Source organism: Glycine soja, chromosome 14 (assembly GCF_004193775.1).
Source record: "Glycine soja cultivar W05 chromosome 14, ASM419377v2, whole genome shotgun sequence".
Taxonomy (NCBI): Eukaryota; Viridiplantae; Streptophyta; class Magnoliopsida; order Fabales; family Fabaceae; genus Glycine; species Glycine soja.
In genome coordinates, this window is record NC_041015.1 from 24405721 (window position 1) to 24477809 (window position 72089).

The 72089-nt window shown below is 38.0% G+C and overlaps 1 long non-coding RNA gene and 1 pseudogene across 1 annotated transcript; both read right to left on the reverse strand.

Annotated features, from left to right (window-relative positions):
* Positions 1-13663: 13663 nt before the first annotated feature.
* On the reverse strand, positions 13664-15922 carry LOC114383110. The gene is made up of 2 exons (XR_003660406.1): positions 14820-15922; positions 13664-13860 (listed from the first exon to the last, which is right to left on the reverse strand). It is a non-coding gene; the product is annotated as an uncharacterized LOC114383110 (long non-coding RNA).
* Positions 15923-22928: 7006 nt separating this feature from the next.
* On the reverse strand, positions 22929-23448 carry LOC114383940 (annotated as a pseudogene).
* Positions 23449-72089: the final 48641 nt, after the last annotated feature.

The following is a 72089-nucleotide window of genomic DNA, read 5'->3' on the forward strand; positions in this document are numbered from 1 at the left end:
CTAGCTCGCCTGAGCGAGCTGGGTGGCAAGCTCCTCCCTCATTTTCTTATAAATAGGGGAAGGAGGGAAGAACAAAAAGGTTTAACCCTCCTGGTATCTGAGAATCACTTAAAATTAGTGAAAAAAATTGTTTCCGTGAAGAAAATCCAAGCCGAGGAGCTTCCGTAACGCTTTCGAGACGTTTCTGTGGGTGATTTCGCGAAGATTTTCCACCGTTCTTCGTCGTTCTTCGTTCGTTCTTCATCGTTCTTCGGTCTTCAACCGGTAAGTTCCCGAAATCGAATTTTTCAATTCATTCTATGTACCCTTAGTGGTCCTCATGTGTTTCGCATGCTTTTATTTTCATTTCATTTACTTTCCATACCCCATTTTGACGTGCTTTAGTCATTTATTTAAGTCATTTTCTCGCCTAATCAAAAAATAAAATAAATTTTCACCGATCATTTGAATCATAACATCTTTTAATTTCTGTTAAAATGAAATCTGACTGTTCGATCATGCCATAACCACGTTTAAAACCAAAAAAGAGGCAAAATAATAATATAATAATAAAAAAATATCTTTAGTAAAAAAAAAAAAATCAATCGGACGTTTTTCTTTGGGGTTTTTCTTTCTTAATCGAATTGACTAATAACCAAAGTGAAACTAAGGCTAAAATCAATTCATAAATCAAACTTTTGTCATCACCTAAAAAAGCCATCTTTAAAGGTCCAACGCCTTAAAACGGTCTTTTCCGCTTTTATTGGTTAAACGTAGATTTCTAAAAGGCTTAAAATCAACATGTAGCTTTATTAAATCTTTCTAAAATAATAAGAGATCATTAATGGTCCAATGCCTTAATGTTTTCTCTCCTTTAAAAAAGAACCGATAGATTGTTTAATGGTTCAGCACCTTAAATGACCTTTCAATCAAAATATATTTTGCAAAAAAGGATAAAAACAAGTTAACCAACGTTTGGTTCTCAAAGAACTACGTAGGTCTGATTTCCTTATCACAATTAAGGAATACGTAGGAGCAAGGGAAACACTCTCGTCGACCACAAAAAGATAAAAAAATATATAAAAGGCATAAAAAGACATAGGAACGTGAAAAAGGGAAGATAACACAAATTGAAGTCATATTTGCACATTTGATTAAAGAATGTCGTCTCTTGCGACAGATGTGTGGGGTGCTAATACCTTCCCCGTGCATAAATACAACTCCCGAACTTTTCACTTAAAAGTTCGTAGACCACGTCTTTTCTGGTTTTTCCGACGTTTTCCTCAAATAAACGTTGGTGGTGACTCCGCGCGTATTCCTTTCTTGGAAGACGCATCCCGTGAGTCTCGGCGTCACCCTCCCGCCGAAGGGTAGGTTGCGACACCCTTTAACAGGAGTCTTGACACATGTAAAGCTGTTTTGTACAAATAAAACACAAGACCATCAACTTTTATCAAAAACAACATTAAGAAAAGAGAAGGACAATCATAAAAAAAAGTGAAAACCCATTGTACTTTATAGATAATTGAACAAATTATCTTAAGCATAATTTCTACAGAGTAAAGAATTTCAGTAAAAAGGAAATAAGCCACAAAATAAGTGTAATTGAAGAGTGATACAGAAACCATACTTGCAAGACAAAGAAAACTTCAAAAGATGCTAGTTGATGGCTTAATGCTAAAAATCAACGTTAAAATTTTAAATTACAAGAATTTTATGAAACGATAGTTAACAACTTATATGTCCAATTAGATTGTCGCTCACAGAAGGCAGATGTGAAAGTACACAAACTAACAATTATCAAGCAACATAGATTCATTACAGGAAGAACCAATAAGATGTAGTATTAAAAAAACACTAAAATTCATCCTAAATATCCAAATTATACCTGAATCAACAGATGTAACAACAGGTTGAAGATAATCTTGAAGAATTGGATCCTCAAGCAAAGGTGTAACACTCATATAGGCAACAAGTACAACATAACAACCTTCACAATGATAATGGTTACAATACAGTAAGAAGCATATATTGATAGCTATAAAGATGATAGGGAAGAATAGTAGTTTTAAATGCTTACCATGGAACAGGGCGTTAAACGGTGAACATCACCATGCACACATTGACTCCCCTGGCGTACCCAATGTTGAGCTCGTTGTAGCACCTGACCAGGTTAGGGCTGGCTTGGCGATGAGGAGGTCTAGCAGTGACAGGTCTAATTATATGACAAATTTTGTATAGTACGAGTTTTACCTACACTAATAGATCATATACATAAGTTTTTTGGAGTTTTACCTGCATAAAGTAACATAAAGTAGTTGTAGGTAGAAGTGAGTTTTAGTTTTAATGAATTTACCTGCACCGAATAATAATGGGTACAAGTTGGTGAGTTTTACCTACATTAATCGTTTGTAGATAAAAGTATTTTTGAGTTTTACCTACACTAATTCATGATTATAGGCAAAAGGAATCCGTAGTCATAGGTCATTTTTTCTTGTAATGTAACTTTCCCCTGGAATTTAAATTCGCATAAAATTCTGCATATAAATTTTCCATGATGTTTTTAATTTATAATTTTCAAAATATTCATATAAATTTAATGTTTATTTACATTATAATTTTTAATATTAATATAATTTTTCTAATAATATTTTTTTATTAATGATCATATATTAAAAAATAATAAATTATATTGTTATAAAATATTAGAGAGACGCCTGTTCCGATGCACGAACTCATATTCCTATTTGAGTATCAATAAATGTCAAATATTACTAATATTTAAGAATATATAAATACGAACAATGGATATAAAAAAGATTAACTTGTATATTTAAGCAAATAGTAAATAATCATATAGTCTACTAACATGATTCATATCACAAAGATGGAACATTGTCTAATAAGACAGGGTAATGGAAAATAGAAAACCATAAATTGTTGAGTTAAAAGTAAAAAGAAATAGAAAAATTGTTTGATACCCAAAGTTATTGAACTTATAAAATTATTAAAAATATGAAACCAACATAAATAATTAATGATCAAACTGAAATAAAAATAAAGGTCGTTGTTTGTGGGCATGTTCTTCAACTGGAAAGGTCCTCATCCCATATAACCTACTTCCTAAAGATGACCTCCCATACATGTTCGTCGAACCTGAAGAAGAACACGACCTCATCTCCGACCATCAAATTATTGTCACTTAGGTATTGGAACCATGGCTCAGCAACAGATGGTACACCATTGAACATGGTGATCTTCCATTGGTTACGTCTGTCATAACCATGCTACATAGTAATATTTTTTTTATCCAAACAAAAAATTTAAAGCCTCCGCTGGAAGAACCTACGTTAAAACCAACACAGTGATTAAAGATATAAATGTTTAAAATAAATAAAATAAATGGTTATTATTATATTAACAAACTCCTACCAAAGGGAAATTGTGTTGCATCATATTTGGGGTGACATCTACTGTAAAAGCATGCCTTCTGGTTGTTACTATTGAAACTGTAAAGAAAAGCCATAAAGAAGAAGAAGAGATAGCTCGTGAAGGAAAATTGAGAGAATGCTTGATTACAGAGAATGATTCTGAATTGTTATTGAAAGAAAAGCAGAATGCAAAAACAGAATACAAAGTATATTTATATACACTCTATAACTAACCACCTCTAACTAACTATAACAGAAATTAGTTACTAACTAACTATATCAGAACTTAGTTAGGATGGTTAATATCCCCCCTCAAGCTGGAGAATGTATGTCTGACATTCCCAGCTTGCACTGAAGAAAATGGAAAGCGCCTGGTGGAAGAGATTTAGTATATATGTCTGCAAGTTGTTGAGCAGAAGCAATGGGCAGCAATTTAATAAGGCCGGAATGCAATTTCTCGCGCACAATGTGACAGTCTATCTCAATATGTTTTGTACATTCATGAAAGACAGGATTCGCAGCAATGTGAAGAGCGAAGCGATTATCACAAAACAAAAGAGCTGGTTGAGTGTAAACAATTCCAAAGTCATTAAGCAAGTGGGTTAACCACTGTAATTCACATGTAGCACTGGCTAGTGCCCGATACTCAGCCTCGGATGAACTTCTAGACACTGTGGCCTGCTTTTTGAATTTCCAAGAAATAAGGGAATTACCAAGATAGACTGAGTAGCCAGTGATAGATCGTCTTGTATCAACGCATCCTGCCCAGTCAGAGTCGCTAAAAGCTTTGAGCTACAATATGCTGGAAGCAGGGAAAAATATACCCGAACCTGGTGCTGCTTTCAAGTATCTGAGAATCCTATAAGCTGCTTGTTGATGAGCTGAAGAAGGATGAGCTACAAATTGACTTAAATGTTGCACCGCATATGTGATATCAGGCCTTGTGTTTATGAGGTAAATGAGGCGACCAATGAGCCTACAGTACGATGAAGTTGTTGTATCATCAAGTGGAGTTCCAGATTGTTGGTGTAGTCTTACAGCATAGTCAATGGGAGTAGAGACAGGTTTGCTTCCTAACATGCCTGCATTACGCAAGATATCAAGAACATATTTTCTTTGAAAAATATTGATCCCTTGTTTACTTCAAGTCCAAGAAAAAAATTTTAAGTCACCAAGATCTTTGATTTTAAAAACTTGATCCAGAAGCTGAGTTATGGACTTAATTTCTAGAAGATCATTGCTCGACAAGACAATATCATCTACATAAACCAGTAAAGCAATAAAAGATTGAAGATGCTACTTAATAAACAAAGAATGATCAGAAGAACATTGTCTATAGCCATGTGAGATGAGGAAAGTAGACAACCGAGCATACCACTGTCTACTAGCTTGTTTAAGGCCATACAAAGATCTCTGCAATCGACAAACTTGATCAGATTTTGTTGAGTGCATACCAGAAGGCAAAGCCATGTAAACTTCTTCATTAAGATCTCCATCCAAAAAAGCATTGTTCACATCTAATTGTTGTAAATGCCAGTTGTTAGCAGCAGCTAAAGCAAGCAATAATCTCACAGTAGTTATCTTGGCCACTGGTGAAAAGGTATAAAGATAGTCCTGACCCTCAATCTGAGTATACCCCTTTGCCACTAACCTAGCTTTATATCTCTCCACTGACCCATCAGCCTTGTGTTTGATTTTATAAACCCATTTACATCCAATAGCAGATTTGTTAGGTGGAAGGTCAGTCAAAATCCAAGTATGATTAGCCTCTAAAGCCTCAATTTCAGCATTTATTGCTTTAATCCATTTGTCTGATTGAGAAGCTTCTTTAAATGACTTAGGTTCTATCTCAGAGGATACAACCATAATAAAACTGTGGTATGTAGGAGACAAATTCTTGTAAGATAAGACAGAAGCTAAAGGATAACGAATACCTGAGGATTGACCAGTAACAGTTGATATAAATGTAGTGTGAAAGTCTTGAAACTTCTTTGGTCTGGTTTTGTCCCTGTTAGATCTTCTAGGAGGAACAATAATTGGGGAATTTAATGGATTAGAAGAAGTGTTTGAGGAGTCCAATTGTGAATGATCAACAGACATGTTAGATTGAGAATCATCAAGGATATTAGAGTGTGAAAAAGGTGAAGAACAAACCAAATCTTTACCATGGTCATAAATGGTAGGATAGGAATGTACAGGGAAACTAGGAAAAGATTGAGAGGCACTAGGAGACGCATAAGGGAAACAATCTTCATAAAAAATCACATGTCTAGATACAATTATGGCTCTAGAGGAAAGATCAAATGTAATATACCCTTTAGTGTGAGGCTTGAAGCCCAAAAAAAATGGAAGCAGAGGCTCTAGGATCAAGTTTTTTTCTGTTATTAGTGAGAGTGCTGATGTAGCATAAGCAACCAAAGACTTTCAAAGAAGAAATGTCATATGCAGTACCATATAATTTTTCAAAAGGAGACTTATTATTAAGAAATGGAGTTGGCAAACAATTGATGAGTAAAACAACATGCTGTAAAGCAAAAGATCAAAAGATTGGTGGTAACTTGGACTGAAAAAGAAGGGCTCGAGTAACATTTAATAAATGTTGATGCTTTCTTTCCATAATTCCATTTTGTTGTGGGGTTTCAACACAAGAAGTCTGGTGTATGATACCAGTATTATGATAAAAATGTTTCATAATAAATTCTGCACCATTGTCTGATCGGATAGCTTTCACTTTTGTATTGAATTGCCTCTCAACATAGGAAACAAAGGCTTGTAAATGAGTTTGAGTCTCAACTTTTGAAGTCATTATAAAAATCCAAACAAATCTAGTATGATCATCCACAATTGTAAGAAAATACTTATGTCCATTCAAAGCAGTTGTGGCACAAGGACCCCAAATGTCTACATGTATCAAAGAGAAAGGACTAGAAGCATAAGAGTCACTATTGGGAAATGGGAGTTTTCTCTGTTTTGCTCTATGGAAAGTATCACAAACAAAGGTTTTATCACAAGTCAACATAGGGTAAGTTTGTTTCAACAATTGCATTCTATCATATGAAGGATGACCCAAATGAAAATGCCAGATATCAATAGCTTCTTTATTACAAGACAAAATAGATTTAATGGAAATGAAATTGTTGTTAGTCTTGGGAACTGAATTGGTAGCAGGTATTCTAAGCTTGTACAAGCCTTCCACTACATCAACTGTACCAATCATCCTCTGATTGCTTATATCCTGAATCAAACACGAATTAGGCATAAAAGTTAACTTGCAATTCAATGCAGAAACCAATTTTGATATAGAGATTAAATTGAAATTAAAAGATGGCAAGTATAGCACATCCTCTAAGTGTAAAAACTCAGTAAATTTGACTGTTCCCGAGTGTGTGGCCATGACTTGTTGACCATTTGGCAGGTGAACCACTATGGGATTTATTTCTCTGTATGTAGAGTAATAGGTCAATGAGGATGCAACATGATAAGTAGCACCAGAGTCCAAAATCCATGTTGCAGCTTCAAACTTGTGCATATTGCAAATAAAGGATAGCGTATTACCTACGGCTGATGTATGAGCAGAATTTGTATCAATCTTGTTAACCTGTGATCCATGAGAGCTATTATTGTTGGCAGCCAGCAAAGACATAAGTGCTTGATACTGTTGCTGAGTTATTTTAATGTCTTGGCCATGATCACTAGTCTCTGATCTTGAAACTTTTTCTTCTTCCTTAACAGTGTTATTAATTGAAGCTCCTTGAGGCTTATAGAACTTGTGACCAGGTGGATAACCATGTTTCTTATAGCACTCATCCACTGTATGGTTAATGATACCACAATGGGTGCAAACTTTACCATTGGTGCTTTTACCTCCTGTCCCCCCTCTACCAAAACCTCTACCTCCACCTCCACCTCCTCTATTAGAGAAGAAGTTAGGTGGAAAACCATTTTTCTTATAACATGTTTCTACTGTATGATTGTCTCTACCACAGTAGCTGCAAGAATTAGATGATCTTGTACTAGCAGCAACATTAACTAAACTCAAATTCCCAAGTGCATCAGAACTTGCAAGCTGTCTTTCTTGTTGTGCCATATAAGAAAAAACTTTGCTAATTGATGGCAAGGGATCCATCATGAGTATATTTGATCTAACATGATTGTATTGATCATTGAGACCACGCATAAACTCCATTATTCTATCTTGATCCTTTCTTTTCTTTGCTTCAATAAGAGCATCACAGCTACATTTAGAGGCACACGTACACACAAGATCGGGTCGATAACTCTCAAGTTCATCCCAAATTGTTCTTAGTTTTGTAAAATAATCAGTTATATTCATGTTCCCCTGTTTAATTGAAGCTAATTTATGCTGTAAATCAGAAATGCAAAGCAAATCACCTTGTGAGTATCGAGCTTTCAAATCTTTCCAGATATCAACTGCGTTGTCCATCCATAAGATGCTTTGACGAATGGAAGTTGCAACTGAGTGAACAAGCCATGAAACCACCATGTTATTTGCTCTTTTCCAAGCTGCATACAGTCTGTGATTCGAGGCTGGTCGAGGAAGGGAACCATCAACAAATTCCACTTTGTTCTTCGCACTCAAGGCCGTGAGAACTGATCTGCTCCAAGAATTGTAGTTTGTTGGATCCAAAAGAGGCGAAACTAATGCGATTGCTGGATTTTCACTAGGGTGCAGGTAATAAGGGCTATGAACACTGAGAGATTCATCTTGTTCTTGATTCATCTTGAGGAACCAAGAAAGTACAAACAAGAATAGAGAGAAAAAAAAGGGGAAAGGATATAGCGCAACAGAACTCTTCAATTGAAGAGCTCTGATACCATATTGAAACTGTAAAGAAAAGCCATGAAGAAGAAGAAGAGATAGCTCGTGAAGGAAAATTGAGAGAATGCTTGATTATAGAGAATGATTCTGAATTGTTATTGAAAGAAAAGCAGAATGCAAAAACAAAATACAAAGTATATTTATATACACTCTATAACTAACCACCTCTAACTAACTATAACAGAAATTAGTTACTAACTAACTATATCAGAACTTAGTTAGGATGGTTAATAGTTACAACTGACCTTCCATGTGTGTGTCTATTGAGAGGTCCCATGACATCCACATGGAAAGTCGTATTTTTGTTGGGGTACAACAAATCGGATAATGACACCTTCATAAATGCTGTGGGCTCTTCTAAATTCCTTGAGTGCATCAGCAAAGAAGTATCGGTTACCATATTTTCTCAGCCTTATAAAATGTTTGTCTCTATTATAGTCAAATAAAACATAAGATGGATAATGTGGCCTCCATTGTCTATGGTGTGACAATGGAACCTCAATAATGTTCTGCAAGTAAACATGTTAACATAAGATATCGGATATTATTTATTTGGAATAAGATAAATGGATAAATGTTTAGGATTGGGAATATTGACCTTGTCAATACGGAATGCAGCCTCAAATTGGTGCACAGTTGTACACCCCAACAAATTTGATGGGCCCTATATGACAATAATTTATGTAATTAGTCATTGAACAAAATAGGGAACCATACATAGAAAATTGTACATAGATATTGCATGTAAAAAAATAGGGAACTCATTAAATGTTGGACGTAGACATTTTTGGGGGGCAAGGAGGAGGCCTGTAAGGTCGACACATTTCGAACACACACACACACACACACACACACACACACACACACACACACACACACACACACACACACACACACACACACACACACACACACACACACACACACACACACACACACATATATATAAGAAACAAAACTCCAATGATAGTAAACTCAAAGATCAATGATAGACGAAAAGAGCAAGCATTGGAAGGATGAATGACGAAGCAAACTGGAACATATACTCATAAGAAGGTTCAGATGAAGCACGGAAAAGTGAAAGAAACTTACAACATTGGACGAGCATGATGATGTGCTCATGGTGTTTTGAGGATGTTTAAGTCCTTACACAAATGATCAACAATTGGTGTAATTATTAGTTCCAATGCATATATTAAATATATAGTAAATATGTGATTGAATGGGGTTTCGATGTAACTGGCATAGCAGTTAATAGCGGAAAACCGCCTCTTAAGTAATGACTCCTCAAAGTCTGTTCAAAAGTATAGTGGTGAACAGTTACAATGAACAGTTAATAAAGTTGCTTATCAATTGCTAGTGTTGTATATTTATTGTGAGACTTTTACACTTCCCGAAATTGTTCATATTTATTCTTTACATTAGTGGACATTAATGTATCATAATCTTTATCTTTTTTAGGGCTTGCTTTATGATTAGATAGGTTATATGTTAGCATTGGGAAATTGCACGTCAGCAAAAAGCTACGATATTAATTAGATGGATTATGATATCTACTCTAATAATTACTATGTACTGTTATATGTAAATTGTACTCAGAAATAAGTGGTGGGTGTTGACCATCAATCAATGTGTAGTTAGAAATAAACAGCGGGATTTAACACCCTATACTGACGAGTGTTGTGTATCAATCAATGGCTATCAATCAATGTCATCATTACATCTACGCTATCACCTAAATGCACTACTTTTGCATTGAGATGCCACATAGACGATTGAAGGTCATTTCTCACAGTCGATTACTTAAATGGATGGTTTAAGGCATACGATCACCTGAATCCGAACAAATTCCAGTGATACCTTTTGAAGGGATTTTGTATATGTGTATTTAACCTGCAAGTAATTAGTAGTAAATGTTATGTTTAAATACTACTTTTGCATTAAAAGAATATAAAGGATAGAAATAGAATAGAAAAAAGTGATAGTGTAATGCACGTCGTGAATAAGTCATGTTCGGCAGGAAAAAATAACTACATAATTGAGTGGCTAACAAACATATATTACCAAAAGAAATTTGTATTAGCATAGGATACAAGTGTTATCTCAAAAAAAGTCCAAAAAAATTGGGTCCATTTTTTTGGAAAAAATACTTCCAACATGAGCCTGGGATGCACATGACTAAAAATAGATAACATGAAAAATGTTAGCATAAACCTTTGGCAAAAGAAATTTGTATTAGCTCGTGCATTCAAATTCCGTCACCTTCGATGTTATTAAACACATTACATTATGCACATACAAATTCAAAACAAAACAGTAAGGATACGAAAACTACTTAGTCTGTGTTGTGAAAAGACACAAAGACAATTTGCATAAAGAAATTTGAAGCAGTCTGAATTACACACCTGTAGTTGACAGATGGGATACTATAACTGGTCTTCTTTGTTGTTCTCGGCCACAAATGGAATGTCATCAGAAAAAGGAAATTAGATAACAGTCACACCATAATATAATGTCAAATACAAAGTTAGAATATCATAAAACTTTGGAAACGCCCAAAATCGAATGATACAAAACAAACAACATGCAAAAGACAATCATACAAAACGAAGAACATGCAAAAGCGAATCATACATTTGTGTAAGGGATTAAAAAAATCGAAAAAAATGTAAGGGAATCATTCTGATATGAGCGGCAAAAACCCCAAGAACCGAAAAGGTTTAGGAAAAGCACAAAAGCGAATCATACATAACGAATAACATGCAGTACACAACGAAGAACCTGAAACAAAAATTATGAAGGCAAACATGCGGATTAGAGCGGCAAAAACCCCAAGAACCGAATAGGTTTAGGAAAAACACAAAAGCGAATCATACATAACGTGCAATGCACAACGAAGAACCCGAAACAAAAATTTTGAAGGCAAACATGCGGATCTGAGCGGCAAAAACCCCAAGAACCAAATAGGTTTAGGAAAAGCACAAAAGTGAATCATACAAAATGAAGAACATGTAACAAAAATTATGAAGGGAAACATGCGGATCTGAGTGGCAAAAACCCCAAGAACCGAAAAAGTTTAGAAAAACCACAAAAGTCAATCATAAAACGAAGACCATGCAATAAAAAACGAAACACAAAAGTCAATCATACGTGTCGCAACATGCCCTTTTGCGGGCGAGCGAGGCAAGACTCACGGGTGCGCTTTCCAAAGGAGGAAAGATGCGCGGAGTCGCCACCAACGTTTATTTGTGGAAAACGTCGGATTAACCGAAGGAAACCGGTCATAAAGAATATTCCAAGTTCGGGAGTTGTATTTACGCTTGAGGAAGGTATTAGCACCTCTCATGTTTGTCTCAAAGGACAACAACCTTATTTCTTAGAATTGTGGAAATTGTGTTACCTTAACTTTTATTTCTTTTTGTTTTTTGAGGTCGACAAAAGCGGGGCTCTTACTCCTACGTACCCTCCATCGAAGAGGAAATCAGACCTACGTAGTTCTTTTTTAAGGGTGAATCAAGCGTTTCTTTTTACTTGGAAGGTGATCATTTTTTAAGGTAATCTATTTACTTGGTAAGAAAAACTGAGATAATAAACTTTCAAATCCCCCTTTTTTAGTGATTTTTTGTGGACGAGCTTGACTTTGTGGATTGATTTTAGCCTTAGTTTCACTTTAGTTATTAATCAATTCAATTAAGAACAAGAAATCCTAAAGAGAAATGTCTGATTGATTTTTCCGCTTTATTTTACTAAAAGGTATTTTTTTATTATTATATTATTATTTTACCTCTTTTTTTTATTTCCAACGTGGTTACGGCACGACCGAATGGTCGGATTTCATTTTAATAGAAATTAACGGATATTACAAATCAAATGATCGGTGGAAATTTATTTTATTTTTTTATTAAGCGAGAAATGACTTAAATAAATGACTGAAGCACGTCAAAAGGGGGTACGGAAAGTAAATGAAAATGAGAATAAAAGTACACGAAACAAATGGGGACCACCACGGGTACATAGAATGAATTGAAAAGCTCGGTTTGGGGTACTTACCGGTTGAAGACCGAAGGAAAACGAAGAACGAACGATGAATGTCAAAGAATGGTTGAAAATCTTCGTGTAATTACCCACGGAAACGTTACGGAAGCGCCTCGGCTTGGATTTTCTTCACGGAAACAATTTTCCTCAGCAATTTCAAGAGAATACGAAGTGCCAAGAAGGCTGAACCCCTTCCTTCTTCATTCCTCCCCCTATTTATAGCAAAATAGGGAAGGAGCTTGTCACCCAGCTCGCCCAGCGAGCCAGGTTGCTTCCTCCAGAAGCAACCGCCTTGTGGAGGAAGAGTCTGGAAGGCCCAAGTGGGCCTGGTTGCTATTTGCACCTCTTTTTTTTTTTTACTAAATACACCCCCTTTACCTTTTTTGGTGATTCTTTTTTCGTAACGTTACGAAACTTTACGAATTTCGTAACGACACTTATTTTCTTTCTGTAAGGTTACAGAACCTTGCGGATCATGCATTTACTCTTTTTTAGCTTTCGAAAAAGTTACAGAAACTCACGGATTGCGTAACAATACTTCCTTTTGGTTTCCGTCACATTACGAAATTTCACGGATGGCGTAACCACACTTCCTTTTGATTTTCGGCGCGTCTCGGGACTTCACATATTGTGCAACAAAGGGTGCCAAGTATTTCGAAGCGGTCAATCAAAGGTTGCATGCCATCAAGCAATAGTCTCCGGACGAAATTAGGGTATGACAATACGAAACGAAGAACTTGAAAACCCCAGAAACCAAAAAGGTTTTGAAAAAGCACAAAGGCATATCATAAAAAGCGCAGGACACGTTAGCAAAAAAAAAAAAAGCAATACAAAACAAAGACGGGGAGGGAAATGAAAATACAATAGAGGTAAAAAAAACATAGAAGACAAGGAGGGAAGCGAAAACTTACAAAGGGTTCTACGAATGCAGCTGCGATGGGAAATGATAATGGAAAATGGAGAGAACAAGAAGAAAAAACGAAAAACGATATCGGAAGCTAGTCAATATTGTTGGAATACCAAATGCCACTCTAACCCCATAACCCTACGATAACCGCATAGCTCATTGGAAATCCAAATATCTCAGGAAACGAACAAAACGCATCGATGTGGGTAGTGACATAAGTAATAATAAGTTAATAAAATATAAAATATAAGTAATTATTATTAATAAGTTAATAATAATAATAATAATAATAATAATAATAATAAGTAAAGGCTGATTTGATGTTTTTGGGCAGAAATTACGTTAGCAAAAATGGTCAGGTCAACAATGTCAGGGCCTTGTTTGTATAATAGTAGTTGATTATGTTATTAATTTATGGATAAAATTTAAGATGAATTAATTGTCAATGTAATTTTTAAAAAAATATGAATCTATACAATAAAACATTTATATTCAACGAATTAATTGTAACAAGGAATTCCAAATCTATACATTTTGATAAATAATCAATAAGATTGAAATGTGCCCTGCGTGTGATCTCATATCTAAACTCCAATTCTTTTATCTCAAGTACACGATGCATGTCCAAATGTCCAACCAACCATCCCTTATAGTACTATTAGTCAACACTGCATGTTCAGAAGACAAATGATCATGTTGATTAGTTCAATATCACTTGTCAATTAACAAATACCAACGTGACCACATCATATTTTTATTTCAAAAAAAAATGTATACCCATTTTCATCAATATATAGAACGTGTAGAAAGAGATTTTCCCAAAAAAAGAGAAAAATTGCATACCAAAGCCGATAATATTCATTAAATGATTTTATGTATATCATATGCTGTTGATATCACCCAAAAAGGCACATAACCACCTAATACTTAAATTATATATTATATATGATAATTTTAATTCACCAAATCTGCTGGATCAAAATACACAACTTGACGCCAGCAACATTATTATATTTAAATTTTAATGAATGGAATTAAATAGTTCCAATTCGTAAATTCAAGGAAACAGGGCATTTTGAGATTACACAGGCGTGCAGAAACAAAATAGTTTGAAGTTAAATACACGAGAAACTTCATAACTTTGAAAAAGAAGAAGCTGCCAATAAGATGGTGTTTGAAAAATCTGTGCAAAACTTTGGCTCAATTGCAGTATAAGAGTGAACTCCTGTTGGACATGACACCTCACACCAGGCACAATTAGGATTAAGGCTCAAGAGTGCAAAGCCAGTAAGGCATTTGATGCATCATAAAATTACTTGGTGATTATCGATTATCAACAATAGCAAACCAGCATCAGGTAAACAAGTGGAGATAATTTTACCAGCAAGTACCGCTACAGCGTCAGTTAAAATAGATTCTACAAATATTGCCAAGTAGGAGGCATGTTATTAATCATCAAAGAGAATGTTATCACTTGAAATGAATGCACTGTAGAAGCTGAAAGTCAAGAAGGAACTATGAATCCATTTATAATTATTAAACAAATCTGTCCTGAAAAAAATAGAGAAATTAAATACTTCAGCTGACACTATATATGACCAACAATGCAATCAATATAATACTATACCCTTATCCATCTGCATGAGGTTTAAGTCCAAGCACAAGATGAGGGTGCTCAAACAATTCCCTTTCAACTTGACGAACCTTATCCGAAAGTGAGCTTGATGTTCCCTAAGAATTGCCACTGCCTTATATGAGGATACACCAGCACGAGAAGGTTATATTATAGTTTAAGTTCCTTTCCAAGCTCATAAAGCTTTGCCACTGCCTTATCTCTTAGAATTTGTTTGAAAGATATAAAATTGCTAGCTATATAGAAAGATCACATGGTTAATCAATTAAGCCGGTGGTTAGACGAGAGGGCTTGCCACACCTCTGTGCATTCATGGCACGGATTAAAAGCATGTGCACAATTAGTTTGGAATGAGTAAGGCATAAAGATTTTCTTAAAAGAGAAAAATCACTTATGTACAGTAATTATATATGAAACGAAATAAATAAATAAATATAATAAAATAACAAAAAATCAACATCAATAGAAGAAGAAAAATAGCACAACTTGGATTCGATGAGAAGCCAAAACTTCAATAGCAGAAAGTTATTCAACTTGAACCACAATAATAGAATCCCATCTCAAAGCCTTAACTAACCCTAAGGCGGAAAAATAATCACAAAGCTGAAAGCAAAACAGTACAATCCATCACAAAAACCAAATTCAACATAGGGACAAACCTACAACATTCAGAATTAAATAAATAAATTCAATTTGTCAAATATAAACAGTTTAAAAACTAAAAAAGTTGTGGAAAATCGAAATCGTAAAGGTAAAGCCAAAACAGTCATGAAACTAAAGCATGAACGATTGCGAATGAAAAAGGAAATCGAGTAAGGTCTGAAACGCAGAGAAAAAAAAAAGCACGCCCGGTGTAGAGAGAGAAAAAGGAGAGAGACCCGAAGAGCGAGAAGCATAACCACTGTCTCTGTTTCTTTGCTTAGTTTAGTGTCCACAAATGCAGAGGGCGAGTGAGTTTTATGACTTCAGATAAAAAAGATAAGAGACGTAAGAAGGAGATGCTGACACTTAATTGAGATTGTGAGTACTATGGAGTAGAAAGCGAAGGAGAGGGAGGTGTCGTGGAGAACAAGCAGAGAGGGCGCAAACATTTCAGAACTCAGGGACCTCGACAAAGAAATAAAAATTACAGAAAAAACAATTCCTGCTAATTTAAATTTGCAAGAAATTTCGCAGTAAACATTTTTTTTGCGATTTTTCTACCAAGTTTATTCCCAAAAAAGTTATTATAGTCAATTATACGGGCAACAAATTCGGCAGAAAATTCCTGAAAAAAAAATTCAGCAGGAAATCCACAGAAAAATTACATATTTGTAGTAGTGAATATTTCACATCCATTTACTTCTAAAATTTTGCAGCATGATTCTTAGATAAACCAATTTCTTCTTCTTTGTATTTTGTAAGCTATCACAATGTTCTATTTTGTTATACGGTCGGTGTCCCAATAAGGTCTACATTAGAAGTATTGTTTTAGAATTAAGTGGTGTTTTATGACGTTAGTACAGGCGACAATAGTCCAACTTTTAAAAGTTAAGTCCACAAATTAAAAATATTTGTTGGTTGGAAATAATTAATTAACAAGAACGAACGAATTAAGCATCGGTCAACAATGATGATTATCACTAGAGGAACATTATGCATCACGAATTAGAGCAAAATTGCTTGTGAGCAAGTTTACCCATGATTATGAAAACAATTATTCCTTGGAGATAAACTACTTAGTATACCATGGGCTCAACAAAGTGCTCTCAAGGAGTGGTAGAACAATAAGTTTCACGTTCTAATACATTAGCTGCATGTCTGGAGTTCGACTAAAAGATATAAGTAAAAGATGACAAATTATTATTTTCATAAAAAATCTTAACTTGGTTCAGGCACATAATATTAGAACAAAAATACATTTGTACAAACAACTTATTTTGTACAGAGCTTCTTCCTATTCCAAGCACGTAAGACAAAATAGGAAGAAGCCTCAGTCGTTGTAGACCATTAAAATCCTATAGCAGAAGTGCTAAACCAACAAAGCCTTAAATTCATTACAAAACATCACAGTTAAGAGCAATTAAAGAGCGAGGAAGATACGAGAGCCAAGGTTGAATTTATCCATATATCATGAGTTAAAATATGTTTAGACACTAACAACTTCCTAAAAACTCTTAAATAAAAATTGATAATACATATGCAGCTTTGAGACTACACTTGATGCATAGCCTCCCCTTGAGGTGGCTCCGGCTGCTCGGGAGCGACCCTTGCCAGGGAGTGATTGTGGTGGATGGCCTTGACCATCATTTTACATGTGGTAGTGATGAAAATGGCGTAGAGAACAAACCCCACTTCAATGACTAGGATGCGGCCGAGCTTGTAATCAATGAAATCATGCTTGTTGTCTCTCCGGCGCCATTCCGGAGAGGCCATGGGGGAGGGAGGAATGAAGATGAAGGGAAATTCTAGATTCCATCATAAGAAAGAATAAATAGGCATTTTAGTCCCTTTCTTTTGATCCCTTTTGCAAATTAGTCTCTATCTTTTTGAAATATTAAAAATAATCCATATCTTTGCATAAGTTTTGCAAAATAGTCCTTGACGTTAAATTTGAAAGTAACGCCGTTAGTGAGATGTATTGTTGGCAATTTTAATGTCACATAAACTATCCAACGTGATAAATTATCCCAGATTGTGACACGTAGACTGGACTTTGATGCAAAATTTAAAAGTTGTCAAATATTTTCTTCTTCACTTACTTCTTCTTCCTCAAATTAGAGTTTCTAAAGCTTCTCTCCTCTCAATTCCAACATGGTGGAGTCTTAAGTGTGTGTTTCTCCCTAGTCTTATTTGTCCCCCTCACTCCATCTTCTTCCTAGTGGGCTTTGATTTCTCCATGTTTGCAAGTGGTAGTTCTATGCATTTTCTGGTATGTAGAACCATTCGCCAATGCCACCATGGAAGACGTGATACTATTTGAACTACAAGAGTAAGGAGGAACCTAGGAAGGTTATTCTATACTTGCCATTGTCCCAAACAGACCCAGATAACTGTCAATTTTTTCAATGGGTAGAAGAAAAAAACCAAGTTTCTAATCCTTCTTCTGTCACAAGAGAATCAATGATAGTGGCTGATTTGAACCTACAAATTGAAGCATTGCAAAAGAAAATGAGAAATTTAACAAACATTGTGTTGTTATGTTTTTCAATTTTAATTATAATGTTAGTTTTAAGGTGAATATATTTTAGGAAAAATTTGTAGTAGCATCTTCTAATATTATAAGTGTTATTTTGCTGAAGAAATATTGTGAAAGAAGTCCCAAAATGCCTAAAGTAGTAGTTAATGCGCCCATTTGTTGGTTTCAACACTAGCAATATCCTCAAACAACAAATTTAGAAACCATCTCCATGTTTCCTTGGTCTCTATTTCTACAACAGCAAAAGCAATAGGCATGTACTGGTCATTAGTATTTCTACCAACAAAAATAAAAAATTATCCTCCAAACTTTTATTTTAGATGACATCCATCTACACCAATTAAGGGTCTGCAAGCCATTTTAAAAGCAATTTTTGGACCTTCTAACCGCATATAGAAACTGCCAAATCTTGGTAGCACTTTAATGGATGGTCTCTCCACTCGAATCAAGCATGAATTGTTTGGGCATCTATCCTTTAGTTTAGTAGCAAATGACCAGAGCTGGGAATATTGTTAGACAAAATCACCATCAATAGATTGTTTTGCTAGTTTTTTGGCCCTCCATGCCCTGAAACATGTAATTCCAGTTGAGTTGTTAGCCCTTATGTCACCAATGATGTCCTTTATAGACATGTCAACATATGTTTCCTTCATCTTTTTGACTAAGACTTTGGCTACCCAGGTAGACTTAACACTTTTATTATTGAAAACCCTACCACAAGTGTGTTTAGGCTGTAAGGTATTAAGCCTATATGTGTCAGTCTAACCTACCTTATAGACATATACCTAATCCTAAGCGCAATGCTTACACCTGATCTTGCTCGTCTCTTATCATTGAAATCAAACTTGACTTCTCTCCCATTTAAAACATTGTATTCCAATATGGATTCTTTGAACTCTTTCAAAGAAGCAAACTTCAATCCCAACCTCTATTTAAATTCCTTATAAAGCAACTCGTTGAATCTTTCATGTTTTTTTCTTGAAAACATCTTCATCTGAATAATCATTTCATAATTGTTCACTAACACACCCATCTTCAATATCATCTTCAGGAAAAGTGGGTGACACCAAAAAATTGTCACTGACATTCAAAAAATCATGTTCATCCTTTTTAACATCTTTGTTCACCTGCTTGAAATGTGCATCACTCTGCACTTCACTTGGTAGGTTTAAGTTTTCATCTAGGTTGAAGTAATCATCAGATACTTCAATTAATTCAACACGTACACGTTGGATGTTAGGTATGTCACCATTTTTGTCAACAAAAACATTGGCACAATGAGTGAATAGGCATTTTGGTCCCTATGGGTTTGCTTACATGGACTAAGACTTGTCACATAGACATATGACTATAGACATATGACTACCAGTGGAAATTGGATTTTAACAGTAGGGACTTATTTGCATAATGGATGCAAAAATATGGACTATTTTTTACATTTCAATAGGATAGAGACTAATTTGCAAAATGACTACAAAGACAAGGACCAAAATGCCTATTCATTCTTGGCATAAGTATCGTCAGTTGCATCACGTTCCTTCCTTAGATTACATACCTTTTTTAAATCCATCCTCCTTATTCATTTATTTTTCATTCTACCAATTTCTGGAACATGTAAATGAAAACCATCATCTAGTCAATTTGCCCTTTCCTCCTCAAACTCGTCCAACTATACATTCTTCAATGATTCATCACTACTGTCTTTAGAAAAATTATCATCCACAATCCCCTCATTTCCACCAACACATTCCACAAACAACTCCACCTCAAAAACTGTTAGCAATCACATAATTAGACAACTCCAATGCACAATTGTCCATGGTCTTCTCCTTATAGTCACCATCGCCACCTTTCCACCATAGCCTCATTGGTTGATCACCATATCCAAAGTCTTCTTTTAAAATCCCAATTGCTTCAAAGAATGACCACATGTCAGGATCTATATCAATGACACTTACAAAATTGCTAGTTCCAACATATTGCATCACAGGGTCTCTTTGAAAGAAACCATCATGATGCAATAACTCATGCTTGCAACACATATAGAAACCTTGTTTTATCTCCAAATAGGTTAAGGGCATAAAAGACTTTTTAACAATGTTTTAAACACACACACACACACACACACACACACACATTTAATGTTAACTCTGCAATTTGTACCTAATTCTACCATTAATCAGACCCATATTGAAAACTAATCAACCTTAATCGAATCCGGTTAAACCATAAACCAACCCTACACAAAACCTGAAATCATTTTAAACTCAAACCTTCAAAAAACCTGAGAAAACCTAAATACAAGTTTAAAAAATTTCGACTTCACACAATAGGGATGACTGCAACCAGGTCATGGGAGACAAGGGAACCACTAACAAAGAAAAAGCAAATAAAAAAAACCATAAAATAACATTACCTCATACTTTGAAGATGACTAATTTCTCATTTTCGAAGATAACAAGGACCACTAAACAATAGGAATGCCACAACACATACATGTGAACAACTATGAAGAGGAAGTCACATTGTGAAGAAATCCACTAACAAAGGGATGACTAAGATGAAGTCACAAAATACATGAAGTCACTACCTCAATAACACTCGAAATCAACCATTGAAGAAACTGAGTACCATTGCTGAGAAGATGAAGTCCCATTTTCGAGGAATGAATGATTTCCAAAATGACAGGAAAACTTAGTTTGATTTAAATTTTACTTTTTAAATATTTAAAAGCAAAAGTTAATGATGTTTAGGCATGTTCTTACGTGGTTAGTGACTAGGTGCAATAATGTGGCACTCCATTTGTCACGTCATCACTTAATGGATACAGCTTGACGATAGGTACTAAAATGAAATGCAAAGATTTTCCAAGTATCTGGGTGAATATTTGTCAGCTCGTTGGCAAATGCACCAAATTTGTCCCAAGTTTTAAAGTACTCGGAAGTCCGAGTGTCGAATTTACGGGAATTTTGTTGGTACTTATATTGATGCAAACCCAATTTATAAATAAGAGATAAGGAATTTAAAATAACAGATAAAGAAAGATAGGAGATAAGATAAATATTTAAAGATAAAAAATAGAAGATAGAAAAGATAAAATATTTAAATTAAAATATGATAAAAATAAAGATAAAAAAGATATGACAAGAAAAGTAAAATATAAGAAAAATAAAAGAGTAAGTTGAAGATAAAGAAAGATAAATTTAAAATGTGATAATGTTTGAACATAGTCTGCCTTATTTGCCTAAGATGTATTATTTTAGATTTTTCTTATCAATTTGGTGAATTTTTTCCTACCCACATATGTTAGAATACTTGCTCCTGATGTTTGTTTCACGATGACAAACCTATTTTACTTATCTATCTTCCAAATGCCTTTGCAAAGACTCAATAGATAAAATGCATGAAGTTGTAATTCTAGATGTTTGCTTTGATGCATAAGCATAATGCAATCAATCAAAACAACACTTTTTTTTCTCTTCTCATTTTATACACTAAAACGAAAGATTTTATCCCGTGCATTAATGGATGGAGGCATAACGGAGTAGTATTAATGAATCATTTAAGAGCCTTATTAATGAGACATTATTTCTTGTGCATTAATGGATCATAGAGATATATCCCAATAATTTTGATACACAAAAATAATTATTGCTTTTAAATATTTAAAAAGTAAAATTTTTCTATTGGGATATATCAAAATTTTTGTGTAACGAAATAATTTTTCTTTATATTCCTTTTAACTCTTCCTCTAATGAAGAGGGTCCTGTGGTGTGTTGTTTTTTTAATCTCTTTAGAAGATAAGGAATCACATAAGTAGAAACAATATTCACTAACTGATTTTCAGGAACTCTCTCTAAGGAATTTCTTGCCAACATAATATGTTGACATAAACTAGTAAAATTGTGAAAGATTGTTCTTGCTATTTGGTGAAGAAGGAATGGCCCAAGTGAGTATATAACCAAGTTGTACCAATAGTGTAAGGAGATGTTCATAACAGTTTCTAGTTGCCTTTTCAAAACATAGATAGCCTTGTTTAGCTTGTAGACCTTATAGGAAGGAGCACCTTGAAATTCTGGTGGCATTTCCATGTAACATTTTGTAACTCCCTATGTATGCAAGAAACATTATTTTCATCGAGTTGATGAATCATCCTTTGATAGAGGCTATCAGGAATGAAAGAAATGGAAGATAGATGAAAAACAATTTTAGTATTCATTCATCAAAGTATTACAAAGTTGGTTTATTTATAGTAACTTACTCAAATAACTTCTAGTAACTAACTAACTACCATAACCAAGTAACTACTAGTAACTAACTAAATTAATTTTATCTCTAGTACCCCCGCAAGCTGGAATGTGTTAAAAAACACTTCTAGCTTGGAGAATACAATACATCAACATTAAAGGAGAAAAAAAAATCTGAAAACTTGGAATATAGCTAAACATGCTGGAAATACATCGGTCAAATAAGAAACTTCTAGAAATCTTCGACCAACTTCAACTTCTTCCAAAAGTCCAAAGCAAGCATCAAAACTTCCATCAAGCAAAATCAATAAGGCCATTTGGCAAAAGCTCAAAACATTAATCCAGGAAACTATCAAGGCTTAACCACCAAGTAGAAATTATACCTCAAAGTTTAACCACTTGGCAGAAGCAAGAGGGCTTAACCATCAAGAGCAGAAGCCAAACAACAATCCAATGCTTAACCATTCATGGCGAAAGCTTAAACAATGCTTAATCACCATAGACAGAAGCTTACATCGACAAAATAGAAGAAACACAAAATCTGTCTTCTATGAGAACTTTTCACAAACACTTTGTGAACCAACAATAACCAAGGCTTAGTCACTCATGACAGAAGCAAAAATCATCAAAGACCTTGTTGGAAAAAATTGGATAGTGCTAGACATGGAGAAACGAACTCTAGCCATGAAAATTGAAATTATTCTGGTACTTGTCATACAACACAGGGAGAGACAAGCGAAGAAGAACACCAATATATATCAAAGTCAAAAAGTTGAACAAACTACAGATGTAAGATATTACCCACAATACACCAACAACCTGGAGGAAAAGTAGAAAATTGTTCTCAATTGCTATGTCATGTGCAATGGACAAGGCTAGATGCAACCAAATTTGCAGTGCATCAACAACCCTGACAATAGTTTCCTTCGAGATCTCTAGATCGGGGAGAGGAGGAAGAGGTCTATTGAGAAGGTTAGCAGCTTTGGCCCAGAAAAAAAATAACGATGAGAAGCAACACGACATTGGCGATGAAGAACAAGAAATTGTAAGCAGCACGCTCGAAGAGGTACCACAATGCGGTGGCAGAAATAAGCACCGCAATTGCTCCACGCCAATTCATCCACAACACCACATCAGAAACTAAGCCTTCACTGAGAACACGGTGAAAGGATGAGAAACTAAGGCAATGCCAGGATTTTCGAAAGAATGAAGAATGAAGGGGTTAGAATCATCAATGGCAGCCATGGCCGTGAAAGAAAAAAAAGAAAGAAAAGAACCAACCAGACATCTGAAAGGTCCTCTTAAAAAACGATTCATAAGGGGTGGCCTACCCAACTATATAAGAACTTACCATGCTCGTTAACCAGCCGATGTGGGACTCGCAACACGCCCCCTCGAGCCAAGGCTTGGTGCCAAAAAGCAAGGGCTAGCGGCACTATCCACACCACCGGGCAGAACCAAAAATAGCTTCAATAGGAAGCAAGAGGCACGGGAGCAAAACCTTCTAACACCATAATTGGAATGAAAGAAATGGAAGATAGATGAAAAGTAGTTTTAGGATTCATTCATCAAAGTATTATAAAGTTGGTTTATTTATACAAAGATAGAAAATAACTAACTTGAGTAACCAACACTAACTTACTCAAATAACTTCTAACTAACTACCATAACCAGGTAACTACTCAAATAACTTATAGTAATAAACTAAATTAATTTTATCTCTAATAGAGGCTACAAAACTAAGACCATTTGTACAAAATAGTCAACTATTTCATAAGAGAAAGTATATATGAAAGTAATTGAGGCTCTTAACCCGTGTAACCTTTGCAACCTTGTGACATTTGTATCTCTCAGTATATATTCCCATTATATTTCCTCATAATTTTTTACACCCATTTGTTGTGAGCTGTGTGGATCAACATTATTGTCCAAGCATTGTCATGATTTTCTTGAAGAATTAGCTTGATAGGGGAAAAAAGGTCAATTAATGAAATTATATATATCTTGACAATACAAACTCCTTGGTTTGTAAATCATAGGTTACATAACCTTTAACACTTGGTTATTTATACCTAGTTCACACACTTTTTATTTTTTAACCTTTGGATCAAAATTCGATTTTCCAAATAGTAGCTCATAAGGAATTTTATCTCCAATAGAACGTGAAGAAGAGTTTTTGTTAATGAGAAATTAAACAAGGCATGTAAACTATGGCAAATTGACCCCAGGGGGTTAGTTTTACAAACTAATTCCCCATGTGGGTCTGTTTCCAAACAAATGACGAAGGGGGTCTGTTCCTACGACGTCCCAACCATGCATGCATGCATGTGAATCACCATGCATGCTGGAGAAACAAGCCTGGGACTGGACACGTGGTTGTTTCACCACTGCCCCTGGCAAAATAGATGGCATAGTGGTTTTTGCCACTTTGATTGGTGATACAGGTGCACTGGGCCTTTAGAGCAGGAGGTCTGCACGATCAGTTTTCACAACCAGGGATGGCGAAACAGGGGGCCATGCTGGTTTCGCCATTACCACTGGCGAAACAAGCAGGTTTCCCTCCCCTATAAATATCAGAATTCGTTGGGGTGCGTCTGTGCTTCATTTGTGGCATAAAAAATTTTCTGGCTTGCTGTTTCGCTAAAGGTGGGATCGAAATCTTCATTTAAATATTAAGCTCGTAGTGTTGGCGAGACACTTCTAGTACAGGTATTTTTTTTGCTGTTGTTATTTAATTTTTTTTATTATAGAGATGTATGTATCATATATTTATTTTACATTATTATTATTATGTATGATAGCTGGGAATACTGTTGATATTAGCAATGGCCAAATAACTAACGAGAAGTGCAATGTAAATATTGAAAGTGGTAGTGATGAAATGATGAAAAGGCTTTCATGCAATTGTTTGTTATATATATATATATATATATATATATATATATATATATATATATATATATATATATATATATATATATATAAAGAGAGAGAGAGAGAGAGAGAGAGAGAGTTAGATATTGAGGAAAGATTTGTGCATAATTGTTGTGTGACAAAATTTATTTATTCTGTTGTATCAATTTTTTATACATATTATTTTGATGTATTTTTTGATACACCTATGTTGTGTTTTTATTTTTGTTACATAATTGTTCCATGAGTAAATTGTGTTATTATTTGTTTAGTTTATTTGCATGTATTTTAATTTATTTTGTAGAATATATTTATGGTGTCATTAATAATTTTTAGATATATTTAATTAAATTTTGATAAATGTACTTAATTTTTTTTATATGATGTACAAATAATTTATAATTTTTTGTCAACTTATTGTATTATATTTTATTTTGCACTATTAATGACATCTTCTTCATCATGTTCATCAAATATAAAAATTAAATTTGGTCCAATTGATGGTGACATTTTATGGATGCAAGATAAGCTTGTTTCAAAACATATTTGGAATGGAGAAGAAGATAGAAAATTACACATTAGAGAAGTTGTCCCCACTTATCAAGGTCAAGAAGAAATATCAGATGAAATTATTCCTCTACTTCAGCAATCTGATTTTTACTGGATTGTGAAGATGAGATATTTAAAAAAAAAACAGCATTAATTAGTGCCCTCATAGAAAGATGGAAGCCGGAAACACATACTTTTCACATGAGATGCGGAGAGTGCACCATTACTCTTCAAGATGTCTCTATTTTATTAGGTCTCCGTGTGTATGGGTCACCATTAATTGGGTCACCTGCAATTTTTATGGGACTTTAGAGAGTGCAACACGTATGCATGGGGACTTGCCGTACTTGCTTATTTATATAGAGATGTGCAGCGCCACCGATTATAAAATTAAATCAATTGGAGGTATGTGCATCTTAATACAAATGTGAGCATGAGAACGATGTATAACTTTGGCTCCAAAGAGGACTCCTCCCTTAATAGAAAATAAACCACTTGGGCACAGGTTAGTCATTTAAAAAATTAGATTTCATTTGAAAATAATTAATAATATAACATATATTAATTTATAATTTTTTTAGGTGGCTGCGACGTGGAAATCAACATATCGGCAATGATGATTTGATAGTTTTTCATCGTAAATTAGATATTATGAAATAACATAAGGTAAGAACATGTTAATGTATTAGTTAAATGATAAATAATATGTCATATTTTACTGAAAATAAACAATTGTGTTGTTATATGTAGTTTGTGTGGGAGCCTTACACAACAAATGTTATGTCAGTGTTGCCTCTAGTTTGTTTAGTTGGAAGTGTAGCAGCATGGTGCGCAATGGTGTCACTAATTTGTTTCCAAGTTATTGAGTGACACCAACCTGATAGAGTCTTGAGACAATTTGGAATGCAACAACCAATTCCAGGGTGTCCTTCACAACCCTTGAACTGGGGGCAATTGTTAGGCTCAATGATCAATCAATGGAACAATCGATATGATTTTAGGGTCGACGGTTATCCTCGACAAGAAGGCCTACTGAGCTTTAACTCCGACTATATGGTCTGGTATATGTTTTGATGATGCCAAAGGATCACATGTTTCTCAAAGCTTTATTCAAGACAAAGAAATTAAAGATATTCAAGATGGATGATCAAGACAGTCTCTAGAGTCTTAAGAAGGGTATATAAAATAGGAAGGGAATTCCTAATTGAAGTAGCAAAAGGTTTGGCCAAGAAATTTAAGTTAAAAAGTCTTTTTCAAGAGATTTACTCTCTGGTAATCGATTACCAGAGGATGTAATCGATTACCAGTGGCCAAAAATGATTTACAACAGCTATTAAAATTTGAATTCAAAATTTGCAATGTGTAATCGATTACACATATATGGTAATCGATTACCAGCAGTTATTGAACGTTTTAATTCAAATTTTAAAGCTTGTAATCGATTACACACATACTGTAATCAATTACCAAAGGAGATTTTCAGAAAATATTCTCAACAGTCACATCTTTTCATTTGGTTCTTGAATGGCCATCAAAGACCTATATATATGTGACTTGAGACACGAATTTGCTAAGAGTTTTTCAGAACAACAAGTGTTTATTCTCTCAAAATGCAAAATCGTTTTATCCTCTTAAGAATTCCTTGGCCAATTCAATTGCAATTCATTAAGAAATCATTTGAGTGCTCAGATTGTAAAATCTATCTCTTTCAAGAGAGATTCATTCTTCTTCTCTTTCTAATTCACTAAGGGATTAAGAGACCGAGGGTCTCTTGTTGTAAAAGAATTCTAAACACAAAGGAAGGATTGTCCTTGTGTGTTTAGAACTTGTAAAAGGAATTTACAAGATAGTGGAACTCTCAAGTGGGTTGCTTGGGGACTGGACGTAGGCACAAGGGTGTGGCAGAACCAGTATAAATCTGAGTTTGCACTTTCTCTTCCCTTAAACTCCTTTATTTATTATTGTTTTATATTCATATTCAAATTTTTCTATTTGAATCAATATTTAAGAAGTTCATTATTAAGGGAATTTATAACTTGATAGAATTTTAATTGGGGAAATAGTTTGTAATATCTTAATTCAACCCCCCCTTCTTAAGATATCTGAGGCCACTTGTCTAACAAATTCATGCTAGATGTAAGTTATAGAAAATTTCCCATCTATTTATAAGATTCCAGAGCTAAATCAACATAGCTAAAAGCTTGAACCACAACAAATGAATCACTTTCTAAGGGATCATGTTTAGAAGGACACAATGAAACTATAATTTGTACCCACTCATAGTCAACCTGTTGACATTTTTACAAAACTCCCTACCAAAGAAAGGTTGATTTTGTTAAGAGATCAACATGGAATGGCCTCAGTAAATGAATGATTAATGTCTAAATTCCTCACAGGTCATATTTTGCATCCAAAGGTCATATTGTCCAAACACGATAACAAAAATGACAATGTAAACGACTGCAAATGAAAATGATAACGTACATTATGCGAACCTGGAGCAACAATGAAAACTAACACACAAAAATTTCAAATGATAATGTACATGACGTGAACCTGAGTGAAGACTGAAGCACGAAGAGTGGCAATGACCAACGAATGTCAAGAAACATTCACTACTAGCGGAGGGAAGGGTTGATGATGAGAATGAGGGAGACCTCGACTGGAAAATGGAAGGAATACAAAGAGACGTTCTTGGACCACTGTGAAAAAACCCAATGCAATTGTAGTCTAAGGTAGTGAAACAGTTTTGGGGAAAATGAGTTTACTTAATTTTTGAATGGTTTTTATCCTAACTGTCATACCCTAATTTCGTCCGGGGATTATTATTTGATGATATACAACCTTTGATTGGCCGCTTCGAGATACTTGGCACCCTTTGTTGCACAATATGTGAAGTCCCGAGACGTGCCGAAAATCAAAAGGAAGCAGGCTTACGCGATCCGTGAAAATTCCGTAATGTGACGGAAATCGAAAGGAGGTATTTTTCGCAATCCGTGAGTTTTCGTAACTTCTTCGAAAGCTAAAAAAGAGTAAATACATAATCCGTAAGGATTCGTAACCTTGCAAAAGGAAAATAAGTATCGTTACGAAATTCGTAAAGTTTCGTAACGTTACGGAAAAAGAATTACCAAAAAAGGTAAAGGGGGGTGCATTTAGTAAAAAGGGGGGTACAAATAGCAATCAGGCCCACTTGGGCCTTCCAGATTCTTCCTGCAGAAGGCTGTTGCTTCTGGAGGAAGCAACCTTGCTCTTCTGGGCGAGCTGGGTGGCAAGCTCCTCCCCTATTTTGCTATAAATAGGGGGAGGAGTGAAGGGAGAAGAGGTTCAGCCTTCTTGGCACTTCTTATTCTCTCAAAATTGCTGAGGAAAATTGTTTCCATGAAGAAAATCCAAGCCGAGGCGCTTCCGTAACGTTTCCGTAACATTTCCGTGAGTAATTACGCGAAGATTTTCAACTGTTCTTCAACATTCACCGTTCGTTCTTCGTTTTCTTCAGTCTTCAACGGGTAAGTACCTCAAACCGAGCTTTTCAATTCATTCTATGTACCCGTGGTGGTCCATATTTTGTTTCATGTATTTTTATTCTCGTTTTCATTTACTTTCCGTACCCCCTTTTGACATGCTTCAGCCATTTATTTAAGTCGTTTCTCGCCTAATCTAAAAATAAAATAAATTTCCACCGATCATTTGAATTGTATCATCCGTCAATTTCTGTTAAAAGGAATTCCGACCGTTCGCTCATGCCGTAATCACGTTGGAAATAAAAAAAAGAGGTAAAATAATAATATAATAATAAAATATCTTTTAGTAAAAAGAAGCGAAAAAAAAATCAATCGGACGTTTTCTCTTTGGGATTTCTCATTCTTAATTGAATTGACTAATAACTAAAGTGAAACTAAGGCTAAAATCAACTCGCCTAGTCAAGCTCGTCCACAAAAAATAGGGTTTTAAATGTTTATCATCTCACTTTTTCTTATCAAGTAAATGGATCATTTTTAAGGTCCAACGCCTTAAAATGATCACCTTTCAAGTAAAAAGAATCGCTTGATTGACGCTTAAGAAAGAACTACGTAGGTCTGATTTCCTCTTCGATGGAGGGTACGTAGGAGCAAAAGCCCCGCTTTTGTCGACCTCAAAAAATAAAAAGAAATAAAAGTTAAGGTAACACAATTTCCACAATTCTAAAAAATAGGTTGTTGTCCTTTGAGACAAACGTGAGAGGTGCTAATACCTTCCTCAAACGTAAATACAACTCCCGAACTTAGAATTTTCATTTTGACCGGTTTCCTTCGGTTTTTCTGACGTTTTCCACAAATAAACGTTGGTGGCGACTCCGCGCATCTTTCCTCCTTTGGAAAGCGCACCCGTGAGCCTCGCCTCGCTCGCCCGCAAAAGGGCATGTTGCGACAGTTGGTGACTCCACTGGGGAACCATGGAGCAAAGCATGCTAGCTATCATAGGGCAATACAAGGAAGAGTTGAACCAGTCTGTGACCCATGAACAAAAGTTAGCGGAGGATTTTGCATAAGTGTACGTCGAAAAAGAAGCAAGAGGGAGGGTGATTGATGCATTGCATCAAGAAGCGACTATGTGGATGGATAGGTTCGCCTTGACCTTGAATGGAAGTTAAGACCTCCCGCGTCTATTAGCCAAAGCAAAAGCCATGGCCGAAGTGTGTACGGTCCCCGAGGAGATTCATGGGCTAATCAATTACTGTCAACACATGATAGATTTGATGGCCCATATAATTAGAAACCGTTAGGTTCTCTTGTAACACCTTTTGTATAATCTTGGCTAGATAAAAGCTTTGTTCTTTTTATAAAATGAGAAGTTCTGAACTTATCACGTTATCTAAAAAAAACCTTGGGGTGGATCCAAGCGCTTCGATCATTCATTTGCATATTCATGTTTTGGTGGCATACTCACCGTTGTTTATTTCTTTAGGAATTTCATCATAACTAAGAAAGCACAAAGGCACCCCTATAACACTCGATCCAGAAAAATGGATAATGAAGAGGGCATGCAGGAACAGATGAAGGCCGATCTATCGGCCTTAAAAGATCAAATGGCTTCCATCTCGGAGGTCATGTTAAAACTCCAGAAAACTATAGAGGATAAAGCCACGACAACCGTCTCCAGTAAAGTTAGGGAAGCGAAGCCGGTGCTGCAGCCCGCCTTAAATCCGGGCCGAGACAGAAACACGGCAGTGTTTGGTCGAAGGTATAGTCCGCAAGCTTACCCCTATGGCTTGCCTCCGGACTTCACTCCCCGTGTCACCCCGGAAGATATAAGCCAAGCCCCTACTTTCGAGGGGCAACTCCCACCTTATGACGACTATCCCGGGCAAGACGATGAGGAAGGAGATACCCATCTCGGCCCCCTGCTCCACCTCAAAGATCCGTCCCCCCATGAACTACCCCAGCTGAACATAGTCCACCATATCCCGGCTTCACCCACACCCGTAAAAGAATCTGTTCCCTTCGCGGAAGATAAGGGAAAGATTGAGGCGCTTGAAGAAAGGTTAAGAGCAGTCGAGGGCCTCGACAATTACCCATTCTCGGATTTAGCGGATTTATGTCTCGTGCCCAACATCGTCATCCCTCCCAAGTTCAAAGTACCAGACTTTGATAAGTACAAAGGGACGACATGTCCAAAAGGGCATCTCCGGATGTATTGTCGAAAGATGGGGGCGTATTCTGCGGACGAAAAGTTGTTGGTCCATTTCTTTCAAGACAGCTTGGCCGGAGCAGCTGTAGCATGGTATACCAATTTGGAAGTTTCCCAGATCCGATCATGGAAGGACTTGGCAACTGCCTTCATTAGGCAGTACCAGTACAATACAGATATGGCTCCCGATCGGAACCAGCTTCAGAGTATGACTAAGCGAGAGCATGAGTCCATTAAGGAATATGCCCAAAGATGGAGAGATCTCGCAGCCCAAGTCGTACCGCCCATGACGGAGAGGGAGATGATCACAATTATGGTAGATACGTTACCCACGTTCTACTATGAAAAGATGATAGGCTACATGACAACTAATTTTGTGGATCTCGTCTTCGCCGGAGAAAGGATTGAATCCGGACTACGAAAAGGCAAGTTCGAATATGCTTCCAATATGGCCCCCAACAACAACAGAAGAGCCCTAGTAGTGGGCGCGAGGAAAAAGGAAGGAGACGCCCACGCGGTCACCACCGCCCCGACGTGGATGAAAGCACCCCAAAATATCCAAAGCTCATACCAGGCCAATCCCCCAAATTTTTCAATCCGAGTCGGGAGTTCCCTCCCGAATCAAGTAAAAGGACCGCCCGCAGCAGAGAGGACGCCGGCCCAACGCACAGCTCCAGCCACGCCCCGGCCAGTCAACAATACAGCCCCCGGCCCGAGCTATAATAATGCACAGCGCCCACTCCCGGAAGATAACTTCTCTCCTATTCCTATGGCATACTCCGAATTATGGCCTTCATTATTGGAGAATAATTTGGTGGTAGCCATACCCGGGAGGGTCTTCTAGCCACCCTACCCCAAGTGGTATGACCCGGGTGCCAAATGTGAGTACCATAGTGGGGCTCCCGGACACAACATTGACTCCTGCCGCCCGTTCAAGTATAAAGTGCAGCACCTAATTAGTGCCGGCTGGCTATCGTTTCAAGAGGAAGGCCCAAATGTTAAAACGAAACCGCTAGCTAGTCATGGAAGGGCTAGCGTAAACGCCATCCAAGAGGATGGGCCATCGTGGGCAAGGAGATTAGGAGAGGTGGCTACTTCCAGACGTTTTATCTACCAATCGCTGCAAGCGGCATGTATGGTCTCCCGTGGCGGAGGCGAAAGGGACGAATGTTTGTTTCACCTCGGGGAGTCGCACGACATGGAAACCTGTCCCGCGGTAGAAGAATTGCTTCAGCGGCTCATGGATTGTGGGCAGCTTGAAGTGTCCAAAGGAGGGAGAGAAGAACCACAAATTTGCACGTAGTCGGAAGAAAAGAAGGTTCCTCTAACCCCCAAGGCCCTAGTAATATGTTTTACTAGGAAGGGGACCGGCTCCACACCCATATACCCCCGGACAGCGCCCAAGCCGACACCATTTTCATATCAAAGTAATAAAGCCGTTCCGTGGAAGTATACCCCTCCCGCGTCCAGCGAAAGAGTTGAAACCGAAGTTGACTCCCTGTCAGCTAAGGTAACCAACATCACCGTCATCAGTGGCGTAACCCGCAGTGGTCGGATGTTCGCTTCCCCTCACCCGGCAGAGTTGCCCTCCAAGGGGAAAGCGCCCATGGTCCAAGAGCCCACAGACGTAGCCACCCCCTCGAAAGAAGTAGATCCTCCAGTGGTAAGAGCGGCTGAAAAGAAAGAGGGTCTTCAAGGAAAAATAGTGACTTTGGAAGAGGCCCATGAGTTCCTCCGCCTCATCCAACATAGCGAGTTTAAGGTAGTCGAGCAACTGAATAAAACTCCAGCAAGGATCTCTTTGCTTGAACTACTCATAAACTCCGAGCCTCATCGTGCGCTGTTGATAAAGGTCCTTAACGATGCCCATGTAGCACATGTATCTCAGTGGAGGGTTTCGAAGGCATCGTTAATCATATAACCACCAACAATTATATCGCGTTTGCAGAAGAAGAGATTCCCGTTGAGGGGAGAGGACACAACAAGGCTCTACATGTGTCGGTGAGATGTATGGACCATATTGTCGCAAAGGTACTTATCGACAATGGATCGAGTTTGAATGTAATGCCGAAGACCACTTTGGAAAAGCTTCCTTTTAGTGCGTCACATTTAAAACCGAGCTCGATGGTGGTGCGAGCCTTTGATGGTACTCGGCGGGAAGTGATGGGGGAAATCGACATTCCCATTCAAATAGGCCCCCACACTTGCAATGTGGTGTTTCAAGTAATGGATATAAATCCCGCCTATAGCTGCCTCTTGGGAAGACCTTGGATTCATGCACTGGGAGTGGTCCCTTCAACGCTTCACCAGAAATTGAAGTTCGCAGTGGGTGGACTTTTAGTGATAGTGTCGGGTGAAGAGGATATGTTAGTGAGCTGCCCCTCCTCTGCACCATACGTAGAAGCGGCGGAAGAATCATTGGAAACGGCTTTCCAATCCTTCGAGGTGGTGAGCTGCGCCTCTGTGGAACCAAGTCCGTTGCTACCTTCTCTCTCCAACGCAGCCATAATGGTGGCACGGGTGATGCTCAAGCACGGTTATGAGCCCGGAATGGGTCTAGGCAAGGACGGCCTCGGGAATGTCGACGTGGTCGATATTAGGGGAAACCCATACAAATATGGATTAGGGTATGAACCCGGGATGCCGGGAAGGAGGAATGTGCCGTCAAGATTTCGGGCGGATAGGGTATGGCCCGGCCGTATTAGCCAGTGTTTCACCAGTGCTGGAATGGTGTCCGAGGAGGAAGTGGCCGCAATAGAAGAGGAGTTCCCTCAAGACCCACCAAATTTCGTGCAACCATGCCACCCCGATTCCCAAGTGGGGAACTGGCGCGTGATAAGCCAGTCAGAAGTCTATACCACTGATTCAATGTAATTAGAGCCTATAGATTTCCTTTCTCTTTTGTTTTGTGAAACCTACCTTATTAAATAAACAAAGAGATATTGTTTCATATGTTCTTGCAGTTCCACCTTTTCTCATATCATTTTGCATGTTTTTGTTTATTTTGTCTTGTTTGGTATAGATATGAGGGTTGATTCTTTGAGGATCCTAACGATGAGGGTTTGACGATCGATTTCGACCGAGATGTGAGCCAAATGATGAACGAAGAAGAGGAAGAGGACTTCCTTTCACCAGAGTTGGAGAGGTTGATCGCTCAGGAAGAACGTGAAATGAAGCCTCACCAAGAAAAAACCGAATTGGTAAACTTGGGGACCACGGAGAAAAAGAAAGAAGTAAAGGTAGGAACCGGTATGACCGTGCCTATCCGCCAAGGCTTGATAACCCTTCTTGAAGAGTATCAAGATGTCTTTGCATGGTCATATCAAGACATGCCCGGTTTGGATTCCGACATTGTGTAGCATAAGTTGCCTTTGAATCCTGGGTCTTCCCCGGTTAAGCAAAAGTTACGAAGAATGAGACCCAAGATGTCTTTAAAAATTAAAGAAGAAGTAAGAAAGCAATTTGATGTAGGGTTCTTAGTTGTAGCTCGGTACCCAGAGTGGGTGGCCAACATTGTCCCAGTCCCGTTAAAGGACGGCAAGGTTCGAATGTGTGTAGACTACCGAGACTTGAACCGAGCCAGTCCTAAAGACAATTTTCTCCTGCCACGCATTGATATATTGGTAGATAATACAGCCAAGTTCGCCCTTTTCTCATTTATGGATGGTTTCTCGAGGTATAATCAAATAAAGATGGCACCCGAAGATGTAGAGAAGACCACTTTCGTCACCCTATGGGGAACGTTCTGCTATAAAGTGATGGCCTTCGGGCTGAAAAAATGCTGGGGCAACCTATCAGCGTGCCATGGTGGCGTTGTTCCATGACATGATGCATAAGGAAATAGAGGTCTACGTAGATGACATGATTGCCAAGTCTTGGACTGAGGACGAACACCTTGTCAATCTGCGTAAGCTATTTGGAAGGCTGCGGAAATACCAACTAAAACTAAACCCAACCAAATGCACCTTCGGGGTAAAGTCGGGGAAGTTGCTAGGATTTATCGTAAGTCAGAAAGGGATAGAGATAGATCCTGAGAAAGTGAAGGCCATCCTTGAAATGTCAGAACCACGCACGGAGAAGCAGGTTCGGGGGTTCTTGGGCAGGTTGAATTATATCGCGAGGTTTATCTCGCAACTCACCCCTACCTATGAGCCCATTTTCAAGCTATTACGTAAGAACCAAGCGGTCCTGTGGAACAGTGACTGCTAAGAGGCCTTCGAGAAGATCAAACAGAGTCTTGCAAACCCCTCGGTGCTCATGCCACCTGTAACTGGAAGACCTTTTTTCCTGTACATGACCGTGTTGGATGAGTCTATGGGGTGCGTGTTGGGTCAGCACGATGATTCTAGGAAAAAGGAGCAAGCCATCTACTAGCTAAGCAAGAAGTTTACCGCATGTGAGATGAATTACTCAATGCTGGAAAGGACGTGTTGTGCTCTGGTATGGGCATCACATCGGCTTAGGCAGTACATGCTCAGCCATACCATGTGGCTTATTTCCAAAATGGATCCTGTGAAATACATCTTTGAGAAACCGGCCCTCACGGGACGAATCGCTAGGTGGCAGGTACTATTATCTGAATTCGATATCATTTACGTCACCCAAAAGGCGGTAAAGTGAAGTGCCTTAGCGGATTATTTGGCCCAGGAACCCCTCCAGGATTATCGGCCGATGCACCCCGAGTTCCCAGATGAAGATATCATGGCCCTGTTCGAAGAGAAGCGAATGCACGAGGACATAGACAAATGGATTGTTTGCTTCGATGGGGCATCTAACGCTTTGGGCCACGGAGTAGGGGCAGTCCTTGTATCCCCAGACGATCAGTGTATTCCTTTCACGGCTAGGCTAGGTTTTGATTGTACCAACAATATGGCCGAGTACGAAGCATGCGCCCTTGGGGTTCAGGCGGCCATTGATTTTGATGTAAAACTACTCAAGGTGTATGGAGACTCAGCTTTGGTGATACGCCAGTTGAAAGAAGAATGGGAAACTAGGGATCCGAAGTTGATACCCTATCAAACTCACATCTTGAGGTTAGCCAAGTACTTTGACGACATTTCTTTCCACCACATACCTCGGGAAGAGAATCAAATGGCTGATGCATTAGCCACCCTGGCGTCCATGTTTCAACTTGCCCTACACGGGGATCTGCCGTACATCGAATTCAAATCTCAGGGCAGGCCGGCATATTGTTATGCAATAGAGGAAGAGCGGGATGGGAAACCGTGGTATTTCGACATCAAACAATATGTCGAGAACAAAGAATACCCACCAGGGATTTCTGACAATGACAAAAGGACGTTGAGGAGATTGGCTACTGGTTTCTTTGTAAGTGGTACCATCTTGTACAAACGAAACCACGACATGACCCTCCTACGATGCGTAGATGCCAAAGAGGCGAACTTCATGATTGAGGAAATCCATGAGGGTTCATTTGGAACACACGCCAATGGGCATGCTATGGCCAGAAAAATCCTTAGGGCCGGTTATTACTGGCTCACTATGGAAAGCGATTGTTGCGCTCATGTAAGGAAATGTCATAAATGTCAGGCATACGCGGACAATGTCAATGTTCTGCCACATCCTCTGAATGTTATGTCCGCTCCTTGGCCTTTTTCCATGTGGGGAATAGATGTCATTGGGGCCATTGAACCTAAAGCGTTGAATGGTCACCGCTTCATTCTTGTGGCAATAGATTACTTCACCAAATGGGTCGAAGCGGCTTCTTATACTAATGTCACGAGAAGTGTGGTAGTCAGATTCGTAAAGAAGGAGCTGATTTGTCGATACGGACTCCCTAGGAAGATCATTACTGACAATGGCACCAATCTGAACAACAAGATGATGCAGGAAATGTGCGAGGATTTCAAGATCCAGCATCATAACTCCACCCCTTATCGGCCAAAGATGAATGGGGCTGTAGAGGCTGCGAATAAAAATATTAAGAAGATTGTTCAGAAGATGACAGTGTCATACAAAGATTGGCATGAGATGTTGCCTTTCGCCCTGCACGGATATAGAACCTCGGTACGAACTTCTACTGGGGCAACGCCGTATTCCTTGGTTTATGGGATGGAAGCAGTGCTCCCATTTGAGGTAGAGGTTCCTTCTCAGAGGATAATAGTGGAGTCAGGCCTAGAAGAGTGAGAGTGGGCTCAAGCACGCTACGACCAACTTAACCTTATTGAAGGTAAGCGTTTGGCAGCCATGAGCCATGGGCGTCTGTATCAGCGAAGGATAAAGAACGCATTCGACAAGAAGGTACGCCCGCGCAAGTTCAACGAGGGGGACCTCGTGCTGAAGAAGATGTCCCACGCTGTTAAGGATAATCGAGGCAAGTGGGCCCCGAATTATGAAGGACCTTTCATGGTGAAAAGAGCTTTTTCTGGGGGTGCTCTGATACTCACCCACATGGATGGCGAGGAGCTGCCCTTGCCCGTGAACTCCGATGTAGTTAAACGATATTACGCTTGAAGTTTGGGGCAATCGAGAGGACCGTTGCATGTTTTTATTTCTGAGTTTTTCTCGTTCTTCTTGGTTCCTCTAGGGATTCCCATTCACTGTATTTGTCTCGTTTCTTTGAAAAGAAAAGATGGGCGAGGTTTCAGTCCTCCCTTTGGTTTCAAACCTTGTGTTTTAATTTGTTATAACCTGAGCCCTCTTCGCTCGGTTTATGGGGTGCCCCAAATGCTTATTTGAAATTGGATCTAACCAGCCTTCACTAAAAAATCATCACATTAGAAACATTCATACATGCACATGCACATGCATATCTTGTGATAGCAAGGAGCAGAATCGTCTCAGGCCACGGTCAGAAGTCAAGACAAGTCAATGGCAGAAATCAACCAAGGTAAGAGATGGCCGGTCACGATTGGCCACATATTGTTTGTCTCCTACTTCCAGGTACTTAGGGATGGAGGCAAATGGGGGATAGGGTCACGACCGACCGTCGTCTCTTCCCGGCACTAGCCAAGTGGAGGATGTCGCTGCAAGGCAGCCCAATATCCTTTGAATTCACAGTTTTCTTTTTTCTATTTGTTTGTTTTAAATAAAGTAATCGACGCCTGATTCTAACTTAAGTAGGTTCGAGTAGGCAAACGCTAGCCCGTAAGGGGGGAACGCATGGTTAATGTTTTCCCAAAAAAAAAAAAAAGTACAGGTTAGCTCACCTGGGCGAGCAACCCCTGTACGAAAATATAAAGGGGTGGAGGGGGAACGTTTTCTTCACCCAAAACTTTTCCCCCTCACTTCAAAAACCCCCAAGCTCACGGGAACTATGAGAACAGCAGCCCCCAAGCCTCCATTGTTGAGTTTTTGCTTCCCTTTTCATGCTTTAATTCACTCCCCACAAGGAAGTGCAATTTCCCTTGGTTATTTGGCTCTCCATTGATGTGTTTTGGTGCTTTAGTTGCTTATTTTTTGCGAAATTCGTGAAGCAATTTGCATCTGAATCCATGCTTGTTTTGTTGATTTGAGGGTTTGTGTGAGAAGGCATTAGGCCTATGTTGTATTCTGAAGCAATGGGGCATGCCACATTGTCCCCATTCTCTTGCAATTTGTGTCCAAACGTGCGCCCCCCAAGTGCTCGGTGAAATGCCCCAATGATATATGGATATGATTTTGCAAAATTGAGATCGTGGGACTGTTTTATGTATGTAGAGACAGCATAGGAGAGTCAAAATAGGTGCCCAAATGCAATTTCAAGCTTAGGAACCCCAAACTTTTTAGCTTCAATACAAGAAGACATACTCATGGCTAGGAATCCAAAATTTGGTTTTAGAATTAGAAAAGCATGAAAATTAGGACTTGCTTGTGAGAGTTTTTATTTGAATTTGGGAAATGTGAGTATATGTGAAAATATAAGGGGCATGGGATTCCTTGCCAAGTGTGAATGATTATCTTCCTAAATGAATGTATGATAGCATGGAATTCCCTTTTGAATGCAAGTGTGTGCAGGATGTAATTAGCTTTCCAATATGCATATAAATAAATGTGAGTGAAACAATAAAAATTTGTATGATATATATTTCAAATATATGTAGGTAGTTTGTAATAGCAAAATGTTTAGGATATAAATTAGGTGTGAATTTTGACGCAATGCCTTGAGTGTGAGAATGTATGTTCTTTTCAAAAGCATATATGTGTGTGACAATTAGAATGTGTTGGATGGCCTCTATGTTGATATAAATGGTAGGATATTCCACACGTACGCGTGTGCATAAATAGATTACATGAGTTCGTTCTAAAATTAGAGGGATTAGCATGACATTTTTGCGTTAAGATAAACTTTATCTTGTAAAAATGACTTCTAAATGTTTGTTCTCGCAGGAAATGGCCTCGAGGAAGCTTGCCTCAAAGAGATCCAGGAAGGACAAAGCGGCTGAAGGAACCAGTTCCGCTCCCGAATATGACAGCCACCGTTTTAGAAGCGCTGAGCACCAGCAGCGCTTCGAGGCCATCAAGGGATGGTCATTTCTCCGGGAACGACATGTCCAGCTCAGGGACGACGAATATACCGACTTCCAGGAGGAGATAGTTCGCCGGCGGTGGGCATCGCTGGTTACCCCCATGGCCAAGTTCGACCCAGACATAGTCCTCGAGTTTTATGCTAATGATTGGCCTACAGTGGAGGGTGTACGAGATATGCGATCCTGGGTGAGGGGTCAGTGGATCCCATTCGATGCGGATGCTCTTAGCCAGTTCCTGGGATATCCTTTAGTGCTGGAGGAGGGCCAGGAGTGCGAGTATGGCCAGAGGAGGAACCAGGCTGATGGGTTTGATGAGGAGGCCATCGCCCAGCTACTGTGTATACTGGGGCAGGATTTTGCCCGGACTGCTGCTGGAAGACGGGTGCGGATCATGCGCACCAGCATGACCACCCTGACTCAGATCTGGATGACTTTGCTGCTCAGCAACATCCAGCCCAGCGATCATAATTCCGACCTCCCCCTGCCGAAGTGTCAGCTGGTGTACGCCATCCTAACACGAATGAGCATTCACGTGGTTCAGTTAATCGCTGATGCCATCTATCTATTTGCAGGTATGGCGCCTACCAAGCCCCCTCTGGACCCGGATAAGTCCAACAGGGCACTGGGATTTCCCGCTTTGATCACAGGACTCTGCCAGTCGTTCGAATCTACATGAGAATTGTCCAATGCTTTAAAAATTTATGGGCTTCTGATTTCTTCTTCATCATGAATACCCATGTCATCCTCGAGTAATCATCGATGATTGAGACGAATTACCCTTGCTTCTCCCAAGGATGGAACTCTTGAATCCCCTTGTGATGCCCTCTACCCCTCACATAATGTACTAATAACAAAAGTAAGAAATCAAAATTAATTAAAAGTTTTTAAAATGCATTTAAATACAAGCCTTTCAAGAGGGTAAAAGACTCACATTCACTTTTCTAACATGATAATAAACTTGTCCAAATAGATAATAAATCATCTCGGCTCAAAACAAGGTCGTCCAAGACTTCATGCAATTAATATAGAAACCTATACCCCAATTCCACATCCTATCAAAGCATTGTGTTCACGTGTTCTCTAGCATGAGGTTCTTCATAGTGATTCACCTAATCATTTGCTCCCACAAACACAAGGTTCAAGATCATCACAAGATCCAAACACAACTTATAGGTATAAATATGTATAAAAAAAATACAACTTACTTAAGCATAACTCACGTTATTTCACCACTTTGTCGCACAACGTCACATCACAACACCACATGTCTCATTCATCTTCACAACATTCATGTACTCAATGATCAAAACATAATATCACTAAATCAATCAATATCAATCAATACTTAAGCGTAATGCAATATATACACTAAGACTCAATCCTATATGCAATGTGGTACCAAGTCAGTGAAAAATCTCGTCAGGCACTTAGGAGTACATGACAAGACAAACAACACTAGCAAGTCAGGTCACTCTCACTAGGTAAAATCATAGGGAGACCAGTTAGGGTCACGCTGTTTTGCAAGAATGCTCTAACCATGTGGGATCGGCACAAACTTAAATGAGCACTTAAACCTGGTGTATTTACCCTCAAGGCCTACACTCTGAAAAGTCTGTCAAGGCCTCTCCCTCCTGATTCAGGTTCAACCTAGAAAACATTTTAGCACACAGACTCTATCTATGAACTATACAAAACACCCGACTCGTCAATTGTTCTCAAAATAGTTTTATCTCGTCGCGCTTGTAATTCAACTCGTCAGATCCCGACAGTGGTTCCCATCATAATACTTGTCGTGTATTAACTCGTCACCCTTAAAGGGTCTTAGCATTAAATCGTCGCCCTTAAGTGGTCTTATAGTTGTGTGATTGTATAATTCATGTATACAACATCTCAATGCACATATATATTACAAGACAATACATACTCAATTTATCACATACACTTGGTCTCAATCACAATGGTATAATCCCAAAGTAACATATTATCACACCTCATGAATCATATACACTTTACCTATGAACTATGAAATGCACATGATTATGAATCATGTATGTTTTGATGATGTCGAAAAGAAATTACTTGATTGTCATCATCAAAAAGGGGGAGAATGTGACTGCATGTATACATGATTTTGATGATGCCAAAGAAGAATCAAACAAGGCCGCTTCAAAGGATAAGCACTACTTCAAGATTAATACAAGATTGCTTCAACAAACAAAGCCTTGCTTCAAGATTTCTTCAAGATCAAGCCTTGCCTCAAAGCAAAGGGTTTCAAAGTCACCCAAGGCTCTGGTAATCGATTACCAGACAGTGTAATTGATTACCAGAAGGGAAGTTTGAAAAAATAGTTGTTAATAAGGGTTTTGAATTTGATTTTTTAACCTGTAACTGATTACCAGCAGCGAAACTCTTGAAATTCAAGTTCAAAAGTCATGAGCCTTCAAAATATAACTGCATAATTGATTACCAGAAACCTGTAATCGATTACCAAAAACCTATAATCGATTACTAGTGAAGAATTTCAGAAAAACCTTTTTGAAAAGACACATCGCTTCAAACCATTTTGAAAATGCACGAAGGGCCTATATATATATATACGTGTGTGTGTTTGACTTCAAAAAGGGTGAGAGAGATATTCCAAGAGAACTTCATTGTCAAATGATCTCTCAAAACAAATCCTTGGCCAAACACTTGCAAAGATCTATAAGGATTCTTACAAGATCTTTAATTGTAATATCCTTCTCTTAAAGAGAGAATTCCTCTTCTTTCTTCTTATTAAAAGAAATTGATTAAGGGACCGAGGGTCTCTTAGGTTGTAAGGAATTCTGAACACAATGGAAGGGTTATCCCTATGTGGTTCAGACTTTGTAAAAGAAGTTTTACAAAGATAGTGGAAAATCTCAAGTGGGTTGCTTGAGTATTAGACATAGGCACGGGAAGTGGCCGAACCAGTATAAATCAAGTTTGCATTTCTCTCTTCCGTTATCTCATTCATTTTGTTGCAATCAATTTTTTCTTGCATGTTTAAAGAACATAAATTGATTGTTGTTTCTTCTGCATTCTGAGTCTATCTCATTTAGAAGGGGATTAAAAGTTTGTTAGTGAGAAATTAATTCACCACTTCTTAAGATAACTGAGGCCATTTGTCCAACAATGACTCTTCAATTGTTTTTAAAATAATTTTATCTCATCGCGTTTGTGATTTGTTGTATGTTGGTTCATTAACAACCATTAGTTAGTTCTCTTAGACTTTACCAACTTAGTTATTTTTCTGTTTTCTGTTATTCTGTTATAACATTTAACAGTTAGGTAGTTTTAAGTTGGTTAGGCTTGAAATAGTGCTTCTATTTTTCTTCTTCTTGCATAGCCTAGATAATAAGGAGAAAAACAATTCTGTAATCAGAGAAAAAACTGAAGATTGAATAAAGTGGCTGCTGTGAGTTATGTGTAGTTTTTTGTTCATCCCTTTTTTCTGCATTTTGCTTATTCTTGTTCATACAAGAAACTCATTCTTTTGTGAAGTAAAATATGATCTTGGCACAACAAATTGGTGTGGTGAGCATGGAACAATTTTTTGAGTTCGATTCAAGAAATGGACTCGGCCAAGTAAGAGGTTGAAAAATTCACAGGGCAAAATGATTTTGGGCTATGGCGATTGAAGATGAGAGCTCTTCTTGTTCAGCAGGGCCTGGTGGAAGCACTTGATGGAGAAGCCAAACTTGAAAAGATGATTGCTGATGGGGATAAGAAATCATAGAAGGCACACAGTGTAATTATCCTCAGTCTCGAAGACAAGGTGCTGAGGCAAGTCTCTAAGGAAACAACTGCTATTGGGGTTTGGTCAAAGCTTGAAGGTTTGTACATGACCAAATCTTTAGTTAATCGTCTTTACCTAAAGCAGTCTTTGTATTCTTTTAAAATGCATGAAGATAGATCAGTAAGAGAACAATTGGATTTGTTTAATAAACTGATTCTAGATCTTGAAAATGTCGATGTCACTATTGATGATGAGGATCAAGCTTTGTTATTGTTGTGCTCTTTGCCTAATAGTTACTCTCATTTCAAAGAGACTTTATTGTTTGGAAGAGACTCTGTTTCTCTTGATGAAGTGCAGGCTACTCTGAATTCAAAGGAATTGAATGAAAGAAAGGAAAAGAAGTCCTCTATAAGTGGTGAAGGGCTGTCAGAAAGAAGCAAGACCTTCAAGAAAGATAATAAATTTGATAAAAAAAAAGAAAAAGCCAGAAAATCAGAAGAATGGTGAAGGTAACATCTTCAAAATCAGATGTTATCACTGTAAAAAGGAGGGCCATACAAGGAAAGTTTGTTCTGAAAGGCAGAAAAATAGTGGCAGTAACAATAGGAAGAAGGACTCAGGAAATGCTGCAATTGTTCAAGATGATGGCTATGAATCTGCAGAGGCGCTAATGGTGTCTGAAAGGAATCCATAAACTAAATGGATAATGGATTCAGGGTGTTCATGGCATATGACACCAAACAAATCATGGTTTGAACAATTTTCTAATCAAGCAGATGGGTTAGTACTCCTTGGAGATAACAAGCCTTGCAAAATTGAAGGAATTGGTTCTATAAGGTTCAAGTTTCATGATGGGGCTAAAAGAATTCCCATAGAGGTCAGATATGTACCTAAGTTGAAGAGAAATTTAATCTCTCTTGGTGAATTTGATAAAAAAGGGTATGTGTTCAAGGGTGAAAAAGGAATATTGAATGTGGTTAAAGACTCCATGGTTGTCATGAGGGGAATTATGGAGAATGGCCTCTATTCTGTAGATGGTGAAGTTGTAATTGGCTCTGCAGCCACTGCAACCGGAAGAGTTTTATCAAAAACTGAGTTATGGCACATGAGGTTGGGCCATGTAAGTGAGAAGAGGTTGATTGAATTGGCAAAATAGGAGTTTCTATGTGGGGACAGAATGGAAAGATTAAAATTCTGTGAACATTGTGTCTATGGTGAAGCCTGCAGAGCCAAATTCAATGCTGGACAACAGAGAACAAAAGGTACCCATGATTATGTTCATGCTGATCTTTGGGGTCCAACCAAGACACCCTCTCATTCTGGAGCAAGGTATTTCTTGAGCATTGTGGATGACTACTCAAGGAAGTTGTGGATCTACATTCAGAAAACAAAAGATGAGGCTTTTGATAACTTCAAAAGCTAGAAAACACTTGTGGAAAACCAAACAGGCAGAAAGATCAAGAGGCTTCGTACTGATAATGGTCTTGAGTTCTGCTCTGAACCCTTCAATGATTTCTGCAAAGAGAATGGCATTGCAAGGCACAGGACAGTTGCAGGCACTCCTGAACAAAATGGTTTAGCTGAAAGATTCAACAGGACCATTTTGGATAGAGTGAGATATATGTTGCTGAGTGCTAGATTACCCAAGATTTTTTAGGCTGAACCAACAATGACTGCTGTATATCTCATCAACAAGTGTCCTTCAACAGCTCTGAATTTCAAAACCCCTGAGGAGATTTGGTTTGGCCATCCACCGAGTCTAAAACAGCTAAAGGTATTTGGTTGTGTTGCCTATGCTCACATCAGGCAAGATAAATTGGAACCTAGAGCTGTCAAGTGTATTTTTCTAGGATATCCTGAAGGAATGAAAGGGTATAAGCTGTGGTGTTTGGAGGCTGGTTTTAAGAGGTGTTTAGTGAGTCGTGATGTTGTCTTCAATGAAGCTGAGATGGCCTACAAGACCAAGCCCAACATGGTTCAGTCCAGCACCGATCAAAGTAAGGAAAATGATTCTGAAAAATTAAATTTTGAGGTGGAGACTGAGGATAAACATGCTGAAACACAAGCTGTTAATTGGCCTCTTGATGAAGAAAAATCTGAAGAAGAGGAACAAGAAGAAGTTGACTATGTGCTGGCTCAAGATAGAACCAGAAGGGAAATCAAACCACCTGAGAGGTATCGATATGCTGATCTAATAGCATTTGCTCTGGTAGCTGCCAATGAAGTTTTGGAAGAAGATCCAAAAATTGTCAAAGTTGTCTTAGCTAGTAAGGAGAAAGAAAAATGGCTAAGTGCCATGAATGAAGAGATTAAGTCTCTCCATGACAACCATACATGGGAATTGATTAAAAAAAACCCTGGTTCTAGAGTGGTCAGCAGCAAATGGATCTTCAAGAAAAAGGAAGGCATCCAAGGAGTTGAACCAGACAGATTTAAAGCTAGACTTGTTGCTCGAGGATTCACTCAAAAGGAGGAAATTGATTTCAATGAAGTTTTCTCTCCTGTAGTGAAACACAGGTCAATCAGAATTCTTATGGCTATGGTGGCAGAATTTGATCTTGTGTTAGAACAGATGGATGTGAAGACAACATTTTTGTATGGGAAGCTTGATGAGGTGATATTGATGAAACAACCCGAGGGGTTTGAAGTCAAAGGTAAAGAGGATTATGTTTGCAAATTAAATGAATCCATATATGGTCTAAAACAGTCCCCAAGACAATGGAATAGGAGATTTGATGAATTTATGGCTGACATACAGTTTCATAGAAGTCACTATGATAACTGTGTTTACTTCAAATTTCCTTCTAAAGCTTAGTTTGTGATATTGCTATTATATGTTGATGATATTTTGATAGCAAGTAACAGCAAGAGTGAGGTTGAAAAATTGAAATCTGAGTTGAGCAGGGAATTTGAAATGAAGGATTTGGGAGCAGCTAAGAGAATATTGGGAATAGAAATCAAACGGGACAGAAAAAGGAAATTGTTGTATTTGTCTCAGGAGTTATATCTCAGAAAAGTTCTTGAATGGTTTGGAATGTCAAATTCTAAACCTGTAACTACTCCTATGTCACAACAGTTTAAGCTCAGTACAAGTCAAGCACCTAAGACACATGATGATATAATTTACATGGAAGGTATTCCATATGCTAATGTTGTAGGGTCACTGATGTATGCTATGGTATGTACTCGCCCTGACATAGCTCATCCAGTGAGCTTAGTAAGTAGGTTCATGGCAAATCCAGGTAAAGCACATTGGCAAGCCCTGAAATGGATACTCAGATATATTAGAGGATCACTTGGAAGAGTTCTGGTTTATGGTGGAGCTAGGAATAGTAGAAGAACAAATGCTATTGAAGGTTTTGTAGATTATGATTATGCTGGCTGTTTAGATTCAAGGAAATCCCACGCAGGATTTGTGTTCACTGCTTTTGGCACTGCAATTAGGTTGAAAGCTAGCCTTCAAAAGGTAGTGGCTTTATCAACCACTGAAGTTGAGTATATTGCTCTTACAGAAGCTGTGAAAGAATCTATGTGGCTTGAATGCATTGCAAAGGAGCTGAAGATACAAAATGAAGTGATCACAGTACACTGTGACAGCCAAAGTGCCATTGATTTATCCGGAAATTCTGTGCATCATGAGAGGACAAAGCACATTGATATTAAGTTGCATTTTTTCAGAGAAGTTATTGGTCAAGGATCAGTTATAGTCAAGAAGATTTCAAATCATCACAATCCTTCTGATATGATCACAAAGGCTCTTCCAAGTAGCAAGTTTTTCCATTGTTTGGACTTAATTCAGCTGAAGGGTGATTAAATCCTATTTCTGCAGCATCCACTGTTTTTTGTTAATGTTTTGTTATTGAACCAAGGTGGAGAATTGTTGTAAGTTGGTTCATTAACAACCATTAGTTAGTTCTCTTGCTCTTTACCAACTTGTATTTTTCTGTTTTCTGTTATTCTGTTATAACATGTAACAGTTAATTAGTTTTAAGTTGGTTGTGACATCCTGGAAATTTCTACCCAGAATTTTGTAAACGATGCATTTTGAATGATTATATATAAGTATTATTCAGTGTATATATATATACTTCTGGTAGAAGTAGGTATATTGGGGGAAAGATACGCGGGTTAGACTGATTAACGAAGAGAAATTCATAACTGTATAGTTATAGATTAATTCTCAATTAATTAGTCTAAAAATTATCGTTTTGCGTGCAACTTAAACTCTAACGAAACCAACCTTAGAACCACGCTCGGGGTTTCATTCTGAGCATTTTGATATATATATTGCCTACTTTCGAAAACTAGTCCCGATGGGTGCAGAGAAACGCGAGGGACTGGAACCAGAGAAACGACATGCAAACCGAGGCATGATTTTAGCATTTCAAAAGGTCAGATTTTTCTCTTCTTGTGACTGAGTATGAGTCACATCAAGAGAAAAAGTGGGCCCTTTTTACTCCACTCAAAAGAAGACATGTGGCACATCTTTTGAAAAAAAAAGAAAAGCCTTTTAAACTAAAAGCCACGTTCTCTCTCCTCACTCAGCCCAAAATTTCAGAAGCTTTTCTCCCTCTCTTTCTCACGTTGCTATTCCTTTCTTCTTCCTCACCATTGAAGCTCCATCAAAGCTCCAACCTTTGCACGCCATTTCTGCTCCAAATCGCGAAAGGAAGCCATTTTCGGAGTCGTGAAGCGCACCTCGCCATTGTGGGACTTCATATTTCAGGTTTGGGTAGACTTCTTCTCATATGAATTTTCGTGGGTATTGGGTTTTGGGAGTTATGATGGATAGTTTTACTAGGTTTATGCCTCATGATAGTTATTTGTGAAGAAATTTGATGAAAGCATGTTAAACTTGTCATGTTTGGTATGAGTCAAGCTTACCCATTCTGTTTTAGGGTTTTTATGATGATGCTTGTATGCTGAAATGGCTTATGGAAAACTGATAGAGATGAAGGGTAGAGTTAACCTAGGGCTAAAAAGTGAGAATGTAGTGATATGAGTGGAAAAGTGTGACGCTTTAAGGGTTTGAAAAGCAAAATCTGGATGTAGTGGTAATTGGAGGTTGAAGTGAGTTAATCCTAGTTTGAAATGTCATTTAGGATTGTGGGAAAAGCTTGGGCTGTGCAAAGGAGGAAAATGAATGACCAAAGTGAGGGCAAGAGCCATTTCTAGGGTAAATTGGGTGTTGAGGAGTCAAATTTTAATTCGGTAGAGTTTTCGTCGTAAAACCAGTTTGAGCGAGTTTAGATTAATGTTATAGACTTGTGTGAGATGAGAGTTTGCTCCAAAATTACCCCATCTCATTTTCACTTCTCAAACCTTGAAAATCCACTAAATTGAGGGGTTTTAGATACCTAGATTTTGAGTTGCTTTGGTCTGAAGCTTGTCTTTGGTTTAGATATGATTTATACATGATTTAGGACTTGTAGGATCCAATTTGGGCAAAATTGGATGAGGGCAAGAGTGATTTCGAAAATCTGCACTTTATGCAGAATTTTACTGTTGAAATGTGCAGCAGAATTTTGTGCTTGTGCAGAAAATGCTTATGTATGGCTGGTTGTGGAAAGGGTTGTACATATTGGGTTATGGACGTTTTCTAGTAGATCCCAACGATCAAAATGTATACTTATGTACTAGGGACCTCCAGTAAAATTTTCGAGTCGATCCAACGGTGAACGAATTGGAACGAAGAGAATGTTACTGGGGTATTTGAGTAAGGAAAACTGTGGTATTGGTTTGTGTTTTAGGCAGAGTTTTCTGCCTCTGCCCTGTTTTCTTGGTTTTTGATAGTTCATGATGTTTGGATGTTGAATTTCTTGGATGTTGTGGAAGCTTGGAGGGATTGATGGGGACCCGGTGTTGAGAGGAACGAGGATGAGGGCTACATGGGAGTACGTGAGCTCAGTTGAAGGTGGGCAACTGGGGATGGTGGATTTATGTGTGATTTGTGGATGTGGAGAGTCGACTTGCACCATCGCCTGATCGCCACCTAGTACCACATATGACGGGTACCCCATAATCCTACAAGCTTGAAGTGAGAAAGTGTGGAAGAGTCAGTCTTCCTACTTTTATTCGTTGACCACAGAGTGGTACCTGGAGATATGTCGCGGGGGTCAAGAGACCTTGGGGACGTCAGGTGGGGTGCTATTTCCCAAAACGAAGCTTGACCAATCCCGGCCCAACCCGGGCATAGTCAGTCAGTGAGAACCTGTGACGTACCTAAACAGGCGAGCTCCTGGCAGTCAACCGATAAAAGAACAAAGACCACAAAGCAAGGAGGCTTGTGTGGTGGCTGGCCAGCTATGGATTTTGAGTGATATATGGAATATGGCCTCTGGTAATCGATTACCAAGGGTGTGTAATCGATTACAAGGCTTAAAAATGAAGACAGGAAGTTAATATGGTCTCTGGTAATCGATTACCAAGGGTGTGTAATCGATTACCAGGCCTAAAAATGGGATCAGGAAGTTAAGAGGGCTTCTGGTAATCGGTTACCAAGGGTGTGTAATCGATTACCAGGCGTAAAAATAGAGACAATATGTTAAGGAGGCGTCTGGTAATCGATTACCAATACTGTGTAATCAATTACACAGAGTAACGGGTCACTGGTAATCAATTACCAGTTATGTGTAATCGATTACACAGTGCATATTGCAGGTTTTCATGTTCTAAAGTTGTGTAACTCAAGTTGGGCCTCTGGTAATCGATTACCAATGTTGTGTAATCGATTACCAGAGATGAAAAGCCTTGAGGCACACCTTTTAATTGTATGTAGTGGTTATGGGACGCATTGTATTGCTACTGTAGTTAGATCTCTTATGAAAGAGTCTACCCCTTTCTTTTATTTCTTGTAGATCGTGATGGCAACGCAATTAATCCATGACCGAGTGGAGATGGAGTGCCTAGAGGGAGTTTGGGAGACCCTCAAAGGCAATGCGAGGTGCCGATTCCGTGGCACGATCCGACTCACGGCTACTTCGTTGGTACATCCGGAGGAACCAGCACACACGCTTCAGCGCACGGTGGAGTGGATATTACCTACACCTACTCCATATCGACTAGTGGAGCCAGTCCAAGTGATAGAGGTGACGTCATCTGAGGAAGACCCTGAGGAGGACCCAGAGGAGCTACCTCCTGAGCCTGCTGTGGATGCTCTTGACTTTCTAGAGGGTGATGAGGATCCACTCCCTGAGGTGGATTCTCCCGAGGACGTCATGTCGGCATCTGAGGCAGACTCTACGGAGGAGAGCGGTCATGGAGGGATAGCGACTAGCAGAGGTTCTTCATCATAGCAGACGGCTCCTTAGACTATGATTATATACTTTTTGGGGGTGGGTGTATCTAGTACAGACATTTAGGTTTACTCTTTTGTTTTTTTTTGTATGGGTAGACCTATTGTATAGGAATTTGATGAATGTATACATGTGGCTGAAGCCACCACATTGGATACCTTTGCTCTGGATGACACTATGTATTTTGCAAAACTCCCATATTTTGGACAGCTTTCGATGATGAATGTACTTATGATTAATGTTGTCATTGAAAAGAATGTGTTAACAAACTTTATTTGCAAGAGAGTTTACCGACAGTATTTTATTTTATTATTTTACATGTGACGACCTAAAATGATGGCTGGTATACTTTTATTTTTGAAAGAGCAACATATTTTAGAGGTTATGCGTGATCAGAAAGAGATGACTCCGAATAGAGTTGTGAACTGGCCATTCAGGACTCTATAGTGATGATTTTCCTTCTGAACTTAATTACTGAGAAAAAGAGAAAGAAATGAAAAAGAAAAAGAAAAAAAAATTCCCATGGTTTTGGTTATTTAAATCATTACTATTAAACCGGTCATTATTTAGGGACGCCACATTGGTTGGGTTAGTTAGGCTTGAAATAGTGCTTCTATTTCTTCTTCTTGTATAGCCTAATTTTGTAGAGAGTTTTCTGTAACCAGAGAAATTCTGTAGAGATTGAATAAAGTGGCTGTTGTGAGCACAGTGCTGTTTTTTTGGTTCATCTTTTTCTGCATTTTGCTTATTCTTGTTCATACAAGAAACTCATTCTTTTGTGAATTAAAATCTGATCTTGGCACAACAAAAGGCATTTGGGTATTATCAATCATTTTATTTACACTACTCAGTGACCGCTTTCCTTTGTTTTCCTGGGAAAGTAACATCTTGTAAGACCTTTATTTTAGCTATCATTGTGGAGCTTATTTGGATATAAACTTATTCATTTGTACTGAGAAGAAAATCAAAAATGTAAAATATACTTTATGCATAAGCTAAAATTAGCTTTTGGAGAAGTTAAATGGGAGAGCTACTATAAATTAGCTTATGCATAAGTTAGTTTTAACTTATGAGAGAAGCCTAATTCATTTTATCTTCTTCTTTTCCTCTCCCATAAGTACTTACTGAAAAAATCATCCATTCATCGTTTATATGACTTTTAAGCAACTATTGTAACAATTAATAAACTAATAACAGATGATGATTATAAATAATTGGATGACAGTTTAATAACTCTTCCATCCTCTTTTTTAGTGACAAAAAAATATTGTTTGTAAAGAATAAATTGTGCCAATGACAAATATAACAATAATGAGTAGAAATGATTGGTAATGAAGTTGTAAAAGGAAAGAAGAGAAATGACCAGAAGGTGAAGAAAGGCAGAGAGGTGAATTGGTGAAGGAATGAGGAGTGTGAAAAGGCACACAATATCTGAGCCTGGGATTTAGCCTGAAACCAACACCCATAGGGTTTTTTTTGATGCGTTGAGTGAGGGATAGAGAAAGAGGGTCCATGAAATGGTAGTTGAAGTTCAGAGAAGGAAGGGAAAGAATTATTAGAATTTGAAGGTCATAAAAGAGCGTTATGCAATACGCAATGTGGATATCATGTGGCGCGTTGCTATCACTCCCACCACCAGTTCTTCATCTCCCTCGCACTGGTTGGAATATTTTTATTTTTCTTTAATTTTAAAAAAGGATTCCAGGGCCTGGATTGTTAGGGCCCAACTTTTATAGTTTCATTATATTTTCGATTGCTATTTACATCCTACATTTGCACCTCACACCTGCTCCCCATCCCCCTCCTCACAAAAAGCTGGCTTTGATAGGCTGATGCAAACCTGCAAATTTATGCCTCGCGCCAACAATATTTTCACTGTTTTAGCTTTTGATTTTTGTCAGGTGCCAACATTTTTAGTCTTAGATATTATTTTAGATTAACCTAGATTTTCTCCCTCTAACTTTTTAAGTTTGATTTAATACTTTAATTTTTTTTATATTCAATTAGGTCTTATAATTTTAAATTAGGTTCAATTTGATCTTATTATCTAAATTGAACTAATGGTGTTAGAAAAATTTAGTGAGATAACGCCTGCATGTAACAAAGTCTTTTAACTTCTAATAAACAAAAAGAAAGTGGTAACAACACATTTTTTTAACACATTTTATAATTGGTTGAAATTCATTAAAAATTACAAATTCTTGTTTGTCGTATCTTCTGTTTAATGACTCTCTCTCTCTCTCTCTCTCTCTCTCAATTTTATACTTTTTAATCAATTTTAACTAATAGGACAACATGTGTTAGAAAGAATGTATTGCTAGCACTCCTCTTTGATCAAAGTTATATTGAAAACTACAAATTTATAAGTACGGGTATTAAATAAGAAGTGAGGCTCACAATTTGTGATTAAAAACAAATTTTAGCCAATAACAAAATGTGTTTGAAAGAGTATGTTACAGAAAGTACTGTCATTATTTCTCAAACTGCTCTTCGCTTGAATCGGTTCATGTACTGTCTAGAGTCCACAAAATGGACGTGACACTCCAACGCACCCGTCAACCCTCCATGTTAGCCAAGAGCACAGACACATCCCCCTTGGCAGCCAGGCCACTAGTCCGACAGATTATCCTTGGATAAGTCATTATTTGAATATTAATGATAATGTTATAACCCCATTATCAAGCGGCGGGTACTCAATTAGCTATAAGTTACAACTTATCTACTAACTATTATCTACAAGCTAGGAATGATCTGTAATGGTTGTTACATTACAGTAACAACCCTTACAAACAAGAACCTAAAGCTCTCATCTCACTCTATAAATACCAAGTATTATCTCACCCTTTTCAATTTTATTCTCAACTAACTCACATACTTACTTGAGTGTCAGAGTCTTTTGTTTTGAATTTCCCCCTTGCATTCTCCTACCACAGGGTGCCTCAAGCCCAACGTACGAGATCATGGAGCCCATCTTGGCCACGTCGACCCTGTGTCAATCCACTCCTGATTTATGTAAGTATATTTGGCACCCAGTATGTGGCATTTCACACGATCTAGCCTCAGACACTGGACACCTTTAGAGCGTTGCAATCCTCCCCTAACAACCATTACTAATAACAACACTCTCCAAATAACTCCAAACATGTATTGCAGAGATGGAACGACAACATAAGGAAGAACTTGGAAAGCTAAAGGCTGGTCACGACTAGTTAGAGGCTCGTGTGAGACGCCTCCAGGGTGACAATCACTCTACTCACACAATGCATGAACACACTCAAGAGGAATCACACACCCAACACACTATCAACACCCTAGATGATCCTAATCTCTTGCACATACACCTCTATGAAGGGTGGGCAACTTGTTGATATCCCTTTGTCGATCGTCTCATGGAATCCAACCAGTCCTTAGGTTGGAAACCGCTCAACCTAGAGTGCTACAATGGAACTACAAATCCAGATGAACATCTAGATGCATTCCTCACTAAGGATAATCTCTACAACAACGGTGATGCAATATTGTGTCAAGTCTTCCCAACATCCCCCAAAGGGGCAACATTGCCATGATACGGAGGACTCTCTTCACAGTCCATCAACATCTTCGACACCTTTGTCGAATGATTCAACTGTTAGTATGCAACAAGTCAATCACATTGCATGACTTTTGGGGCCCTAGCCAGTTTGCAGCAAGCGGATGATGAATCACTCTGAATCTTCATGGATATGTTTGGCTGAATTGTTGTACAAATCAGGAATCTTAACCCTGAAATAGCACTACACTCCATGTTGCTTGCCTGTCGACCTAGTAAGTTCACAGACAATTTATGCTAAAAACCTCCCAATAGCATGGACAAGTTACGCGAATGAGCCAAAGGATATATTCAAATGGAGGAGATGTCAAGGTTCAAAATTGAGGTTCGAAAAGTCAAAAAAAAGTGAGACAAAAGAGAAGGAGGCACCACATCGACTCACACAAGTTGGACAAAAGGCACAAGTCAGACAAGTGTCAGCCTCTCTCAAGGAGACCAAAGCATGAACGTTAGACACCCCTGACAACCAATTGGACCACTATTCTTAAGGAGGCCTTCAACATGGAGGTACCCATAAAGCTTCCTTCGCCACTTCCTCCAGACCCAGAATAGATAGAACTAAATGCAACATATACCATCATACTTATGGCATGATACATAAGATTACTAGGCTTTGAAAGATATAATTGAAAAACTCATGCATGTTGGATATTAAGCCCAATTTGTGAAGAGGCCTGATAATTGATGTAAGCTCCATTGGAGCTTGTAGGCCTAGGATCTTCTTCATTAATGGATTCCTTTGCTTCTTGGAAGATAAATGGAAGCGGAATGGAGAAGGTAGAGAGAGAGGAGATGCCACTTCAAGGAGGAGATGAGTCTAGAAGAAGCTCACCACCGTAGGAGGCCATGGATAAGAGCTTCGAGGAAGAAGGAGATGAATGAAGGGAGAGGGAGAGAAGAGCATGAAATTTTGTGCTCTAAAAGAGCTCTGAAATCTGAAGTTAATATTCAAATGATCAAAGTTGAAAAAAATGCACACACATGACCTCTATTTATAACCTAAGTGTCACACAAAATTGGAGGGAAATTTGAATTTCAATTCAAATTTCACTTGAATTTGAAATTGAATTTGTGGAGCCTAACTTTGGAGCCAAAATTTCACTAATTATGATTAGTGAATTTTAGTTATGGTTCAGCCCACTAATCCAAGATCAATTCCAAGATTCTCCACTAAGTGTGCTTAGGTGTCATGAGGCATGTAAAGCATGAAGGACATGCACAAAGTGTGACTATATGATGTGGCAATGGGGTGTAGTAAGCAAATGCTCACCTCCCCCTCTAAAATTTAATTGGATCTACCAATTCAATTAAATTTATTTCCAACCACACACATCAAATATTCACTTAGTGCACGTGAAATTACAAAACTACCCCTAATACAAAAACTAGTCTAGGTGCCCTAAAATACAAGGGCTGAAAAATCCTATATTTCTAGGGTACCCTACCTACAATATGGAGCCCTATATACAAGGATCAAATATAATGACATCCTAGTCTAATATGTACAAAGAGAATTGGACCCAAACTTGGCCCATGGGCTCAGAAATCTACCCTGAGGTTCATGAGAATCCTAGGGCCTTCTTCAGCAGCTCTAGCCCAATCCTCTTGGAGCCTCTTGCTCATGGCTCTAGTGACTGGTCCCTTCCTAGAGAGGATTGCATCATCCCCTTCCCCTTGAAGAGGATTTGACCTCAAATCTTTCAGTTCCTCCTCTTCAATATCAGCTCCACCTGCAAAAGGAATTAAATCAGAAATGTTAAAAGTGGTGTTGACTCCATACTCTTCTGGGAGGTCCAACCTATAGGCATTGTTATTGATCCTCTCCAAAACCTGAAAAGGTCCATCCCCTCTAGGGCTAAGCTTGGATTTCCTTTTAGTAGGGAATCTATCCTTCCTAAGATGGAGCCAAACCCAGTCACCCTTATTAAGAACTAGCTCTTTTCTTCCTCTATTGCCTTTAGTTAAATACACCTTGTTTGGTTCTCTATTTGGTTCTTAACCCTCTCATGCAACTTCTTTACAAACTCTGACCTAGATTCCCCTTCTTTATGTATAAAAGAAGTGTCTAGTGGGAGGGGAATGAGGTCTAACGAGTTAGGGGATTGAACCCATAGACATCCTCAAAAGGGGACTGCTTGGTGGTTCTATGAACCCCCCTGTTGTAGGCAAATTCTACATGAGGAAGATACTCATCCCAAGACTTATGGTTGCCTTTCAGATGAACCCTTAAAAGGGTGGATAAAGACCTATTCACTACCTTTGTTTGCCCATCAGTTTGTGGATGACAAGTGGTAGAGAAAAGAAGTTTAGTTCCTAGCTTAGCCCATAGGGTTTTCCAAAAGTGGCTAAGGAACTTAGCATCTCTATCTGACACAATGGTCCTAGGCAAACCATGGAGTCTCACAACTTCCCTGAAAAAGAGTTTTGAGATATAGGAAGCATAATCCACCTTGTGGCATGGTATAAAGTGTGCCATCTTGCTAAACCTATCCACCACCACAAAGATAGAATCTACACCTCTTTGGGTTCTAGGAAGCCCAAGGAAAAAGTCCATACTAATGTCTATCCAAGGTGCAGATGGGATGGGTAAGGGTGTGTATAGCCCATGAGGCATCTCCCTAGACTTGGCTTGTAAACAAGCCACACACCTAGTGCAATGCTTATAGACATCTTTCTTCATATGGGGCCAATAAAACTTTTCTTTGAGTAAGACAAGGGTCTTGTCTATCCCAAAGTGGCCCATGAGCCCACCCTTATGGCTCTCTTTCACAAGTAATTTCCTAATGGATCCTTGGGGTATGCAAAGCTTTCCCTCTTTGAATAAATACCCCTCAGCCAAATAGAATCCATCTTGGGCCTTTTTCCCACAACTCTCGTAAATGGGAGAGAAATGTTCATCTAAAGCATACAAGTCCCTAATATTATCAAATACTAAAATTTGAGCTCCTAGGGAGCAAAACAATGTGTGTCTCCTAGAGAGGGCATCAACTACCACATTTGTTTTCCCCTTTTTGTATTTGATAACATATGGAAATTGCTCTAGGTACTCTACCCATTTTGCATGCCTCTTGTTTAACTTGCTTTGCCTTCTAATGTACTTAAGTGATTGATGATCACTATGAATGACAAATTCCTTGGAAACAAGGTAATGTTCCCAAGTTTGGAGGGCTTCTATTAAGGCATAAAGCTCTTTATCATAGGTGGGGTAGTTGAGGGTGGCACTATGAAGTTTTTCACTAAAATAAGCAATAGGGTGCCCACCTTGTAACAATACAGCTCCAACTCCCACTCCAGAGGCATCACATTCTAGCTCAAAAGTTTTAGAAAAGTCAGGAAGAGCTAGGACAGATGCCTTAGTAAGCTTTTCTTTGAACAAAGCAAAGGCTTGCTCTTGTTTTTCACCCCAGGTAAATGCCACATTATTCTTCACCAACTCATTGAGAGGTGATGCAATTGTAGAGAAATTAGGAACAAACCTTCTATAGAAGCTTGCTAACCCATGGAAGCTCCTAATATCTCCCAGACTTTTTGGGGTGGGCCATTCTTGGATGGCCTTGATTTTCTCAGGGTCCACTTGGACCCCATTTCTACCAACTACAAAACCTAAGAAAACTATATTATCTACACAAAAGGTACACTTCTCTATATTTGCATAGAGAGTGTTTTTCCTAAGGACTGAAACTTGTCTGAGATGTCCTAAGTGATCATCTAGGCTCCTACTATACACTAAAATATCATCAAAATAAACAACTACAAATCTACCTATGAAATCCCTTAAGACATGATGCATAAGCCTCATAAAGGTGCTTGGTGCATTAGTGAGCCCAAAAGGCATCACTAGCCATTCATACAAACCAAACTTGGTCTTGAAAGCATTTTTCCACTCATCACCCTTTTCATCCTGATTTGGTGATAACCACTTTTAAGATCAATTTTTGAAAAGATATTGGCACCATGCAACTCATCAAGAAAATCATCAAGTCTAGGAATGGGGTGCCTATACTTTGCAGTGATGTTGTTGATAGCCCTGCAATCTGTACACATTCTCCACGTACCATCCTTTTTGGGCACCAACAACACTGGCACAGCACATGGGCTTAGGCTCTCTTGGACCCAGCCCTTCTCCAACAATTCTTTAACTTGAGACTCTATCTCCTTAGTCTCCTGAGGGTTAGTCCTATAGGCTGGCCTATTAGGAAGGCTTGCTCCTGGGACTAAATCTATTTGGTGTTCTATTCCCCTTAAAGGAGGTAGCCCAGGGGGTATCTCTTTGGGAAATATATCACCAAATTCATGTAAGAGTTCTTGGACCTTTGGGGGTAAGGTCTCAAATGTAGGAATTGTGGCAGTGCTAAGGGATGTTTCCCTTGATAGGAGAAGGTAGAAAGATTGTTTAAGAAGGAGTGCTCTTTTAATATCACCTTTTGTTGCAAAATGATTTTCCTTCTTAACAATCTTCTTGGAGGAATCATTTCCCTCTTTTTCCTTCCCCCTGGCCTTTGAAGACAAGGCCTTACTATCCTTCTTTTTCTTTTGTTTTTCTAATTTTTCTTCCTCATCCCTCTTATCTTTCATAGTTAGTTGATCTTTGGCCACCTGTGAAGGTGTTTGAGGATGCAACATAAATTTAGTGCCAAGATGGATGAGGGTAATCTCATTAGTTAGGCCATTATAAATGATCTTCCTATCAAATTGCCACGACCTTCCTAAAAGAATATGTCCTGCCTCCATGGGAACTATATCACAATTAACTTCATCCTTATATGTCCCAATAGAGAAAGGTACCTTCACTTGTTGGTTAACTATCATTTCCACTTGCTCATTGAGCCATTGAAGTTTATAAGGTTTTTGGTGGGGAATGATAGTGAGGTTCAACTTGGAAACTAATCTTGTGCTACAACAATTGCAACAAGATCCACTATCCACAATGAGAGAACAAGTTTTATCTAAAATTTTGCATCTTGTATGAAAGATGTTCTCTCTTTGGGATTGAGATAGATCACAAGATTGACCTCCAAGGAGCCTTCTAACCATTAAGAGGTCACCTTCTTCATAGGGGTAGACTTCCTCACTAGACTCTGCACCCCTTACTTCATCTTCACTTCCACTAGAGGAAGGGCAAAAGAAGTAGTCTCCTCTTGACTACTATAAATGTCTTGACCCCTCATGATCATGGTTTTCTTTGTGGGGCATTGAGAGGCAATGTGACATCTCCCAAGACATTTGAAGCATTTAATGTTGCTAGTCCTTTCTTGGGAACTAGTCTTAGGGGTGTATTTCTCTATGGTCTTACCCTTATCTTCCTTGGGTTTTGAAGGTGCAGCCCCTAAAATTCCATGGGCTTGGTCCTTCCTTGGATAAGAGTGAGAGCCATAATATTTTGAAGAAGGCTTTCTTTTAAGTTGTTGCTCCACTCTTATACAAAGTTGGACTAGCTCATCTAGGTCCCTATATGGAAGGAGTTCAACCTTGTCCCTCACTTCCATATTAAGCCCACTAAGGAACCTAGCTATGCTTGTTCTTTCCTCCTCCCTAAGTCCAGCTCTTAAAAGGAGTAGTTCCATTTGTTGTCTATATTCTTCAACACTCATACTCCCTTGTCTAAGCCTTTGGAGCTTGTCCATAAGCTCCCTCTCATAGTAGGAGGGAATGTGTCTCTTCCTAAGGGCACTCTTAAGATCATTCCAATACTCTACTGAAAGATCCCCATGAATCCTTCGTTCCCTAACAAGGGAAGTCCACCAATAGAGAGCATACCCTTGAAAGCTAAGGGTAGCCAATGGAACTTTTCTCTCTTCGCTAATATGATGGCAAGCAAAGAGTTGTTCAACCTTCATTTCCCAATCTAAGTAGGCCTCAACATTATCTTTTCCATGGAAATATGGGAGGCTAATGTTAACCTCTTGAGGCCTTCTATCCCTTTCTCTTCTTTGGGAGTGATGTTTAGTATGTAAACTATGACGCCCTCTATAATAGTCGCTAAGTTCTTCACTTAAACTCTTGCAAGAGTCATGACTACTATAGGAGGCATGTTTTTCTCTTTTCATTTCTTTCATTATTTTTCTTATTTCTTCCTCTCTTATTTTCTCTCTTTCATCTTGACTTATTTCTTCCACTATTTTTTTACCTTTTTCTTTTCTCTCTTGTTTTTCTTTCCACGACTTAAGGGATCTCAACTCATCTAATATCTTATACAAGGGGTCCTTAGGAGTAGAACCCTCACCATTAACACTAGATGAAGAATGAAGACTCATGTTGGTTCCTAAGTTATGGTTCTTTCTTGTTGGGGGTTTGAGAAAAAGGTAAAAGAAACTATGGTTGAAACTAGCCAAAATAAACACTAAAAGAGGTGTGAAAGATAAGGTAAAAACTAATTGGTAAAAGGCAAGCTATCTAGGCGGTTTGACAATGGAGGGTAAAAGAAATAAGCTATGAAAGTAAGCAAGAAATTAAAGTGCAAGAAATACAAACTAAGCGGATCCTAAGAGTGTTTGGATGACCTCATTTAAGGTTCCCAACAAAACACTCACTATCCTAAGGGAAAATTGCCTAAAATTATTACACACAAATGGAAGTAGGGTGACCTAGCGGAGGCTCCCAACTTACTTCCAATGAAAGGCCTTTTTGTTACAAAATTTGAAAGCAAAGCAAATTTCCAATTACAAAATTACAAAGAAAAAAAGTCCTCAATTGTGGTGGCTATTCTCTTTTCAGTGTTTCACTCAATTTGGAGTGCTTCTTATTCCAATAGCTCTTAAGGTGGTTGGCCCCTTGCTTCTTTACTCAAATTCTTCAAGATATGGCACCAATACTCCTTTCCAATTCCCTATATGGCAACTCACAAGCAAGGAAACAAAGAGACAAGCAATAACCAAAGACAAAAAAAACGAAATGAAAGCTAAACCAATAGAGTTTTAACAAGACAAATTTCCAAGGATTATTCAACAATTAAAGCAATGAAAAGCACAAAAAAGCAAGCTAGGACTCAAAGAGAAACCTAGAATGGCTCTAGAGTAGAGTAGAAAAACTAAAAAAAAGACTCAAGAAACCTCTAGTTTTGGCACTTGTTTTCACAATAATTTTCAATTGAAATTTCAGAACTAGGATTGGTATAAAATAGGCACCAATTATAGAACAAATTTTGAGCCAAAACAACAAGCACACTTTTTTTTTCCTGGACACTGATTTTTCTGCCAACTTGTGCGATTTTTCTTATTTTTTCCTTCAATCCAAATCGCTTGGTTATTTTTTTTATAATTTTGGTCCATATGTCTAGAAAATGCAGTAAAACTTTCAGCTCAAAAAACATAGTGACCAATTCCCAGTAATTTATACAAGTTCGTATGTTCAAGCTGCCAGCACCAGCGATTTCAACCTAGAAATCAGGAGTGGTGTTTATGTTGCTTAAGACTTGGATAGTTACAATTTGTGTTTGCTTATGCTCAATTATCTTTAATAACACAATTCAAGAGAGCTTAAGACTTATTTGATTCACAAATCCAGCCACAACTCAGCACCACAACTCAACTTCATCATAGGCATCATGTAGGAATCTTAGAAAACAAAAAAAGAGTTCAACAACAAGACTACTTCTAGGAATTGATTTAGAACATGTTATAAACTAAATAACATGCATGAATTAGACTCAAAATTCAAAAGATAGGCTAAGAATGACAAGAACACATGAACAAATGTATCTAGAATTCAATCAACAAAATAAAAATTCAACACAAACTTAGAACATAATGTGATAATTACTATGACTAAACATGACTCTAAGACAACATGGATTAAGTGATTTACACTTAGATTTTTGTGTTTTTTTTCTAATCAATATTTTGGAAGAAAATTTAGATCTAAGTTTCAGCACAAGAATATTATGAATGAAAAATGATAGAACCTAAAATCAACACAAAAACATGATTCAATAGTAGATCTACAAAATTTGAACCTTAGAAATGCAAGAACAAGTATAGATCTAAGATTTAATCGGTTTATTTTTTTATTTTTTTTGAATCTACTCTAAACAGCACCAAACCATAAGACAATGGAGGATATACATAGAGAATAAGATGAAGAACAAGGAATTAAAGAGAATTCACCGAACAAAAAGATAGAGGAAGCAAAAGAACATCACCTAGATGAAGATGCTCTTGATACCACATGATGTAAGCTCCATTGGAGCTTGTAGGCCTAGGATCTTCTTCATCAATGGATTCCTTTGCTTCTTGGAAGATAAATGGAAGCGGAATGGAGAAGGAAGAGAGAGAGGAGACGCCACATCAAGGAGACGATGAGTCTAGAAGAAGCTCATCACCGTAGGAGGCCATGGATAAGAGCTTGGAGGAAGAAGGAGATGAATGAATGGAGAGGGAGAGAAGAGCACGAAATTTTGTGCTCTAAAAGAGCTCTGAAATCTGAAGTTAATATTCAAATGATCAAAGTTGAAAAAAATGCACACACATGACCTCTATTTATAGCCTAAGTGTCACACAAAATTGAAGGGAAATTTGAATTTCAATTCAAATTTCACTTGAATTTGAAATTGAATTTGTGGAGCCTAACTTTGGAGCCAAAATTTCACTAATTATGATTAGTGAATTTTAGTTATGGTTCAGCCCACTAATCCAAGATCAATTTCAAGATTCTCCACTAAGTGTGCTTAGGTGTCATGAGGCATGTAAAGCATGAAGGACATGCACAAAGTGTGACTATATGATGTGACAATGGGGTGTAGTAAGCAAATGCTCACCTCCCCCTCTAAAATTTAATTGGATTGGAATTCTACCAATTCAATTAAATTTATTTCCAACCACACACATCAAATATTCACTTAGTTCATGTGAAATTACAAAACTATCCCTAATACAAAAACTAGTCTAGGTGCCCTAAAATACAAGGGCTGAAAAATCCTATATTTCTAGGGTACCCTGCCTACAATATGGAGCCCTAAATACAAGGATCAAATATAATGACATCCTAGTCTAATATGTACAAAGAGAATCGGATCCAAACTTGGCCCATGGGCTCAGAAATCTACCCTGAGGTTCATGAGAACCCTATGGCCTTCTTCAGCAGCTCTAGCCCAATCCTCTTGGAGCCTCTTGCTCATGGCTCTAGTGACTTGTCCCTTCCTAGGGAGGATTGCATCAATAATAATCCAATATGAGCGAGACCTAGAGGACACAAGAACATGAGCACAAAAAACATGATGTTGATAGAAGGAGGGACATAGCAGAAGACAGAGGGAGACAGAGGCATCACTAGCAAAGACACAAACACTGGCCTTAGCAAGAGTAGGAAAATGAGCCCACCCAACAAATCAAAGGTGTAATCAACATCATTGTAGATGGATTTTCCTATGGAGGGTTGTCTAGTCAATCCCAAAAGCTTCATCTCCACACCATCCAGGATATTGAGATGAATTGTGTCAAATACAATCGCCAAGAAGTCCCCTTCCTATAACATTAACTAATAGAGACTTCAAAGGCATCAATCCCATCAACTAGGACAACCCCATGGTTGTATCCATTGTGATCGCCAATTTCATGGTGTCTAAGGTCCTCATTGACCAAGGAAACTCCATGGACATACTTTACTGGAAGACATTCTAGAGGCTCGAAGTCTGACCTGATACAGTCCGACAATACTTTGGACCACTCTTTGACTTTCTAGGAGAAAGAGTAGAAACTAGAGGCTATATAGACCTCATGACCACCTTTGGTCAAAGTCAATTCTCAAGAATCTTCACAATCAAGTATTTAATTGTTGACGCAGATACCTCCTACTTTGCTTTGATTGGAGAGAAAACTCCATGGGCAAATTTAGAGCCATTGTATCCACACCACAAATCAAGATGAAATTCCTAACCTTGATGGGAGAAATCGTGATTGTCAGGGTAGACCAAAAGTAGGCTTGACAGTGTTACATTGTCCTCCCTTGGTGAGTCTTGCTTCCCCAAAGGATCGTCAGACCCAATGTTTTCCCTTGGTAAGTCTTGCTTCTCCAAATGCTTGCCAGACCCAAGGTCAGCCCTTGGTGAGTCTCATTTCTCCAAAGGCTTATCAAACCCAAATTCCTCCCTTGGAGAGTCTCACATCTCCAAAGGCTTGTCAAACCCAAGGCCCACCCTTGGTGAGTCTCTCTTCTACGAAGGCTCGTCAAACCCAAGGTCCACCCTTGGTGAGTCTTGCTTCTCCAAGGCTTGTAAAACCCAAGGTCTACCCTTGGTAAGTCTTGCTTCTCTAAAGGCACTTCAAACCCAAGGTTCACCATTGGTGAGTCTCACTTCTCTTAAGACTCATATGAGTCTCGTATCTCCAAAGGCTCGTCAAATCTAAGGTCCACTCTTAGTGAGTCTAGTATCTTCTAAGGCTCATCAAACCCAAGGTTTGCACTTGGTGAGTCTTGCTTTTCCAAATGTTTATCAAACCCAAGGTCCATCCTTGGTGGGTCTCACTTTTCTAAAGGCTCGTCAAATCCAAGGTCTAACCTTGGTGAGTTTCGCATCTCCAAAGGATCGTCAAACGCAAGGTCCACCCTTAGTGAGTTTTGCTTCTCCAAAGGTGCATCAAACCCAAGGTCTGCCTGAGTAAGTCTCACATCTCCAAAAAGCTCACAAACCCAAGGTCCACCCTTGGTGAGTCTCGCTTCTTCAAAGGCTTGTCAAACCTAGGGTCCACCATTGGTGAGTCTCGTATCTCTAAAAGCTCATTAAACCCAAGGTCCTCCCTAGGTGAGTGTCATTTCTCCAAAGGCTTGACAAATCCAAGGTATGTCCTTAATAGGCCTCACAAAAACCAAGGATGAACACTTCCTTTGTCCAAAGCTTGTTAAACCCAAGGTCCAGCCTTGGAATACAAGAAACTGAAGGTCCAACCTTGGTAAGCGCTCCTACAGAAACCCAAGGTACACCCTTGGTAAGCTCTCTCCTTTAGAACTACAACAAAGATAGTCAAAGGTATAGGTTCCACAAGGTAAAAGGACATACCACTAGACTAGTTGGCAAGACCTTCAACTAGGAGAAAATCAAACTAACTCCTCACAAGCATTAGGGGAGAAGCTCCACAAACCAAAAGGAAGCATCACCAAGATGATTAACAAGACCTTTAACCTGGTTGAAATTAAACTTGAGATGATCTTATGTCATCAAGTTCTTTTTTTCACACAAAACTGCCTAGGTAAGTCTTGCTTCCTTTGCCGCCAAGATTCTACTCTCATCAAGGAAACTTATCCTTACTACCATAAGCAACAAAGAATCATATAGACAAAAGGCAAGAACATACAACACAAAATAAGTTTCAACAGCAAACAAGGCAAATTCATTATAAAGAGAAGAATCGTTGTTAGAATTACAAAGCTATTTTGGCAAAAATCTAGTAAAGAAAAAATATAAAGAGAGGGCAACCTAAACAATGGCCATATTGGCTTTCTCCTTGTCAGCATACTCCTCTGCTGCAACTATTTCTTCTTCATCAAAAATTTCATCATCTTTCATGTCTTTCAATGGGTTAAAAAGACCTAAGTCATGTTCCTTGGTGAAGAAGCTGGCCTGACTAATGGCCTTACTCATGTTGTTCCATAATTTCTTTCTTGAACACCAATAGCTCCTCCTCTAGCTCCTTATTGTTCACCATCTCCTCTAACGCCCCAAGCTCAGACTCCTCCATCTTGGACTCCAACTCCTTCGATCGGGCTTGGAGGTCAACAACCACATTGGCGAACTTATCCTTTTCATCAATAGTGTTATCCACCTTGTCGGCCAAGTCATTTTTCTTTCTCTATAAGACCTTGCATCGCTCAAACATCTTATCACCATCTAGTTTGGTGTGTAGTAGCTTGGCAAGGGCATCACCAATCTTGGAAGACATATGTTGGTTGGACCTGATGGCCTCAGCAAAGGTGACAATGGTGTTGGCCACCTTGGGACGCTCCAGTCTCCAAAATGTTTGAGCAATGTCCCTCCACTTATCAACCTCAACCTCTAAGGATGCCACCGTGCTTAGAGCTTCCTAAGGCATTTTTCCATTTTCCTCCAAAATCTCAAGACTTCTCTGGGGGAAGACCTTCACAGAATCAGTTGCATTTTGGACCCCAACTAACTGAATGTGGTTCTTGTCAAAAGAAGACACAAAGCCAACTAGAGTTCCCTTCTCTGACCTATATCCCATGCTCTACATCAAATCAATATCATGAGAAGTGTAAACGTGATCTAAGGAGACACTGGGATGAGAAGAGGAGGAAGGCAACAATGATGCCAAAACAGCTGAGGGAGAATCTAGTGAAGCTGAAGAAAAAGGAGTCAGGATTTTTAGAGCATTCATGGTCGTCACACTAGCATGCTCAAAAAGGGAGCAACAATGGGGAAAGGTGGAGCGATGATAGTGGTGGCTAAAAGGACTGGCACAGTAACCATAGTAGGAGGAGAGACAAAAACTTCTTGAGTGGGCAAAGAAGAAGGAGGAGGAGCAACAATAGAAGCTTGAACGACCAATGAAGCCAAAGACGAACCCTATGAAACAACAACATATGGGCGACCCGAACCAAACATCAACTTGACAACATGCTTCATAACACGAAGGCTGAGAGGGCCCTTGACTTGTTACAGCCTGACACCATAGTTTCATCATCACGTTTTCTTTTAGTCAAGATGGAGGAAGACATGTTGGGGTGACCTCAAGAAATTCATTATCATTATGGTCAACCTTATCAGTAGGTTGCCCCCTTTCTACGATGGGTGGCTCGACAGCAGACGATGGCACAACCCTATCATCAGGTTCAACCTGCTTGACCAAGGGCCTCCAAGAGAAGTCGCCCATTATATTTGCAAAATAAGCAAAAATGTAACAAACCAGGTTGTCGAGAGTTTTCTTTTTATGTTATGGGAATAATAAGTGTTAAATTTCCTACCATATTATGTAAAAAAGAATTATTAAAAAATGTTGTAAAATGAAGAGATGATATTAGTAGACTTTAAATCTTAGTAGTAACCCAAAACATCATAGCTCATGTTGCACATGATGAATGTAATCATTTTGGCTGTTAGTTTAATGTCTTAGGGTCAATGCCACATGCATTTCACTGTAGCTTTATGATTTGAACATTTTGTAAACATATATGATAACATGAAAGGACAATTAAAATTTGTAGTGCGCTTCCATAGTTCCATCAATACTTAGGTCAATATTTTCATGCTGTTGACTACAAATTGAAATGAGAGAATTAAAATGTAACTATCGACACCTGCATGAATCTTACTTCAGTTTGCTTATCATTGATCCATTACAACTATTAACACCTACATGAATCCTATTTTGATTAGCTTCTCATTGACTCATGTCTTTTCTTCACATTTAACAGGCAAGATATGTAGGTGTTCTTCAAGGAGTTGGGAGATTTGATAGTTCAAGGGGCTACAAATTTTCAACCTATGTGCAGTACTGGATAAGGAAATCAATTTTAAGAGTCGTGGCATGATATGATCGAGGAATTGTAATTCCTGTATGTTCTTGACACAACCATGGGTGAAGAATTACGTGAGCCTTTAGTACACGAAGGCAACCAAGGAAGGTGGGGGTGTGTTTACGTGAGGAAAGGACATTAGAAGGGTGATTTGGCCATAATTGTTAGTAAAAGGGTATTTTGGGGTGTGGAGTTAGATATTTTTCCTTTTGTTATCTTTACGGTTATTAGTAACGGATTGGGAGAGAGAAAGAGGATGATTCTATTTTTGGTGATTATTATCACTTTGGATAGAGGAGCTTGGCTCAGGGATAGACTGGGTACCCATTCTCGTCTGCTTTTTCTTTGTTCTTGTTATCTTTTCAATTCTATCAAGGTTTCCCTACTTCATTCACAATATCTACGATATTTTGTTTTCTGGTTCTGCACCAGTTCCTCTTCTGCTTAGTAGATTGTTTTAGTATCAGTCTCCTCGAGGATGACCAAAAATTTGATCCATGTTCTTTTCATCTTCATTATTCTTTTTAGTGGCCGTTGAACAGGGCAATAAATTAGATCCATAAAGCTCGAAAAGCCATGAAATGCATGCACAAGAAATGCCCAGATGATTATGAAATTGCAAAGACGACATGTCTTTCACTGGATAAAATCAAATCAGCTAGCAATTGTCTGAGAATAGTTGCTTCACTTGATCAGAAGGTGGGGAACTACCTTGGTGTATAATATATGGTAAGACTATGATTCACTCAATCTTTGCCTCTCTTACCCACTACTTATCAATTTTTATTGTATGTTTTGATTATTTCATCCATTGCTATATGGGTTTTAACCATCGTTACCTTTGTCATTGAAGAAGAAATAAAGGTGCAAAGCCTTGTAAATGTCTGGTAGTATGAGAAAGACCTCTGCCTTTAGGAAAATGAAAAGAAAATGGAAGATAAATTACTTGCCAAGTTCATTAAATCAATAAATTCCTAAAATGAGATCCACAATCAAATAGAAAAGGGATGCTATCTTGTTAGCATCCGATGTCCGTGGAACTACATTTTCTTTCCTGTTATTTTGTTTTTCGTCAAGGGATTTTGTTGATCATGTACGTTAATGTTGGTATGTTCACATTCTGAGAATGCTTTGTCTTGCCTACATCAATGTTGAACTGCTGTGATGGCTATTTGAGATATGTAATTTCTAGTCACCAAGCCTACCTCACTTGAGTAACTGAGCCAGTTTTTTTGCTGTATTTTTTCATACCCATTAAGAGTCATAATGCATACATGGGGTAGCTGGGTTCCAAAGTTTCCATCTTACTGTTTTTCACTTGATATGCAACCAGTTATATTACTTGGGGATTTAACCTATATAAGAACACTATATTTTCCTGAACAATTATCTTACAATCTTATCAGGTATAAACTGTTTGTGGTTAAAAATTGTAACAATTATCTTACAAGCTTATCAGGTATAAACTATTTAAAATCGTAAGGAATAACTTTTTATAAGATTGAACTGAAAATAAATAAATTTTGGTGGATAAAAATCGTAACAAATTGTGAAATCGTAAACTCAATGAACAAAGAGGGACTAAAAGTAACTTTTCGAAAATTTGAGGGACTAATAAAAATAATTTTTTTTGAGAACTAAAAAATACTTACCGAAATTTGAAAGATTAAAAATATATTTAAGCCTTAAATCAATCTTATAAAATCAGCTTGTAAGATGAAAGATGTCCCACACTTATATACACTAATTTGACTATATCTCTAGACAATGTGATCTCGAACACAACCTCTCATGTCAAAGATAGGATATCTCGTGCGTGAAGTTTGCAGGATTGGAAGTTTATGGGTAGTGTGATAGATGTCCGGTAGAGGGTGGCACAATAGGCCTAACAATAGATTGCTAGGATAAACTTTGATATCATCTTAAAATGTGGGTTTGAACCTAACTCAACCTTAAAAACTAGCTAATAAAGGGATGATTGTCTCCCACTTATATAGATATAGGATAAAAGAGTTAAAGGTTTCACTCCTCAATTGTCATATTTCCCAATTGCACCTTGGGCTTATCCTATGCCTCCTCCTACGTTAGAAACTAGATTATGAGTTTAACTCAACTCTACAAAATCAACTTGTAAGGTGATTTGTCCTTCTCTTATATACACTAATTTGACCATATCTTTAGATAATGTAGGATATCCAACAATTATTATCAATACATGTATATGTTTTAATTAAGATAATTAAGGTTATTTTAAAGGGATTTGTTAACGTAGATCTGTTTGTTTTTTTTAGTAAGAGTATGTTAGCAACTTGCACCTGGTGTATTTTTAGAACAATTTTAGTTACAATTTTTTAACGTACACCTAGTGAATTTATGTTAGCAAACCCAGTAGGCATTAGCTAATGTACACTCACATTTTTTAGAAGAAGTATGTTAATAAGTTGCATCCGGATGTATTTTAAGATTAATTATAGTTAATCTACTAATGTATATATTATAAAAAACAATTGTGTCTATGTTAGCATATTCTTATATTAAAATAAGATAATTATATAATTTTAAATTAAGTAGAATAATAACGGTGGACTATTGTGTATTTGAATTTGGAATAACTAAGAGATGATATAATTATAATTGTTACAAAATATGCCTGAGTTTAAGATAAGGAATATGCTTCTTGTTACGAATTTGTACATATACGAAAGTTATATATAACTGCATAACACCCTTGAATTTTGCCAAATATTTTTTTTATAAATAATTTAACGTTTCTATATAGCAACGCTATTAAGTTAACTAGTTAAAAAATGGCATTCTAAAGCGCCTCATGTCTCAATTTTTTTAGTTTATTCTATAAAGATAGGTCGTCCACTAAAGAGAAAAAAAGATTTTAATAAAGACAAGTATGATCGTCCAGAGATTTAATAACAAAGAGTATTTTTTTAAAAAAAATTCAAATAATCATTTGGTATTAAAGAAGTGACAAAGAGTATTAATATAATGCTCAATAAACAACAAATAAGAGAAGTAGAAACATCAGGTTGAGACTCGTTCACTAAACTTGAGTCACATTTAGTTCTCATTTAATTTACTCAATATTAAAGGATTTTACTAATCAAAACTTTATTAGAAAATAAATATTCCAACCTGTCATTTCTAGCTTTATAATTATTCTTAATACCACTTCTTGCACTTTCTTAGACTCCCCTTGAATTTAAGAAACCCAGGTATTGTTTAACACTAGGTCACTCCTGACTTTCACAAACAATAGTTTGAATGAATACAAGTATTCAATAACACTTAAAGAGCGGATAAATCAATTACAAAATGAATTTTCTTAGCAAAGAATAAACAAATTAAAACTTTGTAATAGTCGTCTAGTAATTTCAATAGAGTTTCACTTCAATTAAGTTCTTGCCTTTTCGTCAGTATGTCTCACTACACTTTTTGGGTAGAGAATGCCTTTTCTAGACTCCACTAAGGGATCCGTTATGGGATCAATGTTGATTCCGTAAAAGGACCGTTGTCTCACAACGAAAGATATGGCTATGTGGTGTGCTCTGATTGGCGAGGAATTACACGACAGTACAAACAACACCATATGCTCTTTATCCTTAGCGAAATGGACCTTTAGAGAATATTCTATGAGTACCTTCTATTTACTTCTATTCTGTATTTTCCATAAATTCAAATGTTAAACATTTCAAAATAAAGAGAGGTAAAATGAATTTGTATTGAATAAAATACGTGGACTTCCCTTTTACGGTTATCACAAACTTTTTGCCTAATGATGATCAATCCAAAAGATGTGTGATTTACTTACTGACTAGACGAGTGGAATAACCATATAACACTAATTGTCATAGAGAGTGGACGCCTTTTGATTATATTGTGTTGGATGGTGGATATATAGTTAACATAGCAATCCTTATTAGACAATACAATGTATTGTTAAGTCCTTTAAAATATGAACTTGTCCAGTTGTCAAAAACTCATTAGAAATCAATAATTTATAATTTCTGTTATTCATCAAAATTCAAGGTAGATGAGACGAGTAATCATCCAGACCTAATAGTCTCCCCCTTTTTGATAAGGACATAATATAAATTTTGATGTTTATAAGAGTTTTAAGAGGGT